Below are 72,089 nucleotides of genomic sequence, written 5' to 3'. Positions count from 1 at the left end.
AAGGCACCCACCAACCACCCATTGTCGCTAGAGGTAGCTAGAGAATAGTTTCTACTTAATTTATTTTGATCCTGATCTTGTATGCGTGGAGCTCTCTGTTGGCTTATTTTTTTGGTGAGGTCATTTTGTATCAGATAATATATATGGCAATATATATCGGGCAATATATATCGGGCAATATATATTTCCATGTTGCAGCTTATTTTTTTGATGGGCTCATTTTGTATGGATAGTGCCAGCCCATTTTTTGTAACAATAATATTTCCGAACTATGGACACGTAATCTCCATGTCAAATCATTATTTTAAAAAGGTTGAAGTGCTTCATGTCATACCTTTGAAGTAAAATTATTAAAAATGCGATGTTTGTTAAAATTGTTGAAGTAATTAATGTGGATGCATTATTATTGTCATATTTTGAATTGCAATTGTAAATAATGCAACATCTACTCCACTTAAAGAAGGTATACTCGAGGAACTTTAATACGAGATCACAGTTTGCAAATGATAATTTTGTAACATCCTTCAGTCAACTTGCAAAAATAGGAATAAGTGCAATTATTGAAGTAATTATTATTGTCATAATTTGAAGTGAAATAAAAATTCAATGTTAGTTTCACCATATGCACCATTTCCAAAATCAGTCTCACCATACATCAATTCAAAATTAAAAAGGTGATTTACAATGCCTCAAAACAGTAATGTTGGACAACACGTCCCAAAATGGTAGCAACAACAGTTTGCAGGGCTCTAATCTCTTAGTCCCTTGCATTTTGAAATTCTTCTATGCACATTACCCAAGAAATGCAACCTCCTTCTTAAGCGAGAGGCAATATATATCTGATGACAGACATTACATCTCCACCATCTGCCGTCTAGCATTGTAACATTATTCTCCACGTTTACGACAACTTTAACCACATCTGTAGATTGCATTGTTATGTCAATGTCAATACTAGCAGGTGGCTGCAAGATAGCGGCCACTCTTTGTGCACCATAGCCTCTGCACCATGGCATTGTCCTATTAACATCTCCCACAAGTGCCATAACATCCTTGCCGGTGAGCCTGGAAATTCTTGACAATGGGAATTTTTGTATCAAACCCAAGCAAGAAGGAGGCCTAGGGGTTGTTGATATAGAACAGGCTTCTTTGAAGTTATCCTCAACTTGGATAATTAAAACAATTTTCCATCATCAAGAGGAGTGGGCTCAACTCCTACTAAGGAATGTAAGCTCTTTAAGACCTCTGAGAGCTTCCAAGCGAAAAAAATACCCCATGGTGTCAGACATATGTATCTTGAACCTTGCAATTCCAAAGGCAGTCAGCTTTGGCAATCTCTATGGACAGCCTTTGAAGGAATTAAAAGCCAAATTGTCTTCTTTGGAAAAGGGGCTTTAATGTCACTAGACTCAATCTGGGTCTCTCTTATACTTAAGGAGGTTGTTCTCCCCAATGGAGAGCTTGCTATGGCTTTTGAGCTCTTCAAGAAAGGACTGCAGTGTTGGGGTCAGCTATGGAGCAGAGATGAGGTCAGGTGCAAAACATGGATTGAGATTAGGAGGGAGTTTAGATTAAATAATCAGAACCAAATGTTGATCATGAATAGACTAACAGCCCTCGTGAGAGAAACTTAAAAAGACCTCCATTATACCTCTTTCCATGAGGGGTCTCTTCTCTTCAAATTATTAGGAAAAATCTCGTAAATAATCCCTCTATTTTTGCAATCAAGAAATAGAATTTAGCATTTAATACTGTAGCATCCCAATGGCTTTCAGGATACATAGCAATAACTATGTCAGTAGCCATAGTTAAAAGAGAAATGATGCATAACACCTATTTCATTAATTTTGGACTCTTGCACTCTCCAAATTCATTTTGTGAGATAATTCTGGATAAAACATTTCAAAAAAAGAGGCTCTTATAAAACAAAACATTGAGTCAAAAAGGAAGATTTAAAAAAATCAAATTAGAAAAAATGACGTGAGATGTTAAAAATAGAGTACATCACATTGTTAAAAGAGACAAAAAAGTAAGATTTTAAAAAATCAAATTAGAAAAAATGGCGTGACATGTTATGAAAACTAGAGTACATTTCAAAAACAGCACATCACATTTGTAAAGAAGTAGATCATATTACTCAAAGCCATATGGTGCCAAAAAACACCTTAATACAGTCTCTCTTAACATCATCTTAACATCACATTTGTACAAGAAGTAGATCATATTACTCAAAGCCATATGGTGTCAAAAAACACCTTAATACAAGGCCATATGGTGTCAAAAAACACCTTAATACAAAGCCATATGGTGTCAAAAAACACCTTAATACAGTCTCTCTTATCTAAGTCTAGAAGATCTCATCATTGGTCTCTCTTATCTTCTCAACAACCCAATCCTTCACTGCCTCCACAGCTGTATCCTCAACATAATTACATGAGAAGAAGAAGTTTAAGCAATCACAAATTGTTTCTTTATAATTTCTCTGAGAGGCTCTTATTGTTCTCTCAGCATCCGCATCAAATCGCCCATGACGAGAGCTACGATAACGCAGGCTCTTGTCAAGTGTGGATGAGTTCATGCATATTAACAAACCTGGTGTCAATCAAGGTTGTGGATTTGTGAAATCCATGCAAGATGTCCCAATGAGTGATGTTCTCTCAGGAGTGGAAGAGTTTCAAGGTTCTCAATACTCTCGTAGAATATTGAATTCATTGAATGGTCCTAAGAGTATGTTAAAAATGAGGATGAGATCAACAGAGGATTATTCAGTATTTAACTTTGATTGTGATATGAACAAGGATGCAACGACCAATCATGGATGCTTGGTTACAAACAAATGTGAGGAGAAGAAGTGCATAAATACAGATAACAATGTGTACGAGGAACGAAAACGGTCATACATATGCATGAAGAGAAAGAGAATCCAGGCAGATCCACAAAAGCAACCAAAGAGGAAGAGAGTAATGAAGGAGGAGAACATGTTAATTGCATTGGGATATCTATGTTGCAAGCGAAGATGTATGCGCTTCATTGATCTTGCAGACATCAGGGAATGTAGAGGACACGTGTGGCAAAGAAGGGGAAGCGAAAGAAATGAATACCTTCTCACAAGTCTCTCTTGCTTTCTTCAGAATGGCAATAAAAGGCTAAGTTCAAGACAAAAGGTAAAACCTCTCGTAAATGGAAAAAGGATTTGCAATAAGGCATATCGCAATATTACTGGATTATCCCATGGTACATATTGGGATTTAGTCACCAAGGCAAAGGGCGGCAACAAATTTAGCATTCACGGTAATAGAGGAAGGTCCAAATCAAGAATCTCAACTGTCAGGGCAGCAGCAATTTTACAAGACTTCATACATGAAAATGCTTTGCCTCAACCCCATATATCTACCAAACTCCCTAACGGTGACGCGATCACTGAAATGCACCTTCCAATGGGCTTGACAAAGCTCGAAGTATTTGACTCTATTGCAGAAAAGCAAAGGCAAAGAGGGGATGCTGTAGCTTCTTCTCATACTTTGTATACTCTTTGGAAGAAGAACTTTGGATATGTTAAAATCCCAAGGAGGCAAAAAATGTCAAAGTGCAATGTCTGTGATGATTTAAAGCGAGCGATTGAGAGTGCAACATGTCCAAATCAAAGGGAATTATACAAAAAAAACCGAAAATCTCATCATGACCTTATTCGACATTCCAGACAAAAATATGCATTTTGGAAGGAGCAAGCTATTTCGCATCCTGATGACTACATGTGTCTTATTGTAGATGGCATGGATCAGAATACAACAACATTGCCTCGTTTTGTTGCCACTCCACCTAAATTACAAGGAAAGCACTTTCTAAAGACACATCTATGTGGAGTGTTAGTGCATGGAATTAAGTTCTTTGCAGATATATGGATTGATTCCTTGCATCTACATGATAGCAATCAGGTTGTAACATCTATTATGAAGGCAATTCGCAATGTACATGCAGAAAAAGGTCGCCTGCCACCGACTTTGAGAATACAAGCTGATAATTGCTGGCGAGAAAATAAGAATGTACTTATGTTTGCCTTCTGCTCCATGCTAGTTGCTCATCGAATCTTCAATGAGGTCGAATGTGGATTTTTGTATGTTGGGCATACACATGAGGATATCGATCAAGTTTTTAGCACAGTCTCAAGGGAGCTTAAATGCAAGGATGTGGAGACAATAGATGACTTGGTAAGAAGATGTGGTAGGCAAGTTGGTGGTCGTAAGGAAAGTACAGTATGTGAGAGGCTCGAAAGAATGTATGATTGGAAGAGCTTCATTCTACCTTTCATACAAACGGGTGGTGATGCATTGACAGGTCATACCAATCCACACTACTTTCGTTTTTTTTTAAAAGATGAAAAACCCGTAATGCAATGGCAACAGTATTCTCATGATACAAAATGGGAACCTGAAGAACCTTACAGTCTCTTAACTTCAATTCCCAGCAAGGAAAGGTATCCAACATGGGCTCCTATACAAGAATTTAATGAGAGGTCTAATTGTGAAATAGATGGATTAAAAGCATTTATTACATACAAAGAGGAAATGCTCCAGAGATATCCTGATTCGAAGCCTGCTTGGAGAGAACACACTACCACTGTAATTAACAAGACACGAAATTTAATAAAGGACCTTGAGAGAATGCGAGGCTCAAAGGATGTCAAGGAAGAATGCAATATGTTTTGGCCAAATGTTCATAACGATTTGCGCCCAGCTCCAGTCTTTGAAAATGATTTTGTATCATTACTCCCACGTCCATATTGTGGACCGAAGAAGAGAGAGTTTATGCCACAAGTAGATATAGAGGTTGATTGTTTTGTTGTGGTTCGGCCATCGGATGATGAATATGAGAATGTGAAGTTTTGGGTTGCAAAAGTAGTTGATGTGCAAAGAGATGACCAAGGGAGAGCTACAACATTTACAGCGGTATGGTATGAGCCAAAGGGCAGGAAGGAGAATATGGATAACAACACATTATATACTAATTGTATAATGAAGGAGTGGGTCCCAAATGATGAAGCAGTCTCTCAAGTTTCGACAGAGACAATCATAGTGTCTTGGCATTCAAGGGCAAAGAAATCAAAGAAGCACATGGGATATGAGGTAGAAGGAAAAATAAAAATACCACAGCAAACTATTTTGCATATACACGAATTTTTAAGGATGCTCGCCATGGAGGAAGTAGAAGGAGATAGCGCAAATGAAGAATGTCCATGATTAAAGCTTTGTATTGAAGTCCATTGATTCAGAAGGATTTTATTTGGGTACTAGGCAAGGAGCCAATCCAAGACAATTATAATCAGAGTCATCACCTCGTATGTCAAATAAGAGTCAAAATATGCACTGGATGTCACCCAAGGGTCAAGGCTTGCCAAGACACAATAGGGAGTTAATGCAGATGGCACCTGGCAAGGGACTATCACATTGAGCAATAAGACAATGGGGAGTCAATGCACCCAAGGGGCAAGGGTAGGCAAGATAACTTGTGGGAGTTAATGCAGATGGCAACTGTATTTTGCACTGGATGTCACCCAAGGGTCATACACGAATTTTTAAGGATGCTCGCCATGGAGGAAGTAGAAGGAGATAGCGCAAATGAAGAATGTCCATGATTAAAGCTTTGTATTGAAGTCCATTGATTCAGAAGGATTTTATTTGGGTACTAGGCAAGGAGCCAATCCAAGACAATTATAATCAGAGTCATCACCTCGTATGTCAAATAAGAGTCAAAATATGCACTGGATGTCACCCAAGGGTCAAGGCTTGCCAAGACAATAGGGAGTTAATGCAGATGGCACCTGGCAAGGGACTATCACATTGAGCAATAAGACAATGGGGAGTCAATGCACCCAAGGGGCAAGGCTTGGCAAGATAACTTGTGGGAGTTAATGCAGATGGCACCTGTATTTTGCACTGGATGTCACCCAAGGGTCAAGGCTTGGTAAGACAACAGGGAGTTAATGCAGATGGCACCTGGCAAGGGACTATCGCATTGAGCAATAAGACAATGGGGAGTCAATGCACCCAAGGGGCAAGGCTTGGCAAGACAAGCCTAGGTCAAATTATGCAGATGGCAACTGGCAAGGGACTGTCGTGACATTGAGCAATAAGACAATGGGGTGTCAAATTATGCAGATGGCACGAATTGAGGCTCTTTAAGAGCAACAATTTAAATTGTAAACATATGTTCAATCTATATCATTTTGGATATAAAGACTGTAGCTAAGAGCAACGTCTCTCAATGTAATCATATACATAATTTAGCTACAATTGCTATTATCCCTCTTTGGTCTTATGGCATCATGTCTTCTTTCTATTTATTAAAAGTTTTGTTAAATTTTGTGCATATTGCCGAGTGACAATGTTATTTTCATGAAATATTTAAGTCTCCTTTCATGGATTTATAAATTTATCATGTCAATGAAAAACGTCAAGGAAAAATATTTAAAATAATTAAATTAACAAATAACTTAGATATAGCTAGAATTTCTAATATAGGATTATTTCAAATTCTTGCATGTTGGTGTAAAAGTATAGATTGAAAAAACAATATTTGTATGTGAATATGATAGAGCCACAAAGTGAACTTTTGATTTGGGAAGGAAAAACGTCAAGGAAAAATATTAAAAATAATTAAATTAACAAATAACTTAGATATAGCTAGAATTTCTAATATAGGATTATTTCAAATTCTTGCATGTTGGTGCAAAAGTATAGATTGAAAAAACAATATTTTTATGTGAATATGACAGTGCCACAAAGTGAACTTTTGATTTGGGAAGAAACTTTTTAGAAAGTAAAATTTTGATTTGGAAAGGATATTTTCATAAAGTAAAGTTTTCATTTGGGAAGGATTTTTGGGCTTCGTCCAAAAACAACACAAAAAGTCCAAAATTAATGAAATAGGTGTTGCATGACACATACATATAAACGTAATAGTCTCATGTCCATAATACCGTATCACTGATGCATTACCAATCTTGTTTGCAAAATATATGTCGAGCATATCCTGTTTACCATCTAAACTACGCTTATGTTGGAGAGTAATGGGCAGCGTTGGCCACTGGAAATTGACAGTCTACAAGGGCCGTAAGAGTGTTCCATGCAACAATCAAAAGGTCCCCATTCTCTTGATTTCATAGAACCAAGCATTGTAATATATATCAGTATCGATTTCTCTCAAGCATTGTAAGATATATCAGTATTGGTCAGAATTTGCATGCGCCTTTAAAATTTACGTGCGATAATAAGTGGTCCGAGGGGGTATTCCAATAGCGTAGCTCTTTCTAGTCGACCTTTGATTACCAGAGATCCCTGAGCAACATGATCACCAGACATCCTTGGATCTATACTGGTGCACTACCAAGCTAAGTGGTCATCGTGGAGGGCTCTTTGCGGTTGCAGAGCTGTGGCGGTAGCTTTTTTAGTTTGTCACAGAGCACTGTTTTGGCCAGCAGGGCTAGTGAAAATGCTTTTGAACAAAGCTGCGCTATCATTTGCGCATACACACAGGACGGTTGTCTGCACGGAGAAGGAGCCGAGGCATAGTAGAATAGTGTTTTCCTCTCACATTTAGAGTAAGCTGGCTAGAATAGGAGGCAAAGCCCAACGTGGCGCAGAAGAGAGTCCGGAGACCATTTCTCTAGGAAATTCTCAGGAAGAAGCATTCGGCTCATTTCGGCTTATTTCGTGAAGAAGCATTTGGCTTATTTCGGACCTGCCAATGAAGCAAGTAGGAGTAGAGTCACGCTATCCTCTCCTCCTTAGGCTTGAGTTAACTCTGTGAAGGAGACAAGCGACTGGAAGAAAATGCACTGTGCAGACTCTTGAGAAATGGCTTTACAAGAGCCATTTTATTATGTTGTGACTGTTACGAGTAGCAACTAAAGTGTTGCAAAGCTATTGTTTCTCCTTGCTCATTTCCCTCAGCGTTCCAACAGTAGCTATGAGGGTCCAGACTCCAGCTTGCATGGTGCAGGGTGCCGTTGAACTTGGCCTACCCTGGATGCGTAATGCAAACTCTTGTTCGCAGTATCATCGTACTTAAGCTAAGCTACCTCATAGCTTATAGCTCAGACACTAAAACCTGTGCTGCCAATGACGAATACAAACCGAGGGCCAGTAAGACTAGCTGAGTTGATTTCGTGCACCGGGTCTCCACGGCTACGAAGAGAAAAACGAGTTCCCAGAGCATCAAACCATAGTCTGAGCATCAGATCATAGCGTGGAGGATGGCTACAGCTCTTGTTCGTCATACGGAAGTGTGAAAGAAACTTCCAGTGTTATATACGTATATAAAACCAAATGAAATATGAGACGGAGCATCCATAGTGTAGAAACATGTGTAGAGGACTACTGATCTCAGCCCATCCGCAGTGTGTCAGCGTTTCGAGTAGAACTACAATGATTTTCGAGCATACTGCCTCAATTCCAGGCACCAAACCTAAACTCTGGGTGCCAAGATTAAACGTATCTCTAAAGTGTGTACCTTTTGGAAGATCGTGTTAGCCTGTCCATGTGCGAAAATCAGTGTCCTGCTATGCCTTTGAAGCTCATCTTGGGGAAGCTCAGCGTGCTCAAGCTCCAGTTCGTGAGGTAGTCCGTGAAGTTTCTCGTGATAAAACTCCTACGCACTTTGAATTGTGGCTATGCCTTGTTCCAATTCTTGCAATATGCGCCCAACTTCAGGCTACTCTGTGTGGTATAGAAGGTCCGTAGTTGTGCATGCCATCTTCGAAGGGAGTGTTCCTTTGGATCCTCTCGGGTCAAGCAAAATTGGATCGATTACAGCAGAATCTATGTGACCAATGAGTTCACGAGTCCCTCTCAACATTCAAGGCATTCAACTAAAAGAAAGTAGGGGCAGCTGGGGTCCTTCACATAGGCCGCTCAGCATTCAACTACCCATTTTCAATCTTTTTCTCTTTTGCTAGGAATCCTTGTCACACAATCCACAATATCTCATGCCAATCTATGTACTAATATAAAGTACATTTTACGGGTCACAGTTATTGCTAGTCTTGTTGAGAGTTCACGCTCAACTTCATGTGATCACGTGTGCATAGCACCATCATGTGATCATATGTGCATAGCACTAACCCAATAGAGTGCTATAAAGGAAAGGGTTAGAGCCCTAACCCTAACCCTAAATGGGTTTGTATATATTCTATTTTTTCAACTAAATCTAGTGTATAGTTAGTCATTTGTGGTGTGCTCTCTAGGTGTGCCCTCTCTCCTCATCTCCACACTTCTCCTCTCCCCTCTTCATATTTTGTCATGGTATCAAAGCTCCCTTGCCTTCTGCTCAGGCATCGAATTCATTGTGAGAGAGATTGAGTGAGAGTGATTGAGACATTGAGAGCTTCTCAAGTGTTCTCTTCCGTGAGAGAACTTCTGTTTTCTTTGAAAGAAATTTCTGTTCATGTGAGATTTCCATCCATTTGAGAGTTTGTGTTCATTTCTTTGTGTTCATTCTCTTCATTCATTCATCTATTTCCAATCATTCTTCAGTGAGAATGAGTGGTTGTTCGATTCTTTTGAGAGAGTGAGATACTATGAGAGCTAGATACGGAGAGTCTATTATTTTGAGAGAGAAAGAGAGAGCTGTTCTCTACAAAACTTTGAAGGTCGAGACCTTTCCCAGCCGGCCAAACAAGCCCTTCAGTAACTCCAACCGCACAACTATAGACGGCTCCCTCCAACAACTACGACAGCCCAACCTAGCCCCCTTGTCTACGTCTTGTGACGATTTGTCCAAGTTCGAATGCACACCTGTGATGGTCTTGAAGAAATCCAAGCCAAGGATAGCGCAAAGCTCATGCACAGCATTCATGTAGTCAAGTACTTTGTGCAAATGATCACACTTTTCTTTCTGAAGCGGTTAAAGCTGGGCATGATAATCATCAAGCCTTCGCAAAGACATATCTTTCTCCATATCTGCCGAGTCTAAAGTGGCTTCATTAGGCTGTGCCGCACCCAGCAACGATTAGTACAATTTATGCTTTCAGCTCTACAAATTACCGCATGCACTCTTCTGTGGCTGCACTGCAAGACAGCTGCTATTTCAAAGTCCTGACTCACTTTTCTAATCTTCTAAGGAGAGACCGATTTCCGAGGAAAGTTTCCAGAGAGGAAAGTTTGGCTTCTGCATCTGCCAGAGCTTGTTGATCGACTTTTCACTTTTAGACTTACAAGCACTCTTACTCCAAAGACACGCCTAAGTCGCTCAAGCTCCAACAACTGAATGAACGTGGCTATAAGTCACAACGAACCACGACATCTACATCAAGCAAATCCGGGGGTGTTGGACGATGCACAGACCAACAAGCACATCACAGGCTCCCTCAACAACAACAATGGACTTAAGTGACCTCTCCAATGCCTAGCCTTTGCAACGCCTTCATCAAACAATGCATCTCCATTTGTGGTATCAACAACCATCTACGAGACACCACCAACACCCAGCATCTCCAACAGCTCACGCAACCTCTCCAAAAAGCAACGAGCAATAGCACTTCTTCAACATCCAGCAACGAACAGAAATCTACAGTCTGAATCTCAAAAGATTTCGGTTGCCAGTACGACGATACTTGGCAGATAGGCCTTGACCCAGGTTAGGTCAGTGGAACCTGGGTTTGGTCACTAGTCAAATTCTGCCATGTCAGCAATCTCTCTTATCCTGCCACATCATCAGATCTGATCCTCTTACCACATCAGTAGACACATCATCAGTGCCACATTACCCTGCCAACTCAGCTACCACATCATCAGTGACACATCATCTGCCACATCAACTCCCATGTCACCTTTGCTGACATCATCTGCCACATCATCAAAGGCACACTGGACCTCTGCAGGCACACACGGTGCTCCACAGTCACTGCATGTGACCACTCCTTCCACCTCAGCACAGGGCTCCACTGGCACACCTCTTGCTAGGCACATTGCCACATCATCATTGCATGTGACCCACAGTGACACATCATCATTGAGCACCATTTGCGATTGCATTTCGTTGTCATTGTAACGTTATCATTATCTCCAATGATTTCCTGCTATTATTGTAATGTAGTTGCATGCTGCTGTTGAGCCTCCATTCCTCTCTGGAGCCATTGAGTGCTGTCAAATTAAGGAGTGCAGTTAATTCAATTTCTTTCATAATCATCAAAAACTTTTGAACCCTTTGAAATGCATTTTAATCCTAACTTCCAACATGTGAGTACTCCATGCAAGCTTGCTAGATCGAGAGAGAGAGAGAGAAATCATCCAACTGGCTTGCCCCCTCCCAACGTGGTTGGATGATTATAAACGTGGTAATCTACCTGTTAAAACATGCATGGGATGGCAAATCACCTTTTCCCACGTCCTTCTCTCTCCTGAGTAAGCATCTATCTGCACTATGATCATCCACAACATCATGCTCTATTGATGGATATCAATATTTTACACACACTGGAGGAGTAGCTAGTATCACTTACACAAGTACATAAAGGTTGCAAGCAATTGGATAATACTTTCCAAGTTTGAACATGGAAATAAAACAATTGTAATACCATCTAAATGCTTTAGCATTACTTCCAATTGGTATGATGTCAATCAAAAAAATTGGTATGACATCAATCAACAAAATTTTAAATAGCACAATATTTACATCAGAATGTAAGCACAATTGTAATACCATCTAAATGCTTTAGCATAATTCCCAATTTGTATGACGTCAATCAAAAAAATTGGTATGACGTCAATTAATAAATTTTTAAATAGCACAATATTTAATAAGTCAGAATGTAAGCACGATCAGAAATGTATATAGTATTTCAAGCTTGGGAATGATTGCTCATGATTCATCACAAAGTTTCCTCATCCTCATCGCTAGAGCTTGCTTCGGCTGTGACTTGCAATTGTCCAACAATGGGAGGATCATGCAACAGAACTGGGAGATCACAATGTACCCACTTGGCTAAATCTCCATCATTACTCTCTCCCTTAACATCATCCAAAACTCTACCATTTGCATAAACATATACCAATTTCTCTGCTCTTTGTGTCTACAAGCGATTTCTTGTGACTAAATGAACAAACTTCTAATTACTCCAATTTTGTTTGCTTGACGAATTGCTACAAGGCTCGAATAGCACTTTCAATGCCAATGTTTGCAAATGAGGTGTAGAGGCTCCACACTCTTCTCACCATGTCCATACAGCCATCTCCTTTGCGAGGTCTCGTATTCTTGTATATGCAAACAGCCCTTCCCTATTTTGAAAAGTGAATAATTCCCTGACAGCAACAGCATATTCAGATCCATCCTCAAAAAATCGTCCCAAGAGATTATGCCAAGGTTGCATTATGTGTTCCAATGTTTTCGGATGATACTCCCACCATTGGGGGTCTAAAATATGACCAACATAGTGAAGGTCATTGTGAGCATGATTCCATCGCTTTCAAAACATCTTTTGCAAAGTGGCACGACGACCGGCAATGTAGCCAATGTTGTCACTTGTGGATCTTCTATTTTCCTTTAAGAGGTCTCACTCAGCAGTCCACCAAGCCATGTAAGCATTGCCCAAACTTGGACCTTTCACGTTTGATTTCCAAAAGGCAAACCATACTAGCCTCATTGCATCGGCCGCATCAGCTATTCTCTTCCAAAAGCTAGCAGTGTGAGCCATTTGCTTCATCTCTGTGAATTCAATATGATCGTTTTGTGAAGTTGACTCAGCTATCCACTCGCTGGCTTCTACACTGAATAATGTCTCTGTTACAACTCCTTGTAGCTTGAGCAATGGTCCAACATTATATAGTTTGTCCTGAAACGTGTTTCACCAGGTTTCAAAAACTCTAGTGGATGTTCTGTAGGTTGGTGGTTTCTAAATATGCCCAACAATCTCTCGTGGCTGAGTAAGTATAACACCAATCGTTGTCCTTCATCTACAGTGGCTTCGAACCACAGAGTCTCCGCTGATTTATACCAATCCTCAAGCACAAGGTCAAGGCAATGGCAAGAGCACGACAATGCCCAAATGGTTGGATATTTTTTATTTATAATTTTTCCAACTTTCCTACAGTTCTTCGCATTGTCTGTGATTATTTAAACAACATTACGCTCCCCAACGTCTAGGACTACAACCTCCAATTGTTCAACAATATATTCACCTTTCTTGGCATTACCACTTGTGTCAATGGATTGAGACGAAAAGTCTCTCCCTTAAATGTCACGACCATGATATTGATCAGAAGCCTCTTGGTGACATTTTTCCATCCATCACTAACAATGGTACATCCTGTTCTCTCAATACTATCATATACTACTTGCTCCATCTCTACTTTCATCCTCTCATAGTATGCATCCTAGTAGTTGTTGCGGATAGCATTGTAACTAGGCAACATAAATCCTAGACCTGCCTTTGCTATAGATGCCATGGCTCTTTTCCAATGCGGATTTTGAACCATGCTTAGTGTGTAACCAATGTGATAAATGGCCTCAAAAACATCTTGTTGCACTTTCTCGATATGTTGTTGTCTAAATGACTCTTCCAAAGATCTTTGTTGCAGACGTGCATGCGATTATGAACGAGAAATGTCACTACATTGTCCACTATCCATATACCTCATAGAGCAGCTTGCCATTTGTGTGAATGAGGCCACACCACTACTTTGAGGTGGCACATCTACAGATTGACTAGCTGGAGGTGTGAGTAAATCATCAGGCATACGTTCTTGAGGCTGGGATTGGTGACGTGCGACTATATCATCTACCTGGTTGTTTGTACTTTTAGGAATTTGTCCACCTAAAGTGGCTATAACTTTCTCAACTCCTGGCCCCTTGCATTTTCCAATCTGTGTGTTGCTATCACCCAAGAAGTGCTTTTGGAGTCTTGTGCAGGAGCTTGAGTACTCTTCATGACAAAAGTTGCATTTCCACTTCTTGTTAGGTAACATCGTAACATAATCATGAGCCTTTGTTGTATTTCTTCCTCATTCTTCCAATAAAGGCTGTAAGAGAAACATACAAAAATTTATATAAGTACTATGTATATTCACATTAGTTTTCATGTTTTGGATACTACCATATCATTTAGGTTCTAGGACACATAACAATATTTTGAATCATTTACAATTCTTCATCCAAAATCAATGTGGCTATTTGGGACACTAACTTAGAATACTCCATGCAAGCTTGCAGCTAGACCAAGAGAGAGAGAAATCATCCAACTGTGTTGCCCCCTCCCGACATAATTAGATGATTGTCAACATGGTAATCTACCTATTGAAATTGGCATGGGATGGCAACTTGCCTTTTCCCACATTCTTCTCTCTCTTGAGTAAGCATGTATCTGCACCATGATCATACGCAACATCATGATCTATTGACGAATGTTGGTATTTTACACACACCGGTGTAGTAGCTAGCATTACTTACACAAGTAGTTATAAACAATTTTACTACTACTTTCTCTAAGCTAGGAGAAGTTGTTAACCTGATACCCTCAATCCTCAATATTGTTTTTTTCAAAGTATATATGTACTATGGAGTTCGAGTTCTAATAAAGGCTACAAATTAAAACGTATGTAATATATTCATATCTAATTTGTTTCACCATATCTACTTAATCATTCTAGTTGCCTTCATGTTCATATTCATCCATATCCCCATCCCCAATCTATCCCTCCATATTCAGCCCATATATATCTACCTCTGACCTCCTACCCATTCTTTATATCCCATCTATACAACCTATTTATATTCATTACCTTATGCACTGAATGTTTGACGCATTGGTGGATGCATTCCCTTGTCCTTGAAATCTTCCTCGGTTGGAATGATTTCCTCTTTGCTGGTTCTGATGTTGCTGAGGATGATGCTGATGCTGATTCTGGATTTGTTGATGATGACCACTTTTTGGATATGATCTACCTCTGCCTCTGCTTCTGTCTAAAGTTGTGAATTCCTAATCATTAGAATGACCTTTTCGTGCTTGAACTGCCTGATTCCTGAGTTCTTCACCAAGTAGGACTGACTGAAGTTCTTCCAGTGTCAAAATTTGCTATTGAATGGCAATACTCTGGACTAGATTCTTGTATCCCTCTCCTAGTCCATTCAAAATGACTTGAACCAATTCTACGAGGTTCATAGTCTCTCCTACTACTGCAAGTTGATTGTTGTAGTCTTTTATGCGGAGTACTTAAGCATGAACGGTTTCACTGCTATTGTGGAAACTCTGGTTGATTTGGTTTCTCAAGGTATAACCTATAAAACATAAGGATAGTGTGACAACAAAAAATGATATTTTGTTTTGAAACCTGTGGGAGGATTTGTGGGGCCCGCAAGGTGACAAAAGCTAGCCATGGAGACAAAGAACCAAGAAGCATGACAGAGAAGTTGGTGGCGGGAGACGGCTCTTTGCGGCTACTCTCGTTGCGGCTTGTCAATCTTTTGATGTCGACTATTTTATTTCATGTACTCATTAATGTGGGTTTGACACTAATTAAAATAATTGGTGAAAATGATTGCAAATGTGATTATGAGTGGAGTGCATCATTGTAAATACCATGGGTATGAATTATAAATACCTTGGTTTGACAGATATATTATTTGCTTTGTAATTGGGAAAATAGAAATGAGTCATGTATTTTGAGCGGGCCAGATGACTGCATGGCCTCCATAATGTACTAAAATAATATGGAGAGCACATGCCAAGCACATGAAAGAGACCTCTCTCCTCCCTCTCCAGCATCTAGTTCTTCCCTTCGTAGTTATGCCATCACTTGTATCTAGCTTTTCCTATCTTTTCCCTTCTCCCTAGAGCATTAGGCTCTCACTTTGTACCCCTCTTCTTGCTTTTGATGTTTTGAATAAAGTTCATGCTTCCTTTTCCTCATCCTTCTTCCATCTCCTCTCTCCTCGCTCTAAAGCTTAGTGTACCCACATGAGTGAGTCATTTCTAGATCTGTGTTAAGGGTATTCTCTACTTCCCTATGTGATCTCAATTTGCCATGTATCTGGTAAACTACTTCTCTGCTGAAGGAGATCATTGCCCGTCCCCATAACTGCAGTCAGGTATGGATAGTTTTAACAGTTTTCCGTAAAATGGTCATAACTTTCTACTCCGAGCTCCGTTTTGAATGAAACTGATAACAAAATCATCGTCTTTTCAAGATCTATCTACTGATGTATTCAGATATTTGTTCCATTTAGTAGAATAAAAGTTATTGTTGTCTAAGTGGTCGGGTCTATTGTTTGGAGCAGTTTTCAGAACCTTTCGCAAAACCGTCATAACTTTCTGTTCCAAGCTCCGTTTTGAATGAAACTGATATCAGAATCTTCATCTTTTTGAGATCTATGTTTCGTCCCAACCTTCCCATTCAGCCAAATCAGCCCTATCAATTCACGCCTTTCACATCAGTTCACATTGTGTTAAGTCAAAAGATGTTCTTCCAACAACGGCTTGCCCTTACATTTGGGGCTAACCGATTAGCTCAAATCAATGCTTCCCCTCAGCCTTTCTTATTTCCAATGCTAGAGTACAACCTCACCTTTAACATCTATATCTTTGTTTTGATCTGAGAAGATAGAGAGTGAGTGTATCTTTAAGCTTCATCTAATGCCCAAATCTCTCTTCCCTCTTCTTCAATTTGTGGGTTGAGATGTGACCAAAACCAAACCCCCAGTTTTGTGTCACATCTTTTGGTGGAGACACCGGGTAGGTTTTGCCTAGGATTTTCCTATCATAATTTCACGATCTCATCTTGTTTACAAGTAAAGATTTTCTTCTTTATGCTCGTTTTATATGCAAGATGTACAACATTCCAGTGTTCCATGGATCAGAAGGAGAAGACCCGAGGAGTTACCTTTGGGAATTCAATCAAGCATGTTGCTTGACTGGTTGGTCTATGAAGGAACGTGCTGAGATACTTCCAGATTTCTTGGAGGGTGTGGCCTTAACTTGGTACGAGGCCTTGCCAAAAGATACCAAGGATGATTGGGAAATCTTGGTCGAGGCAATGAAGGAGAGATTTGGGACAGTGGAGTCGCCAAATTCCTTGTTATTACAGCTGGAGAAGATTTCCCAAAAGGAAGGAGAGTCAGTTTTGACCTTCGCTATGAGATATGAGGATTTATTCATAAAATACCAACAAGCTGCTTTGCATGTGGTTGAGTCTTCTTCTTCTATGGGAGATTCTAAAGGTTCATTGGCAATGGAACATCTCAATATGAGCAAATTTTTTCATGGTTTGGATTCTACCTTGCATGGAAATGTTCTAAGCAAAAATCCCAGTAATTTCAAAGAGGCTCTTCGCATTGCTTTGAAGAAGGAGGTGGCCCATCAAATTAAGCTCGCATTTCAGCCATCTACAAGTGTCATGACTCCGGCACATCGGGTAGAGGTAGCCTCAACATCCCAGGTATCTGCTCCCTCACTGGATCATAATATTGCACAATTGATGGCAGAATTTGCTAATTTGAAGTTGCACTTAGTGAATGCCAAGCCACCTAGGGCTCCACAAACTGAGGATAAGCCTAGGGATAAAAGCAATGTTACCTGTTATGAATGTCAAGAGAAGGAATGCTATCGTACCGAATGTCCAAAATTGAAGAAAAAAGAAGACAAGAGTGTAGTACTCTTAGAAAGAACATGTTCAGAGGAGGAAGATGAGGACAAAACTTTGATGCCATTGATGACAAGAAGTCGTAAAACTAGGAGTGACGAGGAAGAGGAGGAAGAGAAAGAACGGAAACATAAGAAGAAAAATTCATCCCGAAGAAAGATTGGACAATCTGATTTTCGTTTTGGACAAGGGACTCTTAGTTATGATCTATTGACAAACCTTAAAGAGAAGACTGCACAAATCACATTCGGGCAACTTTTGGCACTCTCTCCAAAACTTAGGAAGGAATGGAGTAAATTGGCCAACACTAGGGAGTCTAAGAAATAGAAGAAAAAGGATAATGGGACACCTATGGCACAAAAGGTAGAAATAGATGTGGGAGATGATGTACCTATTGTTGATGTTATCATAGATGGCCAGACTATTTCTAATGCATACATTGATGGGGGTGCATCAATAAATGTCATGAGTGAAAAGACAATGAAAGATGTTGATTTGAAGTTATCTTCTCTTAACTCTCCTTATCATATTAAGTTGGTTGATAATACTAGAGTGAAAACTCTAAGAGTTGTGAAGAATTTGGCAGTGGATGTGTGTGGAATTTCTGTACCTATAACATTTCAGGTTATTCCTACAAAATCAGATGCTAGGGCTTACCCATTGATCTTGGGCTGGCTCTGTCAAGTGAAGGCAGTACAAAAGTGGGAGACAGGTGATCTTATTCTCCAAGGAGGGAATAGGAAGGTCCGCTACAACATCAAGAGTCACCACAAGAAGGTGGTAAAGGAGGAAACTTCAACTTCCAAGAGCTCAGAGTCCGAGTCATCCGATCACGAGACAAGTGGCACCTCCAAGGAGTCCATCTTAGAAGGAGAGGATTATTTTCCTCTACCATTTCAGGATGAGAGGGCGAAAGTCCACACAAACACGCCATTTCTTTCCTTTCTTGGGAGTAACCACTACTGGAGAAACCCACTCTGAATTCTCGACTGGAAAAATAAACCCAGCTTGGAGCAAGTTAGTTACCTCCTTCCTAAGCACTTTTGCTTGTACCACTCCGAACCGTCTAAGCCGTTGCACCACTGGCTTACTTTGAGGCTTCAAGTCAAATTTGTCCTCCACTAAGGTAACTTGGCGCACCTGTGAGTAACTATTTGCAAGCAGATTAAGAAACCCATCAAGCATTTCTAGTAATTCATCTCTTTCAGTACCTGTTATAGTCTCATCAAGAAGAATCTCATTTTGTTGGTGAAGACTAGTGCGATCCACCACTTCCTCATACATGGTTGAAGATGATTCTCCTTCTAAAGCTCCATTTCTTGAAGGCGCATGTAAATTATGACCGATACTGATATATCTTACAATGCTTGAGAGAAATCGATATTGATATATATTACAATGCTTGGTTCTATGAAATTAAGAGAATGGGGACCTTTTGATTGCTGCATAATTTTTTTACTATATTATCAACCATTCCATGCCTCATATTGTCCACTACCTTTGGAGCACTTTAGTAAAAGCATACAACTCATCATTATCTACATAGCTTTGAGGAGACAAAACCACCACGAGAAAACCTTTTCCTCTATTTTTATTACTAGCCTAGTTGCATAAACATATAGTTTAAGTGATTCTTGTATAAACTATTACAAAAAGTAGACAAAGGGAATATACATGTTGAAATACCAAGGGAATATGCATCTTTATAGTGCCTACTATAAAGAGGTGCATGATAGGCAAGAATTTTCAAAATTTTGAACCACTAAGGACAAAAAATGCTTGGACATTCGGTATCATGGGAAAATCTATTCATGGGATCCTCATTAAAATATAGTGCTTCCATTGTCAAATCCATCAATAATGCTTCAATATGTTAACAAATAGTAATTTTGGTTTACTTGGATCTTGTGTGTTTCAAAACAATATACTATAATAGATATATGGAGGACTCAACAAATGCGACTCATGGGTGTAGGATTACAAAATGCAACTACTAAGGATATTCGTACTCTCTTTTCAAGAGTAAAATCACAAAATTTAGAGTGATTTGGAAGCTACAAAAACAAAGGTGGATCAGTTGTGGAGTTTGCGATTGAAAAACAAAAAGAGCAATAGAAAATGAGAAATAAGATTCAATGACTCAAGGAGAAAGCCAAAAAAACTACATAAATATTGAGAGAGTTTCTTCAAAGGTGGTTCTCCAATTTCTTTGCCCTATATCCCTCCAATAGCTTAATTAATCTTAAAGATACAACTTTGAAACTTTCAACTATTTGCATTCCACAAGTTTTGGATTTTATGAAAAAAGGGTGTTGTTGAAGGAAATAGGGATACAAGAAAAAATGTAAAAGCTAGAGGTACCTCCTTAAGAGATTATTTTATGTGAACGCTAGGAGTGGCTTCTTAAGAGATTATTTTATGTGAATCCATAGTGAATTCCATCAAAATCAAGAAAAATGTAGAACTTTTTAGCAGATAACACTATTTGATATTTTCCAAGGTCAGACAAAAACTACATCTTTTCTACATATAGTGAAGACCTCATAGATAGCGAATGAAATACAACAATTATGAAGTCATTATAAGTGTTTGACATGCAAGTCCTTTCAATTTTATTTCTACCAAATATTCAAAATGTATGTATTGGTTGAATCATTTTGTACATATTCTTACTTAAATAGTGCTTGGAGAATATAAACTTTACAATCAAGATAGTCGTGGAGACAAATGGCAAATACATGCCTAAAAGAGTTTACAAACAAAAATAGAAAACAATTTAACATTTTAAGAAAACCAAGGGCAATAGTAAAAAAGTATATAAGGCAACTACAAGAGGTAAGTTAATGTCATGGTTCTTCAATATCTCAAATACCATTTGTTTCATTGTGCATATAACATTGAGTCATAAAAAATGACAACAAAATCATGCAAACGACAAGTGAGCTCCATTTTTGGGAAAAAGCCCAAAAAATATATATGTTTTCATAATTATAGGGACAAAATATACACTTCATGTTAAACACTTTAAAAAACTAGTACTTTTATGAATAAAGAATGCATAAAATATTACTTACATTGTACTCTAGAACCCAAAAATATCTAGTATTATCAATTGATAAAAGTGTTCTCTTCTTTAATTTAAAAAACATGACAAATTACAAAGGAGCAGAAACTACTTCAACTAAGAGAGTCATTAGAGCTTTTGCTTTAAAATACAAATTGTTTTCTGTGAAAGTGTTTGACTCAAATCCATATACAAGAATTTCTACATCCTACAAATTAAGCATGTCCACACATCGATGAATTCCTTTATTTTTTCTTTTATGGCATTATTTAAGCACTTCTAGATCATACATTCCCTTAAGTGCATTGGTTGAAAGAATTTTTTATCAATTGACTTTCACATAAGTAACAACATTGCCTTCATGGATAAGTTTTGTACCTATATACATTTCCAAAATACTTGTACATAGCATGCTATCCACAAATTGATAGTTGGTAAAATTGATGTCACTTTAAGATCTAATATAATTTGATAAAACACTTTTATATTGAGCTAGTGCATTGTCTAACAAAACAACTTTTCTTTTTACACAAAGTTGATCAAGTGGTTGAATTTTAACATATTTTGATATTAAGATGGATAGGTATATATGGAGTCCACGATCATAGAAGATGTTTATTGAAAGCAAACTTCTCTCTAGATTTAGATAGAAATCTAACGATTCAAATGGCCAAATTGTAAACGGTTGTGATTACTACAATTTATCATTTTACTCTATTTCGACCTGCTTCAGTTGAAAGCTCTAGCCTTTGCAAAAATATAGGTTTTAGTTTTAAAAGGGTAGAGTTGGCAACATGAATATGACACCAATTGTCTTTTTGAAAAATTAATGAAAATTTGGGGTTTGTCAACATAAAAAAACATTCAACCGAAAAAATATGAATTTTGATTCATAAATGAACAAAAAAATTGAGCCAAAAACTATCATGTTAAAATTTCATCAATAAAAAATCTCCGCTTGCGAAAAAAATTTCCGTCGACCGAAAAATTCTACGGAGATGCCATTCTCCCCTAGAATTTTAACTTTGTCCATAAGGTCAACTACATCTTTTATTTGTATCAACATTAGTTCCCTATCCAAGTAAGATGGGTCAAAAGCAAACATTACTTGTGACTTACTGAATTGCAAGATGCTCTTGAAACTAATTTTTCCATTGAAAGAATTGCCACTCCCAAAAAGCTACCCATAGTGAGATGCCATTGATTGTAGTATCTATTTATACTATCTTGTCATCAAACCTAAGCAACACAGATACTTTTTTTCATATTATTCTTCCTTATACTCCAAAACATATCCTCACTCCATCTCCTTTGGTATCTAGCTATGGTATCACTTTTTTCTTATACCCTTCAAAAGAAAATTGCTCTCTTCACTAGCTAGAGTCCTTTTATTAGTTGTAGACAAAGGACCACCAAAACCATTATTCAATTTCCCTTAACCTTGTTCTATTGCATTAATCGATGTTAGCTTGAGTCCCTACCAAGCAATGACTTCCCCTCCTTTGACAATACTTCCCAATCCATTCCGTCTACTGGTTCACTTTTGACCATGTTAAAATCTCCCGTTTGGGTTGGGCATCTATGGTTCCTTGATACAAGGCACAACTCTAATGCAATAAACCATCTGAAAATGGATCATTGTGATATTTCCCATGAATGATTGTACAAGCTCTTTTTCAAGGGTTCAAAGAAATTACAACCTGAGTTATTGCACAATTGTAGCATACAGGTCCCAAAAAGTGTCTCACATGCATAATGTGCCATGTATGGACAAATGCGAAAGATGGAATATAAAAAACTGATGAGATTTAAATACTGAAGTCCCCTTTTGCTAACACAATATAAAACACCCTATAAATTATGAAGTGATATGTTCTTTACATTAAAGAGATGCTACATCTTTCATTTAGATACTTAAAGCGTTCACATTAGATGGCAATTCTACACCTTGTGCCATGCAGTTTGAAAATATCTAAGCATTGCAAATATTAACTACTTACTCTTAGTTACTTATTTCCAGAAGACAACAATGCATTGTGTGCTCTTTGCCCTTTGATAGTCTACGTCGTATAGCCATGCCTATCTTGTCTTCATTACTTTTTCAACTGTCAGTGTACAAGCAAGCCGTGTTAATGGCTGCTGGTTAAATCTCAACTGTCACACTTGCTGCCTATGTTCATGAGTGTCTACAATAGCCTGTCTAGACAAGTCAAGGTTATTGCCAAAACTTTTCACAAGCATTCCAGCCTCCAAGTCTACTTATCCAGGAATAGCTTCAGGTCTTAAAACTTCCTTCTTGCCATAAAGTGAGGCATAACGACCTCCTTGTGCAAGCAGTGATAAATGTGTCCCTTCCTCCACCACTCTCCCCTCATCCAAAAGATAGATTCTGTCAGCCTTTTGTACAGTTTCAAGGCGATGTGCTATGACAAAAACCTGTAATTTTACATAAAGGTTAGAGGAATCCCCCAGAAACCTTCCAACTTAAGGTCATTACACACATTAGAGTCTCAATGTAGATCCCATATCAAAGTAATACTTCTAAGTGAAACAATAGTGATTCCAGAAAGGTCTGTGCTTACCGTCCGACCCAGCATAAGCCAGTCTAAAGCCTCCCTCACAAGCTTTTCTGAGGTGTTGTCCAACGCCGATGTAGCCTCATCTAGTATCAACACTGATGATTGCTTGTAAATTGCTCTAGCTATCGCCAACCTGTGAAAATTTCTACTGTCATTATCCTGGGGAAACATTTTTAGTACTGTCTTCAAAACATTAAATGTGTTACACCTCACCAGTGAAAATTTCTACTATTTCTAGCTTCAGACCAACACCAAAGACTCATTCAAAATGCACTGTGCCCATGGATGTAGACATAACAGTTTGCATGCAAACCCCAATGCTATTTTCTTTCATAAAGATGATTTAGGCTTCCTTTTGTAAAGCAGCTTCGTCATTGATATCATTAATAACAGAACATCACTGAGAGCCATTCAAAATGAACTCGACCCACTCTTAGAGAGTGGTCCCAACTAACTGTATTACAACCATGTAATGGCAGTCAAGGACCTGAATGCACCACCAGACTAACAAAACATGGTGATCATAGAGTAAGAGTGCTATTTATCGTTCATCTGGATACAAATGGGTAGGACAATCACAGCACATTCAGTCAGTCCAACTGACAGCCCGTCTCCAACACCAAAGGAAAGCATTCGTTTGATTTATGTACCTAAACATTGTATGAGAGTACAGAGCACGCGAACACAGAGAAAGATTGGACTTGAATCCACAAGTGCGTCGATGCATAAGAGACTAAGTGTAGACTCCACCTCCCATGTGCTACAAAGAAGACCAGCACAGACAGAATTAGCTGCTGCAAGACAACAATTTTTCTAGCCTGTGGATAATTGAGACACCTGGAGGAATGTGTACTTATATCTATCTAGGCTGGAGCATGCATCCCCAATCATCTGTGTGGGTCAGACAATGATTGCTGGTGGTCCTATTGTATTTCATAGGCAACCAGTATTTAATAGGCCAACCTGGCTTCTTAAATTAATGGGCCAATATGTTTTTCCTGCTGGACAGCGATTCATGCTGCTCAACTACACTCTGTATGTGGTCGGTTGACCTCCAGCCGACTAAATAGATCTGCTCCTTGTTTAAGGCAGTTTTCCAAACTGGGCCAATACATTAACTGTCCAGGACTGGTCTTGAGCTGTTCTAGCTGTTACTAGGCGTGGATGATAAGAAACCTACAGCATATGGTAACAAGCGCAACACCCATGAGGGTTACGTCTTTGTATTGCAGAAAGTGTTCCTAGGCTTGCTCTCTGAATTCGCCGGGCAATTCCTCAATGGCAGTTTGCTGAAAATGACAGCCCCTTTGGTTGGAAGTATGCAATGACATCCAGTTGATATTCTCAAGATTATTAGGAAGCAGGAGGGCAGCAAGAGGAGCCCTTTATGATTCCTAATTGCACAGCCAGCAAGTGATGACAAAAGGGAGAAGACACCTGAGCAAACAGCCCCTCGCGAAGATGTATCTGAGATGTAAGTAAAGCAAGCTGTTTTTTATGGGCAGCCAGAGAAACAGAGAAAGGCACAGTGTCCAGATGGTACTTCAAGACATTCGAAACTACGCCTTGAAATAGCTCAAAGAGAATAACCAGATTAGTAAAAAAGGGGATTGTGTAGATAATGCCCACATGTGCAGGATCTTGCGTAACAGAGCCTGAAGGATGAATACCATGCTAGCAAGATAATGCCTCCACCTGTCAAGATAATACATGACAGCTTGTAGACCAATGTTTTGCTTTGCTGCTGTGCCACCTTCTTTCCTGCCCGTCATTCCTTTTTCCTTCCCATCTTTGCTGATTTTTCGGCTCTGGGAGGGTCGCTTGTGACGGGAGATCTAGTTACAGGAGATCTAGCGGGTGTGGTTCTGCCATCGCAGATTGGGTACTTTGAGGAAAACGTTTGGGAGATGATTTCCAGCATCACAGCATGGAATATCGGGGTGGTTTGGTGCTGTCTTGTGGTGTGGCACTAGCAAAGTCGACCTGCACCTACCTCGTCAGTATTTGCCTCTATCCCCTCCTGCCGCGTGGCGTCTTGTAGGCTCTCAATTACTGCTGGGGGACTCAGGTCCTGCAATGCCCCAATGGGGCCTTTATATAGGAAGGGATGAATGCCTCCCCCCTTCCTGTTTTGGCCAACTGAGGAGGATAGACTGACCCACTTCCAGAAGGGAAACCTCACCACCTGGCAGTCAACGTAACAATAATGACATTTATCAATATGCACTAATTAATTATTGGGATCATCATAAATGATTGATGCATGCATTCCATGATCCCTAGAAGACTCCCCCGTAGCACGACTGCTAGCTGACCCTTTCCAGGGCCCTGGCTGAACTCGCAAAGTGGTTGACCAGTATGTGGACTCGCCCACCTGCTCCAGGCATATGAAATCAGCCTTACGATCTGCCCCACATGGAAATCCTTTCATTTGTTGCCCATGTGGCAGTCCATTTATCCCATATCCTCATGCAGCTACACCAGGATAGAAGAAGGAAAACACGTCAATGATGAGGACAAGGAGAGCGAACATACCCTTGTTCCACAAAAGGGGGCAAAAAACAAACATCATTTGCATGCAACTACATTGGGCTTTGGTGACGTGTCTCCTAGAGGAAAACTAAAAACATCACTAAGAGACTAAAGTGTATTTAAAAGCAATTGCCACAAATGTAAAATCAGCTGAAACATTTCCAGCCTCATATGACCCATCATTTAAAAACGTGCTGTCTCATTACAAAATATAAGTACTTTAAAGAAGTTCATCATCTGCCTTGTAAGAAGTCTCACATCGTGAAACACCTATGGGTTTACTGTATCAAGAGTACAGTTTTGCACACGAGATCAGCAGTTTTTCATTTCTCTACATGGCTTGAAGTTTCCTTTCTCTGCGTAATTTGAAGCCACACATTACAGTCCTAAAACCTCTTGTACCCCCCCCTTCCCTTTTGTCGTAGTAGGTGTCCCTTCATTATTGATCCCCGACAACTTTAGCATGTGACACAATAAAATGCAGAGGAAGAGAACAAATAGCACCTCTGCCTTTGTCCACCACTTAAGCATGAAGCACGATCATTCAGTTCTGTGTTGTATCCGCTCGGAAGCTTGATGATGAAATCATGGGCATTTGCAAGTGTAGCAGCTTGCTTCACCTTTTCCATATCCTGAACACCTTGCAGCTCTCCATATGCAATGTTTTCAGCCACAGTCCCTGAAAAGAGCGTCTGGGAACCACAACCTCATGCATGTGAGAAGAAGAAACACAAATTGACATCAACTCAAATAGGTCCCCAGAACAATCACAAAAAAGGTCCCTTGCTTTAAAGTGAGACACGTATACAAAATGGGTATAGGAATGAATAGAGCCCGAATGAATATGAAAGCATATGCAGCAGCAAAAAAGTTTACACCGTTTCTTTCATCTCAAGTAGAAATACCAACAATTTCTTGGGGGACTATGGTCACATGCTGCCGCAGTGTCTCCAAATTCATATCCCTTATGTCATGCCCATCCATTAATATGCAACCTGTTATTGCACATCATTTCACTCTGTAATTATTTTCTCCAGGCCTAACCATAGCAACAAAATTCAGCATTTAAGAAATGCATACGATACATTCAGCCTGCAAAAACAGAGCTTGCTTGAAAAGAATTTTGTTTCAATCCTATTTTTAGTAGCGAAGCTGATGGCTCACACTGTTTATCTCATTCCAATAAATACAACCAAAACAGCTTTTAACCTCAAACTACTCACCCACAAGGTTAGAAGCCATCAACTCCTGCATTCATAGCACAAACTAGCTGAAGTGACATCCAACACCAGTGCCATCAGAGAAGCATCATGCTGCAAACCAATATATGCTCTCACAGACATACACGCATCCATACAGACCTAAGTAGGATGCTTTATACTACATTTCCGTCCAGATGTGAAGAGCAGATTCTGTTATCATAAAGGCTAGCACCTAAAGAGAAACCTAATCAATACTTAGCTCACATTTTCTCCAAACTGCCAACTACTGAAGGGGAAAAAAAATATTTCCTTTTAATAGGCCCAAAATAACACGTCTCATCAAAAGATCTTATAGAAGAAATTACGAAACGGCAGGCCATACCTTTGAACAAAGCTTCCTAGGTGGAAACTGCATGTTTACTTTCTAACCTTATCATGATAGTTGCCCATAGGTTCAAAATGCATACACATTCATGATCGGTTCCATTGGTAGGTGTAGCCCATAGGGTGAAAACTGCATGTTCATTCTCTAACCTTATCATGAGAGTAGCCCACAGGTTCAAAAACCATACACATCATGACAGGTTCAAAACACCATACACATCATGATCGGTTCCCATTGACAGGTGTAGACGATAGTACACATATGGCTCTCAAATATTTGGACACATCCACAAGTCCACACCTGAACATGCACATATACTAGCCTTTTAACACTGATTTTGCAGGACTCAAAGGGGGACTGGGTGGAGTCAAAAGAGATCCATAAGGGATGACAATACTCAGCTCCTCTAGCTTGACATACGGCCAGCCCACATGCTCAACTGTAAAACACTCAACCATAAATGATCGAGGAGCTCCCCAGGGTTTTGGCATGGCAACACCCTTGGTCAAAGGAGAGGCGGCAGGAGCCGTTAGTGCAGGAGAAATTCATTGGATACATGTCCAAGCTAGGAAAAAGAAACGGAGATACATGGAAGTCCCTTGAATTACAAAAGAATGGCTAAGAAGGAGAACAAGGTTCCAATTTAAGGGGAGGGATGGAAAGGTGACAAGACCAAGAAAATGGAAGAGCAGCCTGAATCGCCATGTTGCATGGCCTACTCAAGGTCAAGCCCACTCTAGATTATATGATGGCAAAACAATAATTTTGCTTACTAAAGAGGAGAACTCAGATACAAGTTTGGATATCCAAGCAAAATTCCAACACTTAAAAAGTATTGTCAAGTTCATAAAAATTAGATGGCAGGATGTTGAAATTTTGACACTCACCATTCTAAGACGAAGCAATGGGTCTTTTTTTTTTGAAACACTTTAGAGAAGCACCTCAAGGTCTTAATCCAAACTCAAACTCTAATGAAGACATAGCAAAAATGCTACAAAACTTTGTCTGGCTACTAGAATAAATATGGTTGGCAGCCAAATAGAATTACTAATGATGTCAAAAAAGTGAGGCGCTGAAAAGAAACAAGCTGGCTGCACACCCAGGGCTTGTGTGGTGACTGGGGAATTAACCTCAAGGAGAAATGCATCCCTCCCATAGACGGCAACCCCCTGCATGTGATCACCTTCCAGGGCTAGACTCACCTTCATGTGGGGGTCAGCCAAACAATGCACCCCACCACTGCTCTGCTGCACCCTGCTGCTGCTGTAGTCTCCACCTTCTCTAGTGCCTTGTGCAATTCTGAGAGCTGGATCTGCTGGCTGTATGATGCTGCCTTACTCTGCCTCTCTAATGCCTTTGTACACTTCTGGAGGCCAGATCTGCGGCCTGCAGCCGCCTGGATTGAATACAGTAATCCACCCAAATGGGGGTTTCGAGAGCTCAAATGCCTCACAGACTGGCCGACCCAGTTAGGGTCTGGCTGACTGGTCTGTAAAACTCGTTGACCCGGTCTGTAGATTGGCGGACCAGGGCAGGCTGTGGGGGCCTATAAAACCCCCTCCATCCTGCTCCATTTCTGCCCATAAACAGGGCCTTCTGCCTGCATCTGTGCAGGCCTGTCTGTCGCTCCAAATGGGCCATATACCAGACTGTAATCCTACCCCTTGACAATGCCCATGTGTGGATCAAGGGATGGCCAGCGCATGGCTGTCCACTGTGGGACAGATCTGCCCTAAAGGGGGGACCTTTATTTAATACCAGGACAACGGTGTGCTACCCATGTGGCAGCCTAGTGCTGCCCACATGGCAGCCTCTTTATCCCTCTCCCTTGCCTGTGTTGGAATGGATGGATCAATAGCCCACTTGTAAGCCCCCAAATGAGGATCAATGGATGGATCAATTGCCTGCTTGTAAGCCCCCAAATGAGGAGAGCATATGGAAAGTGAGACTTGTAGAGAAATAGAGGGCTGCTTCTTTGAGGGTAAACACCAACACAATGCTGTCTCACAGATTCTATGGTCCCTTTGAGTAATGGCAAAGGTAGGAACACTTGCCCATAGGCTAGAACTGCCTCCCACTCTGCATGTGTCTTTCTTAAAGAAGTATGTTTGGACCTGAGGTGCTGTTACAAGTGAGCTAAACACCAACACAAATTGCACGCTTGTAAGCCCCCAAATGAGGAGAGCATATGGAGAGTGAGGCTTGTAGAGAATAGGGGGCTGCTTAAACACCAACACAATGCTGTCCCACAGATTCTATGGTCCCTTCGAGTAATGGCAAAGGTAGGAACACTTGCCCATAGGCTAGAACTGCCTCCCACTTCAAGGATCCACAACATTCTGCATGTCTTTCTTAAATAAGTATGTTTGGACCTGAGGTGCTGTTACAAGTGAGCTAAACATACAACATAGCTCACATACCTGAGAAAATACGGGGCTATAGGGATGAAGAGAAGACAGTATGTCGAGTACTACATTAAATGGATGGGACTTCCAGATGAAGAGGCTACTTGGCATCCAGTCTCAATTCGGACTGATTTGTGAAAGGACTTGCTATTTTCTGTAAGGGATAGTAGTGACATGGGCTTCCAATGGCCCTTCTCGACAGCACTATTTACTCAGTACTTATACTCCAACAAATGCAGACCCGTTAAAAGGGTTCGGATCTAGGGATAATCCTAGGGAAAAGGCAAGGGGTGCATCGGAGGTTCCAAAGAGTATGAAAATACTAAGGCCCAAAGGGAACACATGGCACCCATATGGATCCCAAGTGCAAAACACTGGGTTAAGGGGTGGCTCCACAAAAATCTAATCTGCAAGAGGTTCGAAAACAGAGGTAAAAGAACAAGTAGGCAAGAGCTCTCGGGCAGTTGACTGAATGAGAGAAAAAACCCTCTTTTTTGGTTGACATTTACAAAATATCCATTTTGATGCTGTAAGAGTTGCCCCTTTGTAGCCTACCTTTTGAAATATTTCTGAGACAATGTTTAAAACTATAGTCATCGACACATGGGATAACAGTTCCTATGCAAACTTATGCTCTTTCAGTTACTAGACACACATGTAAATACCATAGTGAATTCTTGCAGGATTCTTACATATCCAATAAAAAACCACAGATTACAGTGCAAGATATAACCTCTTAGGCAGGGACCAAAAGTATTCCACTAAGCTAACAACAATGTATGTACCATACGACTTAACAGCATCCTAAGCCTTGATCCAGATGCATCTTGTAAATAAACGCATAAGTGATGTACCTTCAATAGGATCATAGAGACGGAGTATCAATTTTGCTAGAGTTGTCTTCCCTCCTCCGGATGGACCCACTAATGCAACTGTCTCACCGACACGAGCATGCAATGTCACATTCGTCAACACATTTGGCAACGTGTCATTATATCGAAACGTGACACCACAATACTTGACATCACCACGAACAACTGGCAAAGACAAGGCTCCATCCTTCTGGACCACCTGAAATAAAACAACAAGATATGATGCCCAATTTGTGCGCATTTAGAAGGACAAAACAGGATTACTACACCACAAGCCGAAATTATGGTTAAACAAAATTGAACATGAATAATTTGTATTAAAAAGACAAACTTTGGCATACTTTTCGACAGGAAGATGTAAGCTCAAAAAGACGCTCAATAGCCGGCTCACCCTGTTTCAGCTCATTGTAAGATTTGCCCACATCCTGTCACAGGGGGGGGGGAAATGAACATGTTAACCAACCATAAGGACATTTGTGCCAATCCTCTGTGCATTCATACTTTGTGGTTCCAACTTATTTCCTAGTATTAAACAATAAATACTCTGTGCACACAACTTGACTGTTTTGCCAAAAAGATCTAAAAACCTGAATAGGTTCAATAAGAAGGACAAGAGATGTCACAAAAGATATCATGCTAGCTCCATCAAAGGATCCACGAGAGATTGCCCAAGTTGCAACGCCAAACAACAGGACTGCAGTGATTGCATAAACTGCTGTAATTGCCGCTGGGACGAATGCTTTCATTCTTTTCTTCTTCATTCGTGCTTCGCTATCTGCCAGAGCTAGCCTCTCAAATCTCCACTTCTCAAACTCCTCTGCTGCATATGCCTTTACAATCAACATTGATGGCAAAATCTGCAGACAATAGCATTTAAAATCACTTCTTCGTGCACATGTGACCAGGTCCAGACTCAAACATGAGTCCATAGTCAAGCTTTCATTAACTCCTTAGGGCGAAAATTTGAACCTACCTCATTCAAATAGGAAGACAGACCAGCAATGCTGTTCTGCCCTTCTCTTGAAAGTGCCCTGAGTCTTTCACCTAATACAGCTACAACTACTGACATAGATGGCACCACCTGCATATTTAAAATTATCTCTCAACCAATTTATCATGTTATAGTCGAAAGAACATCTGCATAATAGGACAAACACCCTCTGGCTAATCTTAGTAAGAGTTATGGAGCTCCTGCGAGCTTCCCCTCCCCCCCCACCGCTAGCTCTACCTCCCCCCCCCTAGCTCCTCCCCCCTCGCCCCGACCACCCCCACCCCCTGCCCCTCCGCCCTTGCCCCCCCCCCCCTCCCCCTCACCCGCCGCCCACCTCGCTGCCCCCCTCGCCTCCGCTCTCACCCCCCTCGCCTCTCCGCTCCCCTCCACCTCGCCTCTCCGCTCCCCTCCACCTCGCCTCTCCCTCGCCGCCCCCTCGCCTCCGCTCTCACCCCCCCTCGCCTCAGCCGCCCCCTCGCCTCTCCGCTCCCTTCCACCCCGCCCCCCCCTCCCTCGACTCACGCAACCCCCCCCTCGCTTCACCTCACCCCCCCTCTCGCCGCTCAGCCTCACCTTCCCGCCCCCCCTCGCTTCACCCGCCCCCCCTCGCTTCACCCGCCCCCCCGCCTCCATTCCGCTCTTCCCCCGCCCCCTCGCCACACCAACCCCCCCTCCCCCCCCGTCCCTCCCGCCCTTCCGCCCCCCGTCTTCCCCGCACCCTTCACCCCGCCCCCCCGCCCCCTCACTCCGCTTCGCCCCGCCCTTCCGTCCCACTCCCCCACCCCGCCACCTCCCACCCTTCCGCCCCACCCCGCCTCACCCCGCTCCCGCCGCCTCCTCACCTCACCAGCTCTCCGTCCCCACTCCCCCAACCCCCCCGCGTCACCCCCCCCTCCCGGCCTTCCGCTTCGCCCCTCCGTCATCTGCCCTCCATTCTCTCCACCTTCCGCCTCCGCAACCGTCCTCTCCACACCCAGGCTCCACCCTCTCGCTTCGACCCCCCTTTTTTGGGTGGCAGCCTTTTCCTCATCGGAAGCTTGCAGTTAGTCTTGGCGGTATGGTGGCTCCCTGCCCGGATCCGGAGGCCCAGTCGGACCCTCCCTCTCCAGATGCCTACCGCGTTATCCTGACAGAGCAACAATCATCTCGTGTTCAGGAGGTTGCCAATGACTTTGCCCGTACCTCTGTTTACGGCAGAGTCATTGGACACTCTCCCTCCAGATCAGCCATCAGGGACTGGCTCCAGTCCACTCTCATGCTAGAGGATGGCCATATTGAGGAGGTGGCCCTTATGAGAAGGGGCATCTTCTGGCTCAAACTCTCCAATGAGAAAGCTGCGAGCAACCTGATTGCTGGTTCCCCCACATCGGTGGATGGAAAGATTATCATGATAGTTCCGTGGTACCGTGGATTCAGCGCAGCGGATTTTGATGTTCGGTTTCGTATACCTCGCCATCCAGTGACACTAGTTTTTCCAGGTCTTGCTGCTGAGCTGCGGCCGATTGTCAGGGACTTGGGCTCCCACTTTGGCTGGGTTATGCACGACACTTTCGCCGACGCGGTGACTACGGCAAGAGCCCCCCGAGTCCGTGTGGCTGTGGCGGATCCTGCGACTCTCCCTGCAGTGATCGAGATCGTGACAGATGCCGGCAGTGTCACCCAGAGCATGATAGTCACCGGACAGCCAGGTCAGTGCCTGAGGTGCCACGGCTTTGGACACTTGGCGGCTGCTTGTCCACGTTTCGCCAGCTCTTCTCGACCTCCCCCGCCCCCGCCCCCGCCCCCCCCCGGACAGCCACGTCAGGAGGAGCCGAGGCAGCCGGAGTCCGGTCCAGAGTTAGTGGGCGGTTGGACTGAGGTTAGAAGGAAAAGAGGAAAGAACAAGAAGATTTCGGATAAAGGCAAGGAGGCAGAGGTTACCCTTCCTGCAGCAGCACCTCAGAGACCTGACAGGTAGCCGCCCCAGGGACCTGGGAGAGCTTCTTCTTCGACGGTAGCCCGCACTTCGCAGCCTCAGATCCCCCTCTCTCCCGCTCCCTCGCCCCTTTCCACTCAATCCCAGCCCCTTCCCCAGTTTCACCCCCCTTCTCCCGACCCGCAGCTTCAGCCCCCGCCTCTTCTTCCTCAGTCTCCTCCTCCTCCTTCTCAGCCCCAGTTCCAGATGCATCCCCATCCCCCTCCCCCCGTCTCTCTCGACTCTCCTACAGAGTTAGCTGCACCGTCGGCTTCCCAGCCGAGGGCAGCCCCCGCTCCTCCTCTTCCACCTCCTCCGCTAGTCGCCTCCGTGGAGTCTGAGTCGCCTACCCCCCAGCCTCCTCCCCCTCCCCCTCCACTGGCAGGACACCCGGAGTCTACACCACCACTGGAGCAGGCTTCCCTGTCCGCTAGCCCCTCAGTGGCAGACTCTGATGGGTCTCAGCTTCAGGAGAGAGAGCTTCCTCGAGACTTTTACAGATCTGGCCCCTGGGACTACTTGGATGTGGCCGACCTTGGGACCTTCCCGGCTTGTCTCGACATCAGTATCTTCCTGCTCCGCAAAGGGGCGGATGGGAAGATTGCCGCCTTGGCCCCTAGGGATGGCCCTAGCTTCGCTTTCACGTTCCTCAGCGACGGCACCGAGACCTGGACAGACGACTCGGTTTGGGAGGCTCTCAGAGAGCAGACACACGCTCAGGTTTGCTCCTGGATAGGCCCGTCCGGTGGGCAGCTTCTCGAGATCAGTGGTCCGAGGGCGATGTGCGCCTGCGGTGGCGTTGCGCCGCCAAACGCTTCCGACTGATTGTGATTCTCAGGCCTCCCCTGTCATGGCCCCTCCCCCAGGATGTCAGAGCTTGGTCCCCTCAGAAACTCCGAGCCTTCTACGGGATGACTACTTCAGAGATCTCGAGCTGGCTCGAGAAAGCATTTGCTCATGGCACCAAAGGCCTCTCGCCTTTGCTGAAGGTGTTGAAGAACGAGCAGGACGACCCCGCCTCCCCCTCCAAACCTTCTCATAAGCGGCAGCGCCTCCACTCCGATATGTCTGCTTCTTCATCGACTTCGACCGCGAGCAGACAGTTGTTCGCAGCCTCCCATTCCTCTCCATGAGCCTACACCTCGTATCCTGGAATGTGAACGGGTTTCACTCTTCTGGCATCCGTGGTCCCAGGAAGCTCATTTTGCGACAGGAACTTCAGCCAGCAGTGATTGGTCGTTTGGATGTACTTCTGCTCCAGGAGCACAAGCTTTCTGCGGCTCATTCCCGTAGCTGCGGGAAGGTTCTCCCTGGACGTTCCCATACTTATTGGGAGCCCTCGATCGGCGCACAGGGGAGGAGTGGGGGTGTCTGTACCTCCGTGTGCGAGCAGTTAGCCCAAGGAGTTTTCGGTCATGGCACGTTGATCCCAGGCCGGGCCCTTTGGGTAGGCCTGGAATTGGAGGGATCCAAAATAGGAATCCTCAACATTTATGCTCCCACAGACCTCCGATGCAGAGCCACCTTCTGGAGGACACTTACAGGGATTCTTCCAGACATGGATTCCTGGATTGTTGGAGGTGACTTCAACAATCTGGAGACCTTGGAGGACCAGCAGGGCAGAGGTCCGGAGTTTACAGGTATGGCTCAGGCAGAGCAGTCAGCTTGGGACTCTTTCATCTTCGCGACAGGAGGTAGGGACAGTTGGAGAGACCCGTCCTTCCGGCGTTGGCACGGGAGTCTGGACTTCTCATGGGGCTTCCGCAGGGAAGGAGACAGACTCCTGGAGAGGCTGGATAGATTTTATGTCAGTGATTGGGCCATCAGCAGAGGCGGTCAGGCGGGTATAGTTCCAGGGACGACACTTTCCGACCATGCGCCTGTGCTCCTATCATTAGATTCGGCAGCCCAGGCCCTTCCCCCTCGGTCATGCAGGATTCCCGACTCCATTTTCTCAAGGGTGGACGTGCGCAGCAGTATTTGCAGTCTTTGGGACAGAGGCTGGGGCGAGTGCGTGGATCTGGTTGGCTCGGTGGCGCAGGCTTTGCAGGAGTCCAACCAGATCTGCCAGCTCGCAGCCCTTCGACAGGATTGGTGGGGCAGAGAGAGAGCTCTTAGGAGGGACCTCGCCTCCATTCAGCGACTCCAGCAGGCTTCCCCGGGCTCGGAGGAGCTTCGGATCCAGGCCCTTCGAGCCAGAGCCCTTTTGGAGGAGACACTCCAGCGTCGCTCAGAGTTTTCCTATCACGCCTCTCTCTCCTTCTGGGCCCGGAAGGGTGACCGGATGTGCAGGGAGTTCTTCAGGACGCATGGCCAGAGAGCTGCAGGTGATCAGCTTCGGAGTCTCAGGACAGCGGATGGTCACATCGTTACGGATCCGGGGGAGGTCTTGGGGTTGGCCACTGACTTCTACAGGAACCTCTTCCAGCAGGAGCCGCTTGCCCCTCGTACTCGACGTGCCCGTGAGGAGGTGTGGAGGCACATTCCATCCCTGGTCCAGCCTAGCATGCAGGCGACGTTGTTGGCACCGTTCACCATGGATGAGATGTTGGAGGCCTTGATGGCCATCGACGGACAAAAATGCCCAGGTGAGGATGGGCTATCCCGGGCATTCTTCACCTCCTTCTGGGACCAGATCCATCAACCCCTCCTTGCAGCTCTGCAGAGGATTTTCAGCAACGGTCAGATGCCAGAGAGCCTTTCCTCGGGACTGATTTGCCTCATCCCGAAGGGAGGAGATAGACAGGAGATCCGTCAGTGGCGTCCGATCACTCTCCTTACCACTGCCTACAAAATCCTCGCCAAGATGATCAGCGCCAGAGTTCGGCCTCTACTCCCAGACCTCATCCATGACACTCAGACAGGCTTTGTCCAGGATCGCAGTATCCTGGATAATGTCTTCACCTTTTCAGAGGCGGCGGAGTGGGCTCAGCACAGCGGATCACACCTTGCCATTCTACTTCTCGACTTTGAGGCGGCCTACGATCGAGTGGACTGGTCCTTTTTGGAGAAGACTCTGGAGCGGCTAGGTTTCCCAGCAGGTTGGATTCAGGGTATCTCAGCTTTGTACAGGACAGCTTCTAGCAGGGTCATCATTGGAGGCCAGATGGTTGAGCGCTTTAGCTTGGAGAGATCAGGGCGTCAGGGCTGCCCCCTTGCTCCTTACCTGTTTCTCTTCTTCGCCGAGGCTATGACTTACTACCTTCGGGCGAGGTCCACAGGGATCAGGGGTGTTCGCCTTCCACTCCGAGAGGACACAGAGCTTTTGGACTCGGAGTACGCAGATGATACAGCCCTGTATGTCCAGGACGATGAGAGGATGCTAGAGAGGGTGCGGATTGGCCCTGGAGGTCTTCTGCTCGGCCGCTGGTGCGAAAATCAACTGGAACAAATCAGTTGGTTTTCTCACAGACCCCGGGGCGTGTTCTCAGTGGGGGAGGTTTTTGGGTTTCAGATGGATTCCATGGGGACAGACAGCTAGATACCTTGGTTTTCAGGTTGGCCTAGACATCACGCCAGCTCAGCAGTTTCTCCCGGTGCTAGACTCCATCCGACGGAAGCTGGCTTTCTGGAGCACTGCTAAGCTTTCCCTTGCAGGTCGTGCCCTGGTAGTTAACCAGGTCCTCCTAGCCACGGCTTGGTATGTGGCTTCCTGCTGGTGTTTCTCGAGATCCAGCGTGGCACAGCTCAGGAGGCTAGTTCGGAACTTCCTTTGGTCCGGGGAGAATGGTCTCAGAGATACCAGAGCCAGGGTTGCTTGGCAGACAGTCATTCTTCCGCAGGCTGAGGGTGGCCTGGGGGTCATCGATCCAGAGCTTCAGAGTCAGGCCTTGTTAGGCAAGCTTGTCATCCGCGGTTTGACCCCGGGGAGGCAGACATGGAAGATGTTACTTCAGCAGGGAGTCGGTTCTTGTGTCCCGCGCCGAGGTGGAGAGTGGCTACCGTCCCTCAGGTGGATCTTCACTTCCGCCCTGCTCACTCAGCCCCGTTCCCCACTCGTTCGTAGCCTCCTCATGGTTTGGAGGCGGCTCCGCCTCAGTCTCATTCAGTCCCCTCCTAGCTGTCAGGAGGAGATCGATCGCCAGCCGCTTATCTGGAACGGTCAGGTCAGAGATGCCGAGGGCCTTCAATTGGGGGAGAGATCACATATCAGGTGGGATGGCTGGATGAGGGGGCCAACCCGGTCCCTTCGAGTTTGGAGGGATACGTACAGACATCTGGAGACGGCTGATCTTACAGACGCAGCTGGAGGTGCACGTGGAGCCCAGGCGAGACGCACGGAGATCGACGGCGCGATCCCAGCTGATTGGTTGGTTCCACCTGAGCCTCAGATCCTCATGCCTGGTGACGCCCGCTAGCTGGGACAGTTCACCCCCCAAGGCATCCCACTGGTGATCGCAGGACGTATGGATGAATCCTCTATCTCCTTCTTCGCGGTTTTTGGGGATGGACGACTCAGGAGAGAGGATGCGCTCATCGACCCCCTACTCCCATGGCAGAGGGTTCGGGTCGTAGGCCTTTTGGGGAAGGTCTAGCGTACCGATCCTAGCATCGAGCAGGACCAGATGCAGCTTTGGCGTCTCTGGCTCTGGGAGGGCGGGCCTTGTCAGAGCTTGATTGGGGCCCAGGAGAGTGGTGGTGGCCAAAGATTGTGACAGGACAGGGGCCGACTTCCTTCTTCGCCTATAGCACGACTCTGGGCAGGCGAGTGCTTGGGAGGATGTAGAGCCGCCCCCCCACCCAGCGACCCAGCTGGTATGCACAGGGTATTTCCAGGTTCTTTTTGCAGGCATTCTGGAAGGCCTTGTGGGAGAGCTGGCGGCCGCGGAAGATCTCATACTTCCTGTGGCTTCTTGCCCACAAAGGTCTTCCAGTGGGGAGCTGGTTGCGGCAGATAGGCCAGGACGGATGCTTCCAGATTTGCCATGCGGATGAGGAGTCACCAAAACACTGCCTGTGGAGCTGCACTCGCGTCCAGGAAGTGTGGAGGTGGACTTTCGGGATTCTTACTCGCGCAGCACCAGAGCTAGGATTGATCACTTGGGGCGCGTTCTGTTGGTGCAGCACCGCACCTGGTCTTCATCACTTATTCGAGGCATGCCAGCAGGACCCCACTTTCCTTATCACACAGGGGACGTGGGGGCCGCTCGAGGGTATCCCGCAGCACCTAGCAGAGGCTGATACAGGAGTTCGGGAGAGGCAGCCAGTCTGGGAGATTATTGGCAGCATTGCAGGGTGGCACATCTGGACCTCGCGCTGCGCGCAGATCCTCAGAGGCACCTCCTTATCGACTGCCCAGATCATGACGGAGATTTGGAGCGAGATTATTCATACCCTCAGAGGCCAGTGGGACCAGATTCAGGGAGACTCCCGGGCCGGTCAGGAGAAGCGGAGACGCTTCCTCCGGGCTTGGGACACACAGGGCCTCTTCTTCGAGCAGATTTCGCAGGGCCTTCGGTGGCACTACTCACCACCCCGATGGCTGTTCATTCACACTCGTCTTATCCCTCCGTGAGAGTATGATTTATTCTGTTACCTTTTAGGGCTGTGTCCGATTTGTGAACGCAGCCCGTCAGCTACAAGCTGACCTTTTGTATCTTGTTCTCGAAGTAATATAATTAGCACTGTTTTTTCGGCAAAAAAGAACATCTGCATAAGAATAAAACAAAAACAATGAGAGTGCTCAAAATTATTAGGTGCACTGCTTACTTTTTGACAATTTACAGCCTCACCAATATTGTTGCGATGGAAAGAAGGGGACTCAATAAGATCATGCGAATACTCATCGCTACCAGTTGCAATGCACTTGGTATGAATGTCTGCAAAAAACGTTACAAAACAAATGCATGTATCAGACCACCACATCGTGTCAATGGTAAAAGGTGGGTTCATTTTAAGTAACAAGATTAGTGTAACAGCAAGCTCAGACAGGATCATCAATTAAGTATGCAAAGGTTGCAGATCAACAAATATTCAAGGTATTTTTCTCCTTTATTTGTTCCCCTTTATTTATCTTTTTAGAATACAAAAGCTTTTGAATACATAATCTAACAGATTTGGACTAAAAAAGTTAACAAGCCAAGAAAGTGAACAAACAGTCCCCAAAAAAAAAAAAGCAGATATGATATCACAATAGATCTTCCCAACACCCAAAGCATGCTTCCTTTGAATTTTCCAAAGTTATCAAGTTATTGGAATGAACCTAACAGTAACCATAAAGAAAAGAACGTTGCACATCCGTGTGAAGAATTACAATTATATGCCTTGCATCATCGTTCAAGAATAGCCTTGCATGCTGCTATGTGTGCAACAGACAGCACTAGGGCGGACACATGGGCAGCAAAGCAGCAAAGAAGAAAGCTGGGAGAGAAAGAGACACTGCAGAAAATGGCAGCAAGATCCAGGAGAAGAGAGGCTGGCAAATCTTCTGCATAGACAGAGGATTTGGTCTGTGAGTAAGGTGTCATGAGAAGGAAAATGGCCATTTTGTGATTACACATTAGAACATTATTCCAATGATGCACCAATTTGATGGTGCAACATATGCCTGTATTTATGATGGACACCGACCGATATTGTTATGGCAGGGATCATTTGAGTAAATAAGGCCTGTGAGCCGGAGCCACTACATCCAAATTTGGACATGTAACACTTATTTTATTAATAAAGCTGTGGACCCACGTGCCTAGGGCCTAGGGGCACTAGGAAAGGGAAGGGTGCATTAGAGTGCATTGAATGGTGGGTGCATGGGTCATAGGATAGGGGCAGGTCTAAATGGGAAGATGGAACTTGAGTGATTTCAAGGGACATTGATGAAGGGGTATCCCCCTTCATTGAGAATCTCACGTGGCATTCTCTATTCACCTTGCATTCATCCGCCATCTCTCTCCCACCTTGCATATAGGTCAATGAGACCGCTCTTCCCCCCATTGGAGGGCCCAACTGATGTTCCACCCTTTACAGCTAGGGTGGTCTAGATGGCACAACTGACGTTACAGCTATGGAGTGGTCTAGATGGCACAACTGATGTTACAACTAGGGTGGCTTGGGAGACCTTGATTCTTCCTACAAAAGAAGGGGGTTTGAATATCATCGACCCAAATCTACAGTGTAGAGCCTTACTCTGCAAGGTCGTTGTGAGAGGACTTATGCCAGGGCAAGAGCCTTAGAAGGATTCTTTTATCAGATGCATATAGTCTCGCACGCCCACTTTAGGAGATGATTGGATACACAGTACCAGATGGGTTTTCACCACAGTCCACCTCAGATCTCCTTCTTCCCCTCTTATGGTTGCTATCCTGAAAGCATGGGCCAGCTTCAGGAGTACTCTTCGCAGGATTCCCCCGTCCACCCGTGAAGAGATTGAAAGGCAGCCTAGCATTCCAGCATGGCACATTTGGAGAGCCAGATGCACTGAGGCTATGTAGGGTTCTCAGGTTCACCCCTCTCAGACCTGGGCCAGTACTTGGACAGATACGGTACACACTTTCATGGCCATATGGGCGACCATCGAGCAGCCTCCTCCAGGAGAGTTACTTTTCTCAGGGATTGGAGAGACTCTCCCTTCTTTGCTGAGACCTCTACAGGGTTGAGTTGGCATTTCTAGCCTCAGCCTTGGTTTCTTTCTACCTCATTCTTCTGAGGTTTCGTACGGGCCTCTTGTGCTGAGTGATACAATCCCTAGAGTGGCACCAACAAGAGCATACAAACCATGCTGTGGCTAAAAAAACCTGGCTAACCACCACCACTCTGGATGCCAAGTCAAGTTTGGCTGAGCTCCAGAAAAGGAGCTTTCTTCTTATGCTCTCTAACAGCAGAGCAAACTGTTGTGAAGGAGAGATGCCCACCCCAACCTGGCAGCCCAAATATCTGACGGAGACACCCCCTGTACCCAAGTGAAACCAATATCAGTATCCCAATCCGAGGTGTCATCATCACAAATCCAAAAACCATTGGATTTATGCCAATTAATGTGTGCACCTCCAGCCGTGCAAAATAAATCCAAGGCTGTCCGGACGGAAGTGAGTGTCCTGAGAGAGGCATCCAAAAAAACAGCCGTGTCATCTGCCAACTCACTATCCAGGAGCTCTTCTTTCCGGCGGAGAGAAAGCCTCAGCCCATAAATATCAGCTTAAGATCTAAGGTAGATACTCATAGCTTCCGCCACAAACAGAAAAAGAAAAGGGACAAGAGGACATCCCTGGCGGACTGATCTAGTGATCTGAAACCTGTCCCCTCTTACCCCCCAATAAGCACCTGGCTATGGGCTGATCTGTAAAGAGAGGATACTCCTCTAATCCATGCATCTGAAAAACCAAAGTGAGATAGAATACCCTCTAAAAAATCCCAGTCTACTCTGTCGTAAGCTTTCTCAAAGTCCAAGAGTAGAATGGCCAACCTCTGGTCGCTCTGCATGGCCCAATCTGAGGCCTCCCAAAATGAGAAAATATTATCGAAAATACTTCTGCCATGCACAAACCTTGTCTACGTGTCATGAATCAAACCTGGAAGAAAAACCTGTAGCCGTAGACTGATGGCTTTCGCCAGAATCTTGTAAAAAGTGCCCAATAGAGTGATGGGTCTCCATTGTGACAGTAGATTCCTATTACCCCCCTTTGGGATGAGATGAATGAGACCATCTCTAAGTGAGTCAAGCATCTCACCAGAGTCCCACACACCCTACAGAGCTGATGTAATGTGATCACCAATCTGCTCCCAAAAGGTAATAAAAAAAGAAGGGGTAAGTCCATCTGAACCTGGGCACTTGTCCTTGTGAAGGGTAAGTAATGCAGTCATGAATTCTCCATTGGTGAAAGGTGCATCAAGAGAAACATACATATCATCCTTCACCAATATAGGGATACACTGCCAAATATCCTCTCTGGCATCATCTATGGCATATGTGCCCGGATCTGCAGTAAGAAGGGATACAAAAAAATCTGAAGCTACACGAGGATCTGACTGTAACACCCCGTCTGAGTCAACAAGCTGCGAGACACTATCTCTACTATGTCTGGGCCCATAAGTAGAGAAAAAGTGTTTGTTGACCCTGCCACCCATCTGAATCCAAAAGGATTCATGTGCATGAAAGGCATACTCTGCTCTCTGATCCAACAATGTCTGTAAATGAGCCCTTGCTGCAGCAAGGCGCTCCTCAATCCAAGCATCTGTGGGCCTCTTCTGCTCTTCCCTCTGTAGGGACACTAACTACTGGCGTATATCAATCTCACGTCTCCTCGAATCAACGACTATATGATAATAGTCACTAATTTCGGATAAGGCTGCATCTACCTGAGATGGGCGGGCAACTCCACCCTGCATGTGAGAAATCCAAATCTGTAAAATATCCTCCGTGAGGCTCTCCTCTGCATAAAAAGCATCCGAAATCCTGACACTGACAGAGCGTCCTCTCCGATGAGGCTCCAAAATCTACAACACCACTGGAAAATGATCTGAAGTGGAAACCCCAGTAGAAATGCATACAGATCCACCTCTGTAAAGTGCCCAATCGTCTACATAAAATCTGTCAATACGTGCATAGATGGGCATGTGTACTCTCCTGTTCAACCAAGAGTACAGGAAAGACTGTGGCATAACATGAAAGGCATCATCAAACCAAGTGTCCCTACCACTGTACTGAAAGAGAAAGGCATTCCAAGCTGCCCTCTCCAAAGAATGAATTCCACCCAATCTGCCTCCCTTTTTGTCTGATGGCAACTCAACCATGTTGAAATCGCCACCAATGATCCAAGAATCTGCAATGGGAGCCCAAGAGAGTAACTCCTTCCAAAAAGAGACCCGCTCCCCTCTGTTGTTGGGGGCATAAAAATTGAGAAGACCAATCTTACGCCCTCCAACCAAAATAATGATCCATTGAGCTCTAGAGGGGGAGATAATACCATGACCAGCAACCAAGGGGAGAATAGAAGGAGAGACCGAAATGCAAGTACCTCCCCTTGTGCCCATAGCAAGCGACCAGAAGGTATGTCTTGAAAGCAGTTTGCCAGACTTAGAGCAATCACTGGCATCCAACTTGTGTTCCTGGATAAAAAGGATATCAATAGCACCTCCAATGACACCTGGATGAAGTTGATTCCGGGTCAGCTGCCTACGGCGACGGTGTGGAACTCCGCCTAGGCTCTGTATGTTCCACCTGACTATCCTCATCGACAGGAGGATGCTCGATGGAAAGGCTTACCCGACCTAGTAGAGGAGACCAGCTTCCCTTGGGCCAAAATAAACCTGCTGAGGGCAGGAAAGTCAACAGGTGAAAGGATCCCCACACGTGCTGAGGGGGAGGCCCTATCAAAGGAATCCCAATGACCGGGACCCCTAAGGTGGAGGGCACAAACTCCTCCTCATCCATGAAAGTCGCTGAATCTGCCAGTGTCAAAAAAGAATTCCTGAGAAGCAAGCCTAGCCGAGGAGTGCGAAGAAGACCTGCACTCCTAAAAAATGGAGGAGAAGGACCTGCCAAGCCTCTATCAGCAGAACTAGAGCTGGGGGCTGAGGCGGCCTGTGGCTGGGCTAAAGGGGGATCTAGAGTCCTCATCTGTGCATACACTCCCTCCGTCGTCCTGACTGTGGTAGAAACAGTCTGAGGGAAAGAAGCATCGGTAGCCCCCTCATGATCAAAAACCAAAGTGACGGGCTGGTGCATCTGAAGGTCCCTCCTAATGTGGAAATGTAGTGTCGAGGGCTGCAACAACATCCACCTCTGGAGTCTGGATGGCGTCTGTCTGAACCGGATCAAAGGTCTCCTCCTGAGATAAAGAAGCCGCTTTGATCGCTCTCCATCGTGGTACTAGGTGTGCTACGGGCTTTGGGCACCCTGCTGTCCCTGGTGGTCCTGGGGTGCGCGAAGCAAGGCGCCTGCTGCTCCTGGTGGTCCTAGAGTGCGTGGTACAAGGCATTGGGGAGGTGCAATTGAGGTAGTACGTGAAGGAGCCGCACCAGAAGACCTCTTGGGTCTTTTTCTCTTCCTTGGGCAATCTCTAGCAAAGTGCCCAAGGGTCCTACAAATCCTACACTCGTCCTGTCTATCTGCAATCTCGACTCTCTGTCGAAAGAGAGAGCCATCTGGACGCTAAAGCATGATGTGGTCATCTGAGATGTTAGGGTCAAAGACAATGACCCTAACTCAAGGCACCCCGTCCACTCTGACTGTCTCTGCCGAGGAAGAAGGCATGCCAGGAAGGAGGGGGATCTCAGTGACCACTCCGAATGTGCCTCCGATAGTAGCAAGAAGTCGATGGTAGACCTGAGGAAGACCAGGTGACCTAATGAACAGTGATGTGACCTGACTGTCCTCCTCAACCGAATCGAAGCCCAAGGTGTAGGGCAAAAGAAAGATCCTCCTCGAACCCAAAGCCAGAGGATTAGCTTTGAGAACAAGGGTTGTGGACTCGTGGGAGTCGAAAACCACTTGGAAGAATCCACGTCCCAAAGGCCGAATATCCCTGAGGTGTGGGACGAGATCTCTTGGTAACGCCGCCAGCATCCAGTCTCTAGCCTGGATCTAGAAGGATGTGACCCAAAGATGCGGGCGAAAAGTGATGTGGAGCCCTCTAGTTCCACATCTTTCTTGAGCTGCTGCAACTCGTCTTCTAAAAAAATGACAGTTCTCGCGGCCGGTGGAAGTGGACGAAGATTGGCTAAATGGGGATCCATTCGCCAATCTTTGTGAAAAGGCCGATTCAAACACTAAAAAAGATCCGTCCATGAAAATGCTGCCCGGGACGCCCTCGAACACGGGCACTGGAGGAAGGAGAACATGAGAGGGTAGGAGTGAGGGAAAGAGAAGGAGAGGAGGCGGGGGGGGCTGCGGGGGGGAGAGGGGAGCGAGGGTAGGCTGCGGGGAGCAACGGGGGGAGGGAGGGGGGCGGGGGGAGGCGGAGGGGAGCTGCAGATTAGGAAGGGAGGGAGCAGGGGTTGGGGTGGGGGAGGGGGCTGGCGGGGAGGGAGAGGGTGGGCAGGGGAGAGGAAGGGAGGGGGCAGGACGCAGGGGAGGGGGCGGGTGGGAGAGCAGGCGAGGGGGCTGGCAGGGGGGAGAGGGAAGGCCGGGGGGGAGTGTGAAGGCAGGGGGGAGAAGGAGGGAGGGGGCGGGGGTGGAGGAGGGGGGCGGGGGGGCTGGCGGGTGGGGGAGAGGGAGGGCGGGGAGGAGGAAGGGTAGGCAGGTGGGCAGGCGGGGGGGGAGAGGGTGGGCGAGGGAGGAGGAGGGAGGGGGCGGGGGGCGGGGGGGTGAGGGTGAGGGAGGGCGGGGAGGGGGAGAGGGAGGGCGGGGAGGAGGAAGGGGAGGCGGGAGGGTGAGGGTGAGGGAGGAGGGAGAGGGGGCTGGCGAGGAGAGAGGGAGAGGGGGGGCAGCGAGGGTGAGGGAGAGGGAGAGGGAGAGGGGGCTGGCTGAGAGAGGGGGGGGGGGCAGAAGCTCACGGGGAGAGGAGCATCCATTGCACACATTTGCATTCTCACAAGTCTAGAACTTCACATTTGGTATTAGAGCGGCACGATCCAGTGCAGGGACGAGAAGAGGAAGAGAAGGGAAGACAAGAAGTGAAAGAGGATGAGGCGAACAACCAAAGCGGAGTCCGGACTGACAGGCAGCCATACCAGCAAATTACAGTGCCCAGAAACGGTGTTTCTGGGCACCCTTTCTGGGCACACGAAACGGTTCACTGTTTTGGCGCCGTTTTTTAAACAAGGAACAATTTCAATTGTGCCCCAAATCTGTGTCTCATTCCCACGCCAGCACGACTCTCTTCTCTGCTGTTCGGTCTTCTCCTCGCTCTCCTCTCAACCTACAGCCCTCTCAGCCCACTCTCTCTCTCTCTCCAGCCTCTCCTCCTTGCTCTCCTCTCAGCCTACAGCCCCCCTCTCAACCCATCCTTGCTCTCCTCCCCTCCTTGCTCTCCTCTCTAGCCTCTCCTCAGCCCTTGCCCTCTCCTTTTCTCCTTGCTCTCCTCTCCAACCTCTCCTTGCTCTCCTCTCCTCTCCTCCCCTCCTTGCCCTCTCCTCTCCTCCTTGCTCTCCTCAGCCCTTTCCCTCTCCTCTCCTCCTTGTTCTCCTCTCAGCCCTTACCCTCAGCCTAGATGGCTCCGGATGCATTTTGGAAATATGTAGATGAATTGGGGAGCTATAAGGGGTCTAGTGGTTCTAAAAAGTGGAAATGTAAATTCTATGGAATGAAAAAAATGGGAAGTGTCACGAGTGTGAAGGACCATCTTACCCATGTGCAAAACAAAGATGTAGGGCCATGGCCCTATGTTTCTCAAGATGTTAAGGAGAGCTGTGAAGAATGGAGGCGAAAGCATTTGGCCATTCCCAAAGATTCTCATCTGTGGAGCCATGAATGACGAGGAAGCTAGTTCAGTTGAGCAGTGGCAACAAAAGAGGGGCAGATATGCAAAGTCAAAGAGTGGCCATTCCTCAGTCGGTGTGTCATTCCCTTTATGTGGCATTCCATCTTTCGCACTGCATGAAGCATTGTCAAATTTGTGAAGAAGAGGCCAAAAGTTTTGAGCATATTCTGGGCCTATAGTAGTCTTGAGCTACTGCAGCCTGCAACCACCAGATTTGCATATACGTTTATTATGCTTGAGAGACTCCTACGAGTTCGGAGAGAGTTGGTACGCACTGTGTATTCAGATGTGTGGTTTCAGTGGGATAAGAGAGAGCCCTAAGGCAAGATCTTCTATGCATGCTGTCATGAGAGAGGAGTGATGGGTAGAGGTGAGGGTTTGATCAAAACTCATGGAGGGCAGCACTCTTGGCCTTTTACATGAGTACATAGACAAGATTTGAGAGTCTCTCAACAAGCAACAATACTTGAGAGGAGAGTTGTAAGTCTCCTTATGTTTTTCCTTATATGTATATTTTTAATTCACTCGAGTATTGAGTCTTGATCTTGACGCTTTACATTGGTCTTGACTCTTGACTCTTGTTTTTTGTCCATGGTTTGTTCTCTAAACGATTGAGCAGATCAGGGCTGTGTGGAATCAGCGATGGGATTGGTTTCACGAACCAATTTATTGCATCCTCTATGGCGAAATGAGGAGTAATATGAGAAAGAGGAGCTAGATGATGGCTTCATGACATACATCAGGGCGGTGATCCAATGGTGACGTGTACATGCAGGGCCGTAGGATGTCTATTGGCCTTCCGCAACCATACGGAGAGCTTTGGTCAAGAGACTGCAAAGCTTCAAGACTCATCTACAACATGTCTCATGGTGGAAGAAGTATGGAGATTGTGCTCCCACACTTGTAATTCACTACCCATACACTCAAGTTTCAGCTACATGTAACAATACAATGTGAGTTACAACTTACATTCTACTTAATTCTAATTTCTACGATCTAATTATGTGTACAGAAAGGCATTGCCATTCGAGTGCTCTCTCAAGATTGCAGTTCCAGTCCATGTGAGAGGAATTGGAGCACTTGGGCACTCTTCCATATAAAGAAGAGACGTAGGTTGAGTACCTCTCAACTAGAGCGGATGGTATTTTATCATTGCAACCTCCAGCTCCTTGATAGGAATGCCAAGTATCCGGAGCCTTCTCAAGTACAAGATCGACCTTGGAAAGGTGAAGTTCATCCCACTAGGGATGAGCAAGATATGTGCTCCTTACTCTATGAGGAGCTGACAGCATCAACCCGCACCACTCGCTCTTCCACCCGCTCTCAGAGGCAAAGATCGAGGGGGGGATCATCGCTTCCACTTCAGCAAGGTCAAAGGAGCAGGATCCTCTCCTATCTTCATCTGAGGCTGACACTCAGAAGTCGGAGGAGACAGATGACACCATGGATGCCAATGATGCTGAGGAGTGATTCTTGGAGCATGCATGATGCTATTACACTTACCTCTAGGATTTTTGTCAAATTTTTGGATCGGATATGGATCATGTTTTGTACTGACTACATCATAGACTATAGTACTTATTTTTATGATTTTATCATGTTACATGGATATGGATCATGGATCATGGATCCCGTTTTGTATTGACTTTTATGAGGCTTCAACCTAGGCCCTAAACTACTTGTTATTTATAAAGATGCAAGAGAGAAACAATTCAGATTAGAGAGTGCAGGCAGCCTGCCATGTAGGCAGCAAGTGCATCTGCTGCAACACGGTCTGTAGAGGCAGAAAAGTCATACGGAACATATACAGCTGAAAGACAAGATTGACGGGGCCATTCAGAGGCCATGCATGGTGTAGAGAAGGAGGTAGGGACAGATTTGGAGAAAGGGGGGATAGAGGAGCAGAAGGGGGAGAGTTAGAGGGGAAGAGGGAGAGGAAGGGTAGGAGAGAGAGAATGAGGTAGGAAGAGAGGGAGAGATTGAGAGGGAGTAGGGAAAAGAGAGAGAGAGTGAGTGAGCGTAGGCAGGAAGGAGGAAGGGAGAGTAGATAGGATTAGATGTCACATCAAAAAGTACATAGTAGCGGGTGGATGGAGACTTATATAGTCCCTCCACATTTTCCACCTAAAGGGCCTCCCCCTTCATTACAGCCATCCCTTCCCATAGAATTTTGCCCTCAAAATTTCATATGTGGGCTGTTAAATCGGTGCAGCAAACAGCAAATAATAATCAGCCCGGTAGGAGATAGGGATTGTCCTGGACAATGCTCTCTGGCTGCCATGAGTTCTCATCCTCAGGGAGTCCCTACCACTTGATAAGATACTCGGTGTAGACTTTGTTTCGGAGTACGTGATCCCTGAAACCCATGATGCGCTACGGAACATAGAGGATGTGGCCCTCCTCATCCATAGGTGGTAGCTCAGGAAGGACTTGGACATGCTGTCCGACATGTGGCTTTAGCAAGGACACATGGAAAACATTATGAATCCTGGAGGTCCTGGGTAGCTCCAACTCCTACGCCACCTCGCCAACTTTGCGGATGATCCTGTAGGGACCGGGCTAGGTCTCTCTGCCAAATGCATCTCTCCGAAATGATGGCATACCAAAGGGCTGAGAAGAGGACTGATCTCTCTCCCAGGGGTGTGGGCTGCCATATAAACCCAAGCCAACTCCAGGGATACTCGCTGGTGCAGTGAAAGGAGCACTAGTCGGATGCACACCAACGGGTCGGCCCAAAAGAGAGCTCAGCTTGCATAGATGCAGAAAGCTGAGAGCCAAAAGATGGCCTAACATCCTGCAAGAAGGTGCTCTGTGGCACAGAAAATGTATGTCCAGATAATCCCCAAGCTGGGGTACATGCAATGGTCCAGAAGACTGATGCTCATAGGCACGACGGGCATCTGTCATAACACCCCTGCGTGGAGCAGACAAAACATCCTGACTGTCTAAATGGTCCCCTTGCTGGGTGCGGGCTGCTTACCCTTATCCTGCATAGCAATGGCAGATGTGATATGCTGACCAATCTGCTGTCCCATCTGGACAAGAGCTATATCCTGCATAGCCATGGCTGTAGTAAGCTACTGGCTGAACTCCTGTCCTATCTGACGGAAAGCACCTTGGAGCATAGAGGAAAGGACATCAGAAATTGCGTCTGCGCTGCTTGCACTTCCCGGGATGCAGGAGAGAGAGGTTGAGTGGAAGGAACCTCTGCACCACCAGTGGATGCAACCACTGTGGCAGGCACTTGCTCATATTGAGCAGCCTCATCAGAGTCATGCGATATATCACGAGAAACACGCTTCGGTGCCATGGTGACTGGCCCTGGAGAGAGGAGCTCGAATGTACGCAAGGAGAAATGGATAACGAAAACCCTGCTATATAAGCCCCTGAGATAGTGTGGGGAAAACACGAAAATGTCGATGGAGAGGCTCAAAAGAAAGGTCGTCGAAGAAGCTTCAAAACGGAGCCAATGGCTCCAAACGGGCTCTGAAAGGTCCCTAAAAAGAGGCTAAAAGTGAACTGTTTACCCTCTTCTTCTTTTTTTCTTTTTTTTCGGAAGGGGTCCCTAAGTCACCTAGGACAATTAGTACAGCAATAACCTAAGACTCCTAAGGCAGTTAGGACTGTTGGTTAGTCTAACCCAACCAACCAATGATGTACTCAACCCTAGTTAGTTTGACCCAACCTAACCAGACCAAACTAATTAAACCTAAACAAGGTAACTTAACCCACTAACTAGCTAGACCTAACCAAACCTAAACTAACCTAACCAACTAGCAAATCCCACTAACCCACTGTAGTCAGGAACCTTAGAGGCTAAGGTTGCAAGTGGGCATGGACGGCGGCACATGGCGTAGACTGGCGCGGAACGGGTGGCGAGGCGTGTAGACGGGCGGGGGGTGGCATGACGACGACGCAAGCAACAACAACGAGCTACGTAGGCTTGGACGAAGAACTGACGGCAGCAGCAACGACTGGAGAGGAGCGGGCGACGCAGGTTGGAGAATAGCAACAACAGGATCCGGTCGCTGTAGTATGTGTTGGGCTGCATGAGGCGCAACGAACGATTCAGGCTAAGCAAGCATTTGTCGTTGATGTTGGAGTCGAGATTGAGCACCACTTATTGAGTTCATCGTCAGGCAACTCGTCTAGGATAGGCTGAGCAATTTGCTGTAGGAAGGGAAGAGCATCGATGACTTCTGCTCCCTGCTTGTCTGCTTGCTCCTGTGTCGTTTATCCCCACAATCGTGAACCTTGATAGTCGATTGGACTTTGCGTTGGACGTCAGACTCTCACATTGGTCGTACACGATGGATACGACTCCTAACTCTTGCGTTGGTCTACTTTTGGAGTCCGGAATGAAGGTGAATGGGAAAAACAATGGTGCCAGGGTCGGAGCTCTGATACCAATGTAGAGAAGGAGGTAGGGATAGATTTGGAGAAAGGGGGGATAGAGGAGCAGAAGGGGGAGAGTGAGAGGGGAAGAGGGAGAGGAAGGGTAGGAGAGAGAGAATGAGGTAGGAAGAGGGAGAGATTGGGAGGGAGTAGGGAAGAGAGAGAGAGTGTGAGTGAGCGTAGGAAGGAAGGAGGAAGGGAGAGTAGATAGGATTAGATGTCACATCAAAAAGTACATAGTAGTGGGTGGATGGCACATGGTCGGCAACAGCGGGTACACGATGCAGGGCTGCAGCATCATGTGGTACAGATAGTACTGCCGACTGGAGCAGTCTGGGACTGTACTTGTCGGCAGTAAAGTCACAGATCCAAGGGCAATTGCAGGTCCTAAAGACTGCAGGTGTTAGAAAACAGAGGTGGGGGTTGCTAGCTACAACCAACACTCCCACAACAGAAGATTATGTGAATGTTGCCCAAAAACCACTCAGTGCTAATTCAAATCTCACCTTTCCTTAATGTGTGAACTTGCAAGAGAAATGCAGACAGCTTTTGTACCAGGCTCAAGAGAGTAGAAACAGTAATATAGATTGATCCAAAGATGGAAAAAGCCTTGTACAAAGCTGTGCACAGTGTGCCACCATCTAGCAGCAAGGTTCTGCCTAGATGTGGAACCCTGTGACTACAGAACTGTTCTCCTACCTCCTCATGGCACCTTCAAAATACTGTCAGCAAGTGTGCTCTCCTAGAGCTTCAATGGGCTGCGTAGTGATGCCTTGCAAACACACCTCCTTGCTGCTCTGGTGGACAGCCAATGGTGAGGACCTGTTTGCTCCTTGATCCTTGACCTCTTTGCTACTTCCGTCTGCAACCACTGCTGAGCCACAAGTCTCCCCCGATTCCTCCTCCTTGCTGCTGTGCTGGCAGCCTGATGTGAGGACCTGTTGTAAGTGTTCTGGACCTCCCTCCTGCTGTGTAGGGAGCCCAATCTGAGGCAAAAGCGTAGAAAAGGGGTATGAGACAGATTAGAGAAAGGGGCTAGAAGAGCGGAAGGGAGAGAAGGAGGGAAATGGGGAAGGAGAGAGTGGGGGCAAAATGGAACCAATTTGATGTGGCATGCAAACATCATACCAGCACTAGACTTGCAAACGTTTCATCCTTAGCTGCAAAGACTCCCGCCTGTAGCTGATTCCCCTAAACCAATATTTACGGCTACTAATCTAGATTAGGCGGGCATAGATATATAACTCTATCTGATATCATTGGCCTCTAGGATATTCCCTAAACCAAGCTTTGCAGCTACTAATTAAGATTAGCCCGAGATATAATTCGAAGACAATTTTGATCAAACTTAGAACCCAAAAGAACAAATTATAGTGAACCACAACTGCTGATGTCAAGGGCTTCATAGCAAAAGAAGTGATAGCTGAACAGAAACAATGCTGTAGCTGGAAAAACTTTTAGCAGAAATCCATACTAAAACTAAGTGTACCTCCTACCGAGTTTCTACAATTGTGACAGCTATAATATGCATCACTTTAACTGGTTGACACTCTGTTGCAAACAGTGCAAATCCTGACCTCTAGCAATGAATACACGGTATCACCAGTGTCTTCTGCTTCTGCTGTCACTCTGTAAGCAATATCGCCTGAAGCTGTCCCATCTCTGCTCTCAAAGTACGCCATGTCATTCCCAAGGACATTCTCAAACACATGGCAGCGGATATCGTACGTCACTCTCAAGGCCACCTCCCATAAGAGAGACTGTTGGAAAAACTGAGCCATAGACCTTATAGCAAGGAGTATCATCATTAAAAAGCACTGTTTGCCAAGGTTTTGGAGGTCTCCCTTCCCTAAGAGGCTAGAAAGCTTTCCCGTTTGAGGAATGAAGAAAAAAAGGGCGACTACTGAAACTAGGGTACAGACCCATGCCTTGAAGATGAGTCTCCGATGTGCAAAAAGGAAAGGTCTAATAAGTGGCAAGGTCTGGCTCAAGGGTAAAATCCAACCAAAGCGAGCATTGGGTTCTTCTACTGCGACGTCTGGGAAAAGACCATTTGGAGTTGAAGAGCAGAGGACAACTCCAGGGGGGAGGGGAGGAAGTTTCTGATGGTGGCAAGTTTGGGGAAACCGAAGGATCCGAACTGGGTGCTTGCAAATTGTGAGAGGTTGGCAAAGGAGATGGTGATGGATTGGGACAGTAAGAGTAGCTGAAAGGGAGGGTTGATGTTGGGAAGAAATGGAGGGGCAGAATGTGAAAGGGAAGCAATGCAAGAGAAGAGGTGCATGAGGGTGCAGAAAGAGCTTGTTGGAGTGGCCACGCCAACACAACTCCATGAAGTTGAAGTCTGTTGAGTTGTCTGCCTCTTGGTATTGATTCACACTATTTCAGACTTAGCTCTGCCCATTTGTTTATGTATATATATATATATGGATATGTATATGCTACTCGGCCTACACGCTCTACTAACCCGGATGCACAGTGCGAGAGTCATAAGCTAGGCTGTGATTCAGTTCAGGCCCACGGTGCGAGACTCATAGGCTGGTATTCAGTTCAGGCATCAGACTTTCTTGAATCAACCAAAATTGTGAACACTCTTTCCGCCACCCAAGTGCTCGCATCACCACCGCACCCGTCTGCGTGGAAACAGGACCTAACAACTTGACCTACTCGACCTACTAAATTTAATTCGATGCCCTTCGTTCACAATTAAGCTAAACTTCTACTTGATTAAGCGACGTCCTCTCCGCGCTCACCGCCTCTCTCCGCTCTCATTGCGCCCCTTTGCCTTTTCTCTCCACTCATTCGCTCCCTTGTCCCACTCCCTCTCTCTACCTCCTTCCCCGACTCTTCCCCTCTCCACCTTCTATATCGTGGCTCAAGAGCCTTCAAGGTTCCAGAACGAATGTTTTGGAACCACCGCCACCGCCACCCCCACCGCCACTGGTTAATTGGCCTTAATTTTTTGCCATCAACCTTAGGTTAATTGCACTTTCAGCCCTCCACTCCCGCTCATGCTAATACAAATGACAGAATAAATTTCATCATGGTGCCTACTAGTAAGCGACCCACACGTTGTTGCGACAAAACATGATCCATGTGTTGTTGCTATGAAAATACATTGATATATAAAACACTTTGATTTTTAATATTTTAACTTGATAAATAATATAATTCTTTGAGCTATATCAATGTAGAAAAGGGTATTCGCTACATGCGTTGCTGTGGATGTAAACTTTACACATTTGCATATGAAATACCATTGATTTTAAACCGTTCAACTTTCTAACAAAGATGAATATTTGTATGTTATCAATTGTAAGAGGCAAAGATTGCTCATAATATCTATATTCCTACAGAGACAGTTTTAAAAAGAAGTCTATACAATGTTTTGTTCTTGTCTCGAATAGCATATTTGCAATTAATTTAATTTAAATGCAATTGAGAGTTTCTTGTATGGTAAGGAACATTAATAGTTGCAAAAAAATCATTTTCAAGATAACAACTTAGTCATTTGCAAACTAAGATGTTGTCTCAATGGGCGGTGTGAAGAAATCAATGCAATACCCATTGGGGGTGTGAAGAATTTTCAATGGGCGGTGTGAAGAAATCAATGCTATACCAATTGAAATTTGATATTCCTTTACTATGTAGTATCCATCCATCTGGAACACATAGTCCCAATATATGATACTGTCCAAGTAGTTAAATCCTCATCGTTGCTGCATGAAGTGGTATCTTTCTGAAATAGATAGACACCTTGCTCTATAATAGGGACAGAGATCTCGTACATCTCTATGAAATCCTCATAAAGATGTAATCTGAACATATGTAATTGTGGTAAGTGCCTAAATTCAATAAATTCAAGATTAAATCAAAACATGTATTTGCAATATGACTGAGAAAAATATAAATACATGTTTAATTTCATATCTTGATATTACCAATTATAAATGAGAAGAAGTGAGTTGACTATGAGATTAGATAATGGTAAAAGCATGAATTTTTACCCATATTCATAAGCATCTACTGCTTTGTTGATAGGGAAGTAAGGTAGATCAGGTGATGACCATAAAGGTGTGCTGTAAATAATGAAGGTAAGTCATTTTACATAACTAAAAATAAAGACATATAAAAATATTCATGAAAAAGTTATATACCTGGAATCTTCATGATTTCTCTCCATGGCATTCCCTTAGTGAATGTTGCTTGTAACACTAGCTTGAAGATACCAATCCAATACCAATGGGAACTTGACATTGTCTTAGTATGTAGTTTCCATCCATCTGGTACACATAGTCCCAAATACAATACTCTCCACGTAGTGAAGTTTGCATCGATGCTAGATGAAGTGGTATCTTTCTATTTCAGATACACACCAGGTGATGACCATAAAGGTGGTGATGTAAATAATGAAGGTAAGTTAGTTTATATAAATAAGAATAAATATATTTAAAAATATTCATGAGAATGATATATACCTAGAATCTTTGTGATCTCTCTCTGTGGCATTCCCATAATGAATGTTTCTTCCGACATTACTCCTACATTCAAATAAAAACATGCTTTGTTGCAAAAGAAATGGCTCTCTTTACCCTTGAAAAATGGTATTTTTTAATAAGAAAATCTAACAATTTATATATCATACATGAGATAGGCACACACATTAGAATAGCAAAGTCTATATGGGATATCTCCCAATATGACACGTGGCACTCACACATAAGATTCTACTAGAACTCCTAATAGAACACACTATAACACACTCAACTTGACTTCATGTTTTAACACCTCCCATGGAGGAAAGGTGAGGGACTACTAGAATGGAACCAAGAATAGAACGTGACAATGATGGACTACTAATCTGTGCACCCCATGTAACTCAGAGGCTAAAGTTTGAGCATGTTCAAAGGTTGATCCAAGAGTTCTCATGGCTTGAGAATCAACATGACTCAGAGACTCATGTCTTAACATGGCTACATGACCAGCTCATAGGTCTAGGAATACACCAACATTTTGAAACTCAGCCATGCCTGATAAAGAGATCCATCAAAGCCAATAGACAGGCTCCCATAATACATCCCCCTCCTAGCTCCAAAACAGGGTGACATGGAGCCACACACCATAGTTAGAAAAGCAATACATCATTTTAGGAGGACTATCTAAGGTTGAGAACCTTTATTAACTCAAGGAGACAAACACTCATGAGATTATTACAATCTTTTTTGGGAAACTACCCAAGGCAAAGTACCCATGACTCATGGACAGATTTAGAAAACAAACTCATCATCCTCATCTACCTCTTAAGGAAGAGAGAGATGTTAGACTTCAGCATTAAGAGCATGAGCAGTGTTGGGATGTCTTCTTCTTTGTCTTCTTCTTCTTCACTAGTGGCAACTGCAACCAAGTTAGCACGGGCCTTGGATTGTTGCTTGGCAAGCTTTCAAAAACACCGATCCTTTGTATGGCCTAGCTTCTTGCAGAAACGTACACTTGAGAGGCCTAAATGTGCTTTTACCCTTGGAAAACAATGCCCCTTCCTCATGGTCATCCTTATGTCTTCTATCATGATGATCAATGAGCATTGCAACCATCTCATCAAATTTCATATCCCTGCCACACGATAATTAGCAGTATCCTCAATGCTGGAAAGGAGGACAACCACCCAATCATCTTCCCCAACAAGGGCCTTCAATGCAACAAGTTGAGTGATGAGAGATTCCATATGATTCAAATGTGCATTGAGAGAGTCTTCATGCTTCATTTGAAGCTTAAAGAATGCGTGTCTAAGAAATACTTTGGAGTTGGTAATTTTGTTACCAAATAGGCGTTCTAAGTTTTCCCACAATTCTTGTGTAGTGTAATCGAAATCTATATGATGGTTCGTTATGATCTTGAGACTGGCTTTTTGTCTTCTCCTAAACATTAGCCAAGTGGTTGTTTCATCTTTTTCTTTCCTCTAAAGCCTTTTTTGATACGGTGGAGGTTTGCTTATTTTGCAGTGGGTCCTTGTTGTACTGCTCTAATTTTTTAGTCTAGAGGCTCTAGCATTGTTTGAGTGGTTTGCCCATAAATGGCATTCTTCAGCCAGATCCTTCTTTGAGAGGTCGCCTTTGTTGTTAGCTTGATTATTTTTACTTGAGGTAGTCATCATGTATTTAAGTAAACTATATTTGGATTTTCTTGTGTGTTGTCTTCACTTCGTTTTGTATATTGTTTGTGATCGGGTCTATGAGTGTAGTCTCTATTGGTTGCTTTGTCGTAGGGTACAAGTATTGTCTCTTTTCATACTTGTTTCTTTCTCTTTTTTATTAGTCTCGAGGCATGAGGTGTTGTGAAGTAGCAAACAAGGTTGGGAATGAAGTGTATGTTGTAGTAGCTTTGTTTTGGTTGGCATATTAACTTCTTTTATTATTTTCTTATAGTAACTTCTAAATCTATATCTTTATATAATCTTAAGCTTTTTTATGTGTAAAATAGGCCTTTTTTTAATTATCGATTGTAATAACTAGGAAGTATTATTTAATTTAAATATAAATTTGACCCATTTTATCACAATATTTTTATTGTATTTTTACTATAATATGTTACAAAATATTATTTAAAATTTATTTGCTTGTTAAATTTATCAAACTAAGATTTCTAGTATTTTTAGTATAATAACTTATTTTCACTTGTTTTCATGTATAAAATTAAGATTTGTTTATTTTTTATATAATAACTTTTAAAATTATATTGTTGTAATATTATAAGTGATTAATGTGTAAAATCAATCGTTTATTTATTTATTTATTGTAATGGCTTATAAAATAATATATTTACAAGTCTAAATTTGTTTTATTTTATCAAATGTGACTTATTTAATGTGTAAAATTATGGTTATATTATTGTTATTATAATAGCTACTAAAGTACTATATTCGCAGTGTAAAAGCTTTATTTTGTAAAATATTTTTAAATCATTCCCCCTCCACTTCCTCCTTCATTACCAATGCTCCCTCTCTACCATTCCCCTCCCACTTCTTTTTTCATTTCCATTATGCTTTATTCCTTGATGTTCATATTATCCACCTCCCCCCTCCTCCCTCTCCCCCCATTTTCCTTCACCTCTGTCATCACACTCCCACATCCTCCCTCCTCTCTCTTTTGGTTGCAGCGCATCAAGATGTGTTGAGTACACCAATTTGTGTGTGTCATTAACTAGAAAAGAATTCGAGACAAGAGGCAAGATGCTAGGCATGGCGACGCTCGAGGGCCATATAGGCAAAGGGAACGTGAGGGGAGAAGCATTAAAATGGGTGGGGAAAAGGGATTAAGAGGGGTGGGAATGAAGAGGGAGACTATGGCACAAGGGGAGAGGGATAGGGGAAAGAGGAGCATGTACATAATGGGACAAGGAATGTAGAGATGGAGACATCAAATGAGCAGGGTCATGCTTTATTTCAAAGGAAGGATGGGGGCAAGAAATCAAAGTACTAGCTAGGTGGCTTTACAAGAATGAGCGTGTCCCATCAAGGAATAGCCCCCTCCTTTTATAGCCAAGAGAGGGGGTCTCTCCCAATAAATGCATCCTCCCACATGCATGGTGAGAGTGCTCTCAACGAAAGCAAGAACGAAAGAGGGAGAGAGAGAGAATCCACATGCCCTGCATAGTCTGAATCTGTGTACCCAAGTACACGCATGTCTCCTTTACCAAAGCAGATGCACATCTCCTTGGTACCCTTCATGTACCTCATGATGCACTTAACTACCTCCCAATGCCTCTTTCCTGGATTAGCCATATATCGACTAACAACTCCCACTACAAATGCAATGTCTGGTCTAGTAGCTATCATAGCATACATAAGACTCCCAACTGCTAATGCATAAGGAACCTTGGCCATCATGGCCCTTTCCTCATCTAATTTGGGACTATCTGTATGACTCAGTTTCACATATGGAGGCAATGGAGTACTCACTGCCTTCCCCCCCTCCATATTGAAACGCTGCAATACTTTTGTAACATACTCTTTTTGTGAAAGCCAAAGGAGTTTCCTACTCCGATCACGCGTGATGCACATACCAAGAATATGACCTACAAGTCTCAAATCCTTCATATCAAAGGCCTCATGCAACTTGGCCTTTAATGCATCTAGCTCATAAGTATTCTTGCTAGCCAATAGCATATCATCTACATATAGTGCCAAGATTATTAGGCTATTATCCTTAGCCCTTTTAGTGTAGAGGCAGTGATCAATTTCGCTCCTTCTAAAACCTTGGGACCGAATGAAAGCATCAAACTTCTGATACCATTCTCTAGGCGCTCGCTTAAGACCATAGAGACTCTTCTTCAGCTTGCAAAAACTAAATGCTCTTTGCCCTTTTCTTCAAAGCCTTCCGGCTGCACCCTGTAAATTTCCTCATGCAAATCCCCATGCAAGAAAGCTGTCTTGACATCCATCTGCATAAGCTCCATATCCTCTGATGCCACTAGTCCAAGCATGCATCTAAGTGTGGCCATCTTCACAACCCGAGAGAATATCTCATCAAAGTCCACACCCTTCTCTTGCTTGAACCCTCTAGCGACCAATCGGGCCTTGTACCTAGGCACATCATCACCTGTAACCTTCATTTTGTAGACCCATTTACATGGCAATGCTTTCTTTCCATGTGGCAAAGAAACCAAGTCCCAAGTCTTATTTTTCATAAGTGAACTCATCTCTGATTGCATAGCATACTCCCACTTGCGTTGATCCTCGCACATCATAGCCTCTCTGTAGCAAGAAGGCTCCCCGCAATCAGTAAGCATCACATAGTCTACCCCTGGAACAAACCTATCAGGCGGTCTAGACACTCTAGATGATCTTCTCAAGGGCATTTCAGCTTGCTGTCCCACTTGCATATCAGCCACATTTGGCTCATCATTTCCACCAATAGATGATCCATCATCTACCCTTGATTGTATACCTATGGGAGTACTTGGTGGTACCATTTCTTGCACATTTGAGGCATGGACAGCTTGCTGTCTATCAACATATGTAGGTGGATTCACATCCTGGAAAGTGATTCTCCTCATTTCCACATCCCTCAGGGATGCCTTATGCATCTTCTTCTCATTGAAGATGTCATCATGGCTGCGTATGATCTTCTTTGCTTCTGTTTCCGAGAGACGATAGCCCATCTCTCCACTTTCACCATAACCCAGAAAGATGCATTTCCTAGACTTAGGATCTAGCTTCTTTTGAAGCTCTTTTGGCACATGTGCATATGCCTCACACCCAAATATACGCAAATGAGAGTAAGAGGGCTTCTTGCCACTCCATGCCTCTTCAGGAACACCACCATCCAAACTCTTACTAGGTGATCTATTGATCACATGCACTGCACTCTTCATTGCCTCAGCCCAAAAACCACTAGAAAGACTTGCATTGGAAAGCATGCATTGCAACCTTTCTTGAATGGTACGGTTCATCTTTTCTGCAACTGGATTTTGCTCTGGAGTACGAGGGGATGTGAGCTCCCTCTTAATCCCACGTGTATCACAGAAATGCTGAAAGTCATGAGAGAGATACTCTCCACCATTGTCAGTTCATAGGCATTTAAGCGTTCTACCTGCCTGATTCTCAACCAAGGCCAGCCATTTTTGAAATACCTGGAACACATCACTCTTCCGAGCTATAGCATAAGCTCACACTTTCCTAGTTGCATCATCAATGAATGTCACATAGTATTTAGCCCCGCCTAATGACCATGTAGGCATGGGACCACATACGTCTGAATGTACCAAATCAAGCATTTCAAACTCTTTATTTCCCCTTCTTTTATGGGTTGATTTAGTCTGCTTCCCATAAAGACAGTGCTCACAAAATTCAAAATAAGAGAAACTCAAATGCGGTACACAACCCAAACGGCATAAGAGTTTCATTCCATTCTGGCTCATGTGCCCCAACCTGCAATGCCACAAAGAAGTGCTTGGCTGCTCGGTTATTGCAACAACATGATCAAATACCCCTGATACATGTAAGGGACACAAAGTCCCACACTTGGCACCCTTGGCCAAAAGCATAGAGCCCTTCTGAATTTTCCAAGTCTGAAAGCCAAAAGTGGTGTGAAAACCAGCATCATCTAGCTGATCCACTGAAATAAGACTCTTGGTCAACTTAGGCACATGTCTCACATGTTTCAAAATAAATGCAGACCCATTTGCAAAAGAAAACCTTATGTCACCTACTCCCACTATGTCACATGCATAGTCATTTCCAAGATGCACACAACCTGTCTTTCCACTGTCATAAGTGGAGAACCATTCCCTATGGGGAGTAACATGGAATGAAGCACCAGAATCCAAAATCCAATCCTAGGAATATGCATCATCTGAAGTGGTAAGAAACTCTGTAGATAAACTAGACATGAAGAGAACGTTATTGTCACTATCATGTGTGACTGCATTGATCTCCTCGATCTTCACTTTCTCTTTGTCCTCCCTTGGACTCTCTTCCTTTTGATTTGCACGCCAATTTGCATTCTTTTTCTTATCCTTTTTTTTTTTGCTCTTTTTAGCTTGTAGCAATCCTTTTTCATATGGCCCTTCTTGCCACAGTGGTAACACTCAATGTTCCATGCCCTGGATTTGCTACGAGACTTCCCTCTTTCTTGGGACTTCCCCTTGAACTATGATCTGCCCCTTTACACATTTAAGGCTGCATCCTGCTTGTTGTCGTCCATAGACTTCCGTGTAATCTCCTAGGCCAACAAGCTACCCACGACATCATCAAATTTCAGTACTCCACCATGTGCAGAGTTACTGACAGCTGTACAGAAGGTATCCCATGAGGATGGCAATGAAAATAAGAGAAATATTGCCTTAGTCTCCGCATCAAAATTCATCTTCTGAGTACACCAGTTTGAGTGTGTTATTAACTAGAAAGGAATTCGAGACAAGAGGCTAGACGCTAGGCATGACAATGCTCGAGGGCCATATAGGAAAAGGGAACGTGAGGAGAGAAGCGTTAACATGGGTGGGGAAAAGGGATTAAGAGGGGTGGGAATGAAGAGGGAGACTATGGCACAAGGGGAGAGGGATAGGGGAAAGAGGAGCATGTACATAATGGGACGAGGAATGTAGAGATGGAGACATCAAGGGAGGAGGGTCATGCTTTATTTCAAAGGAAGGATGGGGGGAAGAAATCAAAGTACTAGCTAGGTGGCTTTACAAGAATGAGCGTGTCCCATCAAGGAATAGCCCCCTCCTTTTATAGCCAAGAGAGGGGGTCTCTCCCAATAAATGCATCCTCCCACATGCATGGTGAGAGTGCTCTCAATGAAAGCAAGAACAGAAGAGGGAGAGAGAGAGACAGAGAGCCACACAAGTTTTAGTGGGTGCAGAACCACCCTAATCTTCTTTTTCATTCATTTATATATGTGTTTGAGTATTGTACATAACTGGGGTAAAGGCACAGTGACCTTTAACCCCCACAACCTCCCACTTAAAGGACAATGTGCCTTTAAGGGAGAACAACCAGTGAGCATACTATCCAATGCCCAGCAATACACGATAATACTCAAACCGCTGACTAGGTAGACTCTTCGTCAACATATCTGCAGGGTTATCATCTGTATGAACCTTGACAAGCTTTATGTGCTTGTCCTCAAGTACCTCCCTGATGAAATGGTACCTGACCTCAATGTGTTTGGTCTTTACATGAAAGACCGGATTCCGTGCTAGCTGAATAGCACTCATGGAATCACTATGCAATGTCGGTACACCTGTATGAATCCCCAAATCTCCCACTAGCCGATCAAGCCATATAGCCTCCTTGCAACCCTCTGTGGCTGCAACATTCTCAGCCTCTATGGTAGACAAAGCAACGCACTTCTGTCCGCGAGACATCCACGACACTGCACCACCTGCAAAGGTTGAATACATAACCAGAAGTGGATCTCCTACTATCCACATGCCGTGCATAGTCTGAATCTGTGTACCCAAGTACACACATGTCTCCTTTATCAAAGCAGATGCACATCTCCTTGGTACCCTTCATGTACCTCATGATGCACTTAACTGCCTCCCAATGCCTCTTCCCTGGATTAGCCATATACCGGCTAACAACTCCCACTGGAAATGCAATGTCTGGTCTAGTAGCTATCATAGCATACATAAGACTCCCAACTGCTAATGCATAAGTAACCTTGGCCATCATGGCCCTTTCCTCATCTGATTTGGGACTCTGTATGACTCAGTTTCACATATGGAGGCAATGAAGTACTCACTGCCTTCCCCCCCTCCATATTGAAACGTTACAATACTTTTGTAACATACTCTTTTTGTGAAAGCCAAAGGAGTTTCCTACTTCGATCACGTGTGATGCGCATACCAAGAATATGACCTACAAGTCCCAAATCCTTCATATCAAAGGCCTCATGCAACTTGGCCTTTAATGCATCTAGCTCATAAGTATTCTTGCTAGCCAATAGCATATCATCCACATATAGTGCCAAGATTATCAGGCTATTATCCTTAGCCCTTTTAGTGTAGAGGCAGTGATCAATTTCACTCCTTCTAAAACCCTAGGACCGAATGAAAGAATCAAACTTCTGATACCATTCTCTAGGTGCTTGCTTAAGACCATAGATACTCTTCTTCAGCTTGTAAACTAAATGCTCTTTGCCCTTTTCTTCAAAGCCTTCCGGTTGCACCATGTAAATTTTCTCATACAAATCCCCAAGCAAGAAAGCTATCTTGACATCCATCTGCATAAGCTCCATATCCTCTGATGCCACTAGTCCAAGCATGCATCTAAGTGTGGTCATCTTCACAACCCAAGAGAATATCTCATCAAAGTCCACACCCTTCTCTTGCTTGAACCCTTTAGCGACCAAACGGGCCTTGTACCTAGGCACATCATCACCTGTAACCTTCATTTTGTAGACCCATTTACATGGCAATGCTTTCTTTCCATGTGGCAAATAAACCAAGTCCCAAGTCCTATTCTTCATAAGTGAACTCATCTCTGATTGCATAGCATACTCCCACTTGCGTTGATCCTCACGCATCATAGCCTCTCTGTAGCAAGAAGGCTCCCCGCAATCAGTAAGCATCACATAGTCTACCCCTGGAACAAACCTATCAGGTGGTCTAGACACTCTAGATGATCTTCTCAAGGGCATTTCAGCTTGCTGTCCCACTTGCATATCAGCCACATTTGGCTCATCATTTCCACCAATAGATGATCCATCATCTACCCTTGATTGTATACCTATGGGAGTACTTGGTGGTACCATTTCTTGCACATTTGGTGCATGGACAGCTTGCTGTCTATCAACATATGTAGGTGGATTCACATCCTGGAAAGTGATTCTCCTCATTTCCACATCCCTCACGGGTGCCTTATGCATCTTCTTCTCATTGAAGACTACATCATGGTTGCGTATGATCTTCTTTGCTTCTGGATCTTAGAGACAATAGCCCATCTCTCCACTTTCACCATAACCCAGAAAGATGCATTTCCTAGACTTAGGATCTAGCTTCTTTCGAAGCTCTTTTGGCACATGTGCATATGCCTCACACCCAAATATACGCAAATGAGAGTAAGAGGGCTTCTTACCACTCCATGCCTCTTCAGGAATACCACCATCCAAACTCTTACTAGGTGATCTATTGATCACATGCACTGCACTCTTCATTGCCTTAGCCCAAAAACCACTAGAAAGACTTGCATTGGAAAGCATGCATTGCAACCTTTCTTGAATGGTACGGTTCATCTTTTCTATAATTGGATTTTGCTCTGGAGTATGAGGGGATGTAAGCTCCGTCTTAATCCCACGTGTATCATAGAAATGCTGAAAGTCATGAGAGAGATACTCTCCACCATTGTCAGTTCATAGGCATTTAAGCGTTCTACCTGACTGATTCTTAACCAAGGCCAGCCATTTCTAAAATACCTGGAACACATCACTCTTCCGAGCTATAGCATAAGCCCACACTTTCCTAGTTGCATCATCAATGAATGTCACATAGTATTCAGCCTCGCCTAATGACCGTGTAGGCATGGGACCACATACGTCTGAATGCACCAAATCAAGCTTTTCAAACTCTTTCTTTCCCCTTCTTTTATGGGCTGATTTAGTCTGCTTCTTATAGAGACAGTGCTCACAAAATTCAAAATAAGAGAAACTCAAATGCGGTACATAACCCAAATGCCATAAGAGTTTCATTCCATTCTGGCTCATGTGCCCCAACCTGCAATGCCACAAAGAAGTGCTTGGCTGCTCGATTATTGCAACAACATGATCAAATACCCCTGATACATGTAAGGGATACAAAGCCCCACACTTGGCACCCCTGGCCAAAAGCATAGAGCCCTTCTGAATTTTCCAAGTCTGAAAGCCAAAGGTGGTGTGAAAACCAGCATCATCTAGCTGACCCACTGAAATAAGACTCTTGGTCAACTTAGGCACATGTCTCACATGTTTCAAAATAAATGCAAACCCATTTGAAAAAGAAAACCTTGTGTCACCTACTCCCACTATGTCACATGCATAGTCTTTTACAAGATGCACACAACCTATCTTCCCACCATCATAAGTGGAGAACCATTCCCTATGGGGAGTAACATGGAATGAAGCACCAGAATTCAAAATCCAATCCTGGGAATATGCATCATCTGAAGTGGTAATCAACTCTACAGATAAACTAGACATGAAGAGAACGTCATTGTCACTATCATGTGTGACAGCATTGATCTCCTCGATCTTTACTTTTCCTTTGTCCTCCCTTGGACTCTCTTCCTTTTGATTTGCACCCCAATTTGCATTTTTTTCTTATCCTTTTGCTCTCTTTTCAGCTTGTAGCAATCCTTTTTCATATGGCCCTTCTTGCCACAGTGGTAACACTCAATGTTCCGTGCCTTGGATTTGCTACGAGACTTTCCTCTTTCTTGGGACTTCCCCTTGATCTGCCCCTTTGTACATTTAAGGCTGCATCCTGCTTGTTGCCTTCCATAAACTTCCATCTAATCTCCTGGGCCAACAAGCTACCCACAACATCATCAAATTTCAGTACTCCACCAAGTGCAGAGTTACTGACAGCTGTACGGAAGGTATCCCATGAGGATGGCAATGAACATAAGAGAAATATTGCCTTAGTCTCCGCATCAAAATTCATCTTCTGAGCCTGAAGCTGGCTGAAAATAATATTGAATTCATTCAAGTGAGAAGCAATGGAGACCCCTTCCTTCATCTGCAGCTCAAACAACCTCTTCATGAGGTAAACTTTATTAGAGGTAGTTTCCTTTTCATAAGTGGCACATAGTTTCTTCCACAAATCTTCCGTAGTCTGCTCATTTACTACTGTGAAATAAACTGACTCTGCAAGATGAAGTCTAATAGTAGATTTTGCTAATGCATCCAACTCATTCCAATCATCCTCAAACATATTTGCAGGCTTAGCTTCAATCCCTGTGAAGGGTTTAATCTGCTTCTTTTGAATAAGCACATCCCTTATTTTTTCTTTCCACAAAGAAAAGTTTGTCCCATCAAACTTTTTAATGCTAAAAAACTCCTTTTCAGAAATGGAAGAGGATGCCATGATGCAAATGAAGCAAAAATCCCAAATGCTAGTGTCTACAAGAGAGAATCACACCAAATACTAGGTGCACCCAAATGTGTATGCCACAATAGAGTGAAATATCACCAAAACTCATGTCTTAAAGAATCTGACTCATGTGCATATACTATGCATCCATATGAGCAAATCTGGCTCAAAAGAAAATGCCAACTGCAATGGTAATCCAAAATGCGAATAAGTGCCAAATGACTCAAGCATAAACACCGTCCACTGGCATATGCATTAATAATATCTCATCCAAGAGAGCATAGCACTATCAATGCATCACCTGCAATGTGTTAAAGTTGTCCCTCAGCATAAAATAGCATGCATGTGCAAAGCATCCATAAAAATAGCATCCCACAAGGCAATTTGGGCCTATCAGCACATCCAATAAGGACCACAATGCATCCAAATGGCCTATAAATCATCCACTACAACCCAATGCACACCACGAATGAGCGCACACTGCTCAAACTGCAACCAGAGTGATCTACATAAGGTATGCTCAAGAAATCATAGTCCCACGGTAATGACCGCTACTGAAAATAGAACCTGAGATGCCTCAAAACATGGGCGCCATTGCATAATTGGAATCAGCAAGAAAATCTGCAAATATCTCTCTTCTACCGGAACTCCGAAATCCCAACCGATGAGTGAGAAATGGGAGTCAACACTTATCCACTGCCATGTGGCATAAATCTAAGGTTTCAAAACCTTAGAATGAAAAATGCATAACAGAGAGATGAAATCAAATACACAGAGATCTATAACTCTGAAAATCCTCCACTGAATTGCGTAAGAACTAAAAGGTAAGAGTTTTTAGGCGTCTGGAACGCAATGGGACAGGCGGTTTTGGAAACCGTGGTCTCAATCACTAGGTCCAACACATGGACTGAAAAACGTTTTTGGAAACAGAGCTGTTTGTAAACTCCACCGGAGTGCAAATGATGATCAACACAGAAGTTTTAGGACCTCTTGAGTCCACCGGAACTGACAGATTTGCAAATGGTTGCTCCAAACTTGAGTTCCAATACCCGGGCAGAAAAACGCAGAAACTGACACAGTGAGTCAAAAATCCAATGAAATGATCCCAGATTCAAGAATGAAGGTGTTTCCAAGCTCCTGAAGTGAAGTGGACACCAAAAGTAAGCAATAGTTGCCTCTACAAGTTAATACGGAGTCTTTGTCATCAAACAAAATAGGGAAAAGCTCAAAAAACGACCTTTTCTTTGAAAACACTTAACAGGCTCTCAAAACCACTTCGCAAAACCAAAGTGACTTTTCCAAAGGTTCCTCCAAGGTCTCTGCACACTCGGATGCAATTAAAGTCACCCACAAAGCTTCCCACAGAGCTTCTCCTTCCTCCCACAGAGCTACTGAGCTTCAAGCATTCACGCACGCTCAACTAGATCACTCGGGCTCTGATACCAGTTGAGAGTGCTCTCAACGGAAGCAAGAACGAAAGAGGGAGAGAGAGAGACAGAGAGCCACACAAGTTTTAGTGGGTGCAGAACCACCCTAATCTTCTTTTTCATTCATTTATATATGTGTTTGAGTATTGTACATAACCGGGGTAAAGGCATAGTGACCTTTAACCCCCACACATGGTGTGTGTGGAAGAGTCTCCCATGTGGGCTAGGCAGTTACGCACTCTCAATTGTGTGCGACAACCTTTTGCCTCATTTTTCCACATAAATCAACCCCTATATCCCAAGTCTAAGATACTCCCTTGGTCTCTTCCCAATTTTATAATACGTTCAAACATCTAGGACAAGTGGAGGGTTGGCACAAGGAATCTTGCCACCTCATCCTACTTTCCCATTATTTAACTTGCATTCTTGGACTTTCTATAACCCCCCCCACATGGGCCTATCCTAGATGGAGGGAATAATCCAATATATTATCCATCTCCATCTATTTTATATTACTTCTCCCATGGTCCTTGGGCCATATCTCACTAAATGTAGGCGTGGGACCACCTAGGTGGAGGGGTGGTACATGGAGGACCCATGCCACCTTATCATTTTATATTATTACTACCATGGATTATGTACAACACACCTTATGGGTCCTCTTACGTGGAAGGGTGGCACATGGTCATGCCCTGCCACCTCAACCCTGGGCCTTATGCACACCATATTTTATTATACTATTGCCACACATACAAGCACACACACATATTTATGCCTTTTACTTTGGTCAAATTTATCCATAACAGTGTGTGTGTGTGTGTGCACGCGCGCAAGTGCATGCAAGCCAATTCATGATGGGTTTGACATCCTAGAAGCCCAGCAATGGTGCCATATGTTCTACCCCAAACTTGCTTGCCTCAACTATTATTGCAGCCCTTGGTGATCCATGCCTCCATCATAGCTCCTATCTCAATGGACCTTCAATAGTTCCTTGTCTCCCACACTACTCTTTTTATTCCATTATATAGTTTCTTGTGATCTCACTTTACATTTAACAAGTTTATTTCCTAGATACCTCAAAAAGCTTGGATGATTGGTTGTCCATTTTATGGATATGCTACTTGATCTCTTGAGATAAGATAGTTCTAAATGCTTATTGTCAAGTTTGATTGGCCAACTTCTTGGACCTAGGTTGGTATAACAAAGGTTGATAGTCTTCAGTATGTCTTGTCACTACACGTCCTTTTCTTCTAATCAACCTTTTGCACCATAATATGCATTGCATATTATCATTTTCTTTGGAATAAAAATTGTGAGCTTGCTTGGAGGAATAGACTTGCCAAGATATTGACTTTCCCCATCCATTGATTCTCCCATTCTTGACTATGCAAAGACTAGGATGTTCGCATCTTGGTGTTAGTGCAATGTCCACTTGGGTGCTACTATTTGATGTATAGGCGAACCTCTAGTGTGTTGGTGTTGGTGTTGTTCTAATCTCTCCCCAAGGTATTGAATTCCAACATAGTAATTCGTTGGAAGAAAACACCAGAAATCAACCATAATACTCAACATTGATCTCTCACGTCAAAGTCCTTAGTGATTCAAGGTGGTTGGAAAGTCTATAATGAAGCCTTATTCCTGTGACACCACGATGCTGTTGAGTTGTGCCAAGCATTTGAGAAGGTATCTATATCCCCGAACATTAAACCATGTGGTTGATTGAGAAGATTGCATATATGAGAATGATCTTGGCACTCATCACATGGAAAATTATAGCATAAATTTTAATACTAATTTGTAGATGGGCATAGGGTTGGAAATGCACTACTGAATTATCAGAATGAGGAAACTCCCTTCCCTAATGTAGGTGAGGTCCTTTGGTGATGTGAGAATCAAAATGCCCATGAGTTGCCTGGCACTAATACTCTTTGACATTGAGCACGCAATAGATTCAAGTCACAATCACTAGATAAAACAGTATTCTCACGATCGTATTGAAATCAATTTAGCTCTATGAATTATCATGCCTTCCAAGACCTTTGTTTGTGAAATCTTATCGAGCCATTTTTATTTGAATCTCACTTTTCTTTCTCACTTGAGTAATTTAAAACACCCAATCTTGTAGAATAGAGAGAATACACAAGATGTAGCAACCACATGAGTTGTTTCACCACTTTCAAACACAAACAAAAAATCACACAAAGGAAAATGGAGGAAAAAAGCCAGATTTTAAGAGAGTGTAAATAGCCCTTTGTGCAATATCATTTGTATTATTTCATGTGCAAATATTATTGTAGTTAAGAGATTAAGGAGGGGAACAAGATAATGTTTGAGTCTCTCTCCAACACTTTGTCTCTAACATCCTTTCATAGAGTTAAGCTCCTCTCTAAACTCATCTACATACTCTCTACTTCTATGCTTGAATCTAGATCATATGTTTTCAATCACCCACATGTAGGTATTTGTAACTCAATTGACTCACCAGGCAAAGTTCCAATTGCAACATTTTATATCATATTCTATGCAAATAGAACCAAAAAATTTTGTCCTATTTACACCTCACTATACATGGTCCTCGGCAGGATGTCAAGTTATGCTTGTTATAGCATCCACTCTAGCATGTCAACCTTAATTCCTTAGCTCATCCATCATGGTGTAAACTGCATTGAGTTGAGATTGAAGGTGCTCCTTTATTGCCTCCTTCTTTTTGAATTCCTCACTAAGGGTGGTGACCCGCATCTACTTGTTGATAGATAGCTTTGTAGTAGCTACCTAGCACCCCTACTACAATCATCACAAATTGATAATTATTTCTTTAGCATTGCAATTTCTACCCTAGGATTCTTGGAGTTCTTTCCTACATTTGAGGAGTTCTTTAGTTCTTGATCCGATTCAGACTCCCGATTCAGACTGAGACTCCTTATTGATATCTCTTTTGAAGTATTTTGATGCATTGAGTCAAACGCTCATTACTAGAGCTCCTTCTCCAATGTATGCACCTTATCTCCCTCTTCTTATAGAAAATCTTATAGCTTGTAGCTCATTGTCACCAATGCTCAACAATATCAGAGGATTGGCATGCCTAAGTTTTGAGAAAGGAATAGGGCTCCCATAGTTTCTCCAAAAATGAATCGATTGCCTATTTGGCTTATTCTTCTTTGATTGAGGAACGAGTCATGATTCCTGTTCAAATTTCTGGCTTCTTAAAGAAATTTTACCTTCCTCGTTCATGCTGCCCAGTCTCTGTCATAGGCTCCTATTGCTCCTTTGAGTACCTTTGGAAGACCTTTGAGATGTTCTTCTTTGTTTGAATCACTCTGTTATGGTCCTTGGGATCTTCCAATCATTGTGTGTGGAGCCCCTTGCTTACTTGATTTGAAGCATTTAGACACTTTGCATGAATTGAGTCTTTCACCCCTTTTGCATTAGGAGACCAAACTGCAAGAGAAAGAAGGCACAAAAATTCGACACCTTTGGGATAAGGAGGATTAACAAGCAACTCTTGAGGGCCTTTTTGTAGGTTCTTGCTCTATTACTAACTCTAGCTATGAGGGAGGAGAAAAGGGAGGCCTATAGTAGAGGAGACAACAAAAGATCCAAATCTTCATCTTTGAAATATGTTGATGATGATTTCTTGAAGGCCTCTCATAGATGATAGTCTCTATCTTTGTCTTCTCAGGCGAGGATCTGGGCCTGATATGTTTCGATCCAATGTCTCATAAATTTCCTAATTC

The 72,089-nt window shown here is 44.0% G+C and overlaps 1 protein-coding gene across 2 annotated transcripts; it reads right to left on the bottom strand.

Moving 5' to 3' along the window:
* Window positions 1-22,632: 22,632 nt before the first annotated feature.
* On the bottom strand, window positions 22,633-54,089 carry ABCB29 (ABC2 homolog 12). Of its 2 annotated transcripts, none has more exons than XM_087378608.1 (10): window positions 52,939-54,089; window positions 39,344-39,430; window positions 31,640-31,747; window positions 31,254-31,523; window positions 31,008-31,091; window positions 30,649-30,865; window positions 26,712-26,797; window positions 26,307-26,494; window positions 23,274-23,403; window positions 22,633-23,127 (listed from the first exon to the last, which is right to left on the bottom strand). In XM_087378608.1, exons 1-10 carry the CDS (start codon window positions 53,692-53,694, stop codon window positions 22,951-22,953), a joined length of 2,103 nt encoding a protein of 700 aa, XP_087234734.1. In that variant the 5' UTR covers window positions 53,695-54,089; the 3' UTR covers window positions 22,633-22,950. The 2 variants fall into 2 exon arrangements, with proteins under 2 accessions (XP_087234734.1, XP_087234735.1); XM_087378609.1 differs by having other exon boundaries at window positions 53,829-54,089.
* Window positions 54,090-72,089: the final 18,000 nt, after the last annotated feature.

This window comes from Dipteris shenzhenensis, chromosome 8 (genome assembly GCF_047967505.1).
Source record: "Dipteris shenzhenensis isolate YYH24624 ecotype China chromosome 8, Dip_SZ_1.0, whole genome shotgun sequence".
NCBI lineage: Eukaryota > Viridiplantae > Streptophyta > Polypodiopsida > Gleicheniales > Dipteridaceae > Dipteris > Dipteris shenzhenensis.
Note: the sequence above shows the minus strand (reverse complement) of the source record. Positions and strands in the feature narration are given on the sequence as shown.

Coding starts and splice junctions, on each gene's coding strand:
- ABCB29 (XM_087378608.1), bottom strand. CDS start 53,694: ATGGAGTTGTGTTGGCGTGGCCACTCCAACAAGCTCTTTCTGCACCCT. Junction 26,798..30,648: donor TCTCTATGATCCTATTGAAG/GTACATCACTTA, acceptor GTGCAATAACAG/GTTGCATATTAATGGATGGG. Junction 26,495..26,711: donor CCATAGTCCCCCAAGAAATT/GTTGGTATTTCT, acceptor TGTGGTTCCCAG/ACGCTCTTTTCAGGGACTGT.